The sequence below is a fragment of the Mytilus edulis genome, chromosome 3 (assembly GCF_963676685.1).
Source record: "Mytilus edulis chromosome 3, xbMytEdul2.2, whole genome shotgun sequence".
Lineage (NCBI taxonomy): Eukaryota > Metazoa > Mollusca > Bivalvia > Mytilida > Mytilidae > Mytilus > Mytilus edulis.
Window position 1 is genome coordinate 101,045,074 of NC_092346.1, and position 61,452 is coordinate 101,106,525.

The window sequence follows — 61,452 nt, forward strand, 5'->3', positions numbered from 1 at the left end:
ATTAGAATAAAAAAACAAAGTCTGCTAGATATGGATACCACTAATGAATACAAAGATGTAAGTAAGTATTGGCCTGGGATTTCTCTAAATTCACAGAGATGATAAAAGTATTCTCAATATATATTAGACTTCCAAAGGTGTAAATCAACGGATATACAAATGTGTATAAAGCCATTATGAATAACAAAGAAACACAATTTAAAATCAATAACAAAGAAACACAATTTAAAAATGACTATTTCTTTACTTTTGGTTTTTAAAAAGTTTTACATTTATGAGAGTGTGAAATATACAAAATGACGATGCAGGCAGTAAAAAGCCTCTATTATACACAATACATGCTGAGATCATCTTGACACATTCATCCATACACTCAAACAACATACAATTATTGACATTTGTCACAATGTGAATTAAATAATTTGGTGAAAATTTATAAGTACAATGGTATGAAAATATGAATTCCTAATTTTTACATATTTGATGATCTTAAGTAAATAAATAATATGAAATGTTCTAATTTTTAAATAATCTTTCATAGAAAATAAAAACATTTATTAACTCAAGGAGATAAAAATGTACTTGATTAGTTGTACTTTATTTATTTAGTAGCAATGCATTAATTTTTCAATGTATTTACACAACTACTGGTATGCCTCGTGTACAAACATTGTGTAACTAACTGTTATCAAATGATCAAGGATTATGTTGTATGAGGATTGTAAACATGAATAAGATTTTACATATAACAAACATTCAAACTATGCATTAGGATTTGGATATTTTATATGCCATAAAGTCAAGTTATGAAAACATACATTCATATGAAAAAAATAACTTTTATGTTGTGGATTGTACTGAAACTTTTCAATTGAATTTTAATCTTTGTCTATCAAGTGCTATATTTATTCTTACTATTTACATTCATGACAGTTGTTATTAAATTTCTGCAAAGAATTTTTAAATGATATCCCCTCTCACTGAGAAATACTTATATTAACTTATCAAACCTATATAATTCACATTTTATTATACTGGTAATTAAAAATTCTACCTACTAACATCTGCTTAATATAAAATACAACAAACCATCAAATACTATAACAACAAACAAACTATACATAACAAGACTTCTATCATTTTCATATTGCCTCCTCTTACAGGTAGGATCTTTAAGTTTGGAGGTAAAAAACAAACCATCAAAATATAATTTAGAATGAAACAAGAATTTAAGGTGATGTTGGAACTTTATAAATAACCTTAACCATCTTTTGGTACAAAATAAAAAAACATTCAAAACTGAATTGCAGTTTACTAATTATGTGACTGGTGGGTTTTAAAATTTTAACATACCACAAAACAAAAACACATATATTGCTGTAAAATGTGTGCTTATACAGGAGTATGGATAATATTGCACATACAAATGCCTAAACTCTCATCAAAATCATGGGAACAGTTATATTTCTGGGACTTGTGAATAATATTGATTCAACAGACATATGCCTTAATATTTGAGATTGACCACCTATTGAATAGGTTGTGGTCAGTTTGTTTTCTCAATAATATATCTGAAATACTCGTATAAAATATATAAAGATCTAACTTCCAGTAGCAAAGATTTCATGCACATTAAGTATGAAAATATAAAATCATCTTTTGACAATGTTGAATGGTATTTGATTATCTAGACCTAATAATTGTCATACCCTATACTATTTTAAAGAGAACCTGACAATGTTTAAAATAGCTATCTAATAGGATTATGATGAAGACATGTATTTAAAACATATAAAAGGAATCAAGAGTATGTTTCTATTAAAAATTATACATTATAAATACAAAATGATATAGAGTACAACAGTAGGAATGGATAAGACTAATTTATATAGATATATATATATATATATATACATCCTATTCAATACATCAATAACAGAAGAATTTATAGATATATATATACATCCTAGTCAATACATCAATAACACAAGAAGAAAACAAGTCATATTCATAGTAAAAATCTGTTTTTTGCTTTCTACCTAAATCCAGCAAAGAAAGAAAAAAACAGAATAAAACAACAGAATAAATAATGTCTTTGTAATCTTTTATCAAAATGGTAGAAAATCTAGTTTCAGAAGTTTCCATTGTAATGGTAGATTATAAACTTGTTTACATTATATAATGTGACAGAATCTATAACGGGATGGACATACTAACAAATAAAAATTGGATGCACAGACAGACATACCTTACCATAATGGCCCCTACATTACATTAAATGTATGCATGAGGCTTAACTTGAATTAACAACATGGAAACCCATTTTATAAGTTTATCAATAATTTACAAATGCACTTCTGGTATATACATTTCTAAAAAACTCAGAAATCCATTAAAGCATTTAGTTCATTATGTTTATTTGCCATGACAGAGGATAAAACTGACTAGAACATCACCTGTAAGAATATGAACCCTATTTGTTTTTTAACCTTAATGACAAATTTTGTAAGCTGAACCAAAAACTGTAATTCAGAAATTTGTTCTTTCATTTATTATATATGATTGATTGTTGAACAATATTCAAGAACGAGAGATTAATTATTGCAATTTCAGAAAATGTGTCATTCAAATAATGCTGTTTTAGGTTTAAAATGTGAGGTTATATTTTTGTGACACGTATCCCATCGCAATTTCCACACTTGAACAAAAAATCATGAATAGTTCTAAATTTACCCTACGAATAATTACAAATATTCATACAGCTTAAAAAATGACCACCATTTCTACTGCTATTTGAAAAAAAACAAAAAGTTATTAAACAAAAAATTAATGGATTTCTGAATCAGTATAAAATTAAGAAGCAATTGATATCATGCAGTAATTAGTTAATTCTATTCTGCCATTCCACTTAATTCAAAATAACAATCTACTTATACTGAATGTAATTTCATAAATATTTACACCCTTTAGAAGACATAAAATAAATAGAGACAGTCATCATAAATTGAGCAGAAATGTCGTAATTAATGATATTTACTGAATAAATCAATGACGAGAATGAGCTACTCAGAAGATTGAACATGTCATTTCATAGAAAATTAAATCAGTTTAAATAAATCAAACCCTTTGAAATGAAACATACATGCAATGAAAAGTTCTGCAGTTATTCTAAATATTCTTTTTAATGCACAATGTGTACAACTTTATAACTGACAATGTATTTACTCTGAAAAAAATAGTTGCATTATAAGAAATTGCACAAAAAGATCATATAAAACTTAAGTAAACTAAATAAAGACATTTCACAAATGTAGTTAAGTCTTAATGGTTTTTAAATCTTTAAAGGTAATGTTTAAGATTTTGGTTGTAAGTTTAAAGACTTTATACATTTTTTAATTTATAATTCTTTAAAATTTAATTTTGCCAAATATTTACTAATGGAAATATAAACCTTCCTATATAATATTCTACTTAATGATTCATAACATATTTAACAATATCTCCAATGTCCGACATTTCATCCATATCTTTTTCCCCATTAGAAGGAGATTGTTCTCCCTCATATGTCTGTTGGTCTGGTTCCACTGGTGACTCCTCTTCCTCTTCGTGGGAGATAATCGGTTCTAGTTGTTGGACACGAGGATGCTTATCTAACAGGTTGTCAATCATGAAACCCCGCCCACCATTCCCAGGCATGATCTGAGGAGGACCATACATTCCTGGATTCATCTGGTTGTAATCTGAAGGACCTTGGTTCATACCATTCATTCCATAGTTATCAAATGGGGGTCTCATAAAAGGTCCTTGTTGTGGATGCATTGGTCTTGATATTGGCATTTGATATTGTGGTCCTGGGACCATCTGAGGTTGTTGCTGAGGTTGAAATTCTTGTCCTGGTACATTAGGACCTGATGAAGGTTGAGGTTTGGACTCTGCCTGAGCCTTCATTTTTTCCTTTTTAGTTTGTCTTGGTTTTCTTGGTTTTTTTGCTTTTGTTGGTTCATTAGTTGAAGTAGCAGAACTATCAGAGCCTTCCTGCATTTTTGATTTACTAGGGCTATCTGCCTTCGTCTCATCAGGTCCAGAACTCTGTGGCATTCTCATTCCCATTTCAAGTCTAGGACCAAAACCAGTTGGAACTCCAGGGTGTTGTTGATAAGCCATTGGACCAGGTCCATACATAGGCCTTTGGAAATTTGGATTCATTGGCCTCATGTGCTCTGGTCTCATTCTAGGGATGACATTTCTTGGGACTTGTCCAACAAAGCTAGGTGGCCCTTGCATATTAGGCCTTTGTGGCATCCCAATTGAACCTTGTTGAAACTGCATTCTTTGGTTACTCATGAGTGACATCATTTCATTGAACTGTCCTCTGAACATTCCTTGCTGGTAAGGATGTGGTCCTCTAATCATGGACCCTTCTGGAGGATTTGGCTGTGGTCCTCTAATTATGGACCCTTCTGGAGGAATTGGCTGTGGTCCTCTAATCATAGACCCTTCTGGAGGATTTGGCTGTGGTCCTCTTATCATGGACCCTTCTGGAGGAATAGTCTGTGGTCCTCTAATCATGGAACCTTCTGGAAGATTAGGGAGTGGACCGCTTATTGTGGTTTTCTCTGCAGGATTAGGCAGTGGTCCACTTAACATGGTCTTCTCTTCAGGATGTGTACCAGACTTTTGTGAAGATTGAGATCCAGGCATTATTTCAATATCAGATTTAGGAACCTTTGGATCGGACTCATTACCTGAAGTTGATTCAATTCCAGTTGTTTGTTCTTCCGAGATTTTTTGTTTATCTGTGTCTGCATCAGAGCTGGCTGATGTCACCTGACTTTGTGGCAGGTTTTTAGAGTTTGCCTCTGACAGCAATTCAGTAACAATCTGTCCATCAGGTTTTTCACTTTCTGAACTAGTCTTTTTAATATCTTTTGGTTGATTTGAATCAAGTTTGTTTTCCTTTTTATTTTTTGAAGATTGTTCTACGTGATCTTTTATATCTTTTTCAGAGGATGTCTGTGTATCAGAGACAACAACATCTGTATCTTTTCTTGTTTCCAAAGACTCCTCTGGTATTTTATTTTGTTTACTGTTAATTTGTTGAACTGAACTGGATTCATCTTTAACTTTAGCTGATATAGCAGCTCTCATAACATCTTTTCCAGAAATTGATTGTGATGTTTGATCTAATTCATTTTTGACATTTTGATCAGTGTGAACATCCTTTGCTCTATCTACTGGAACAATGGCCTGAGGAGTATGAGAAGGTGACATCTGCAACCTAGGCTGGGGCTGTCGTGGTGGAAAGAACTGTTGGTTTGTTTCCTGTACTGGTGGGCTTCCAATTGTTGGACTGCTGACTGGTGGACCAGAAATGTGAGAAGGAGGCATTTGTTGACCAGGTTGAAGCGGTCGATGTGGAAATCCTTGTTGATTGGGGTGTAAACCAGGTCTCTGCTGAGCTGGATATGGAAAACCTGGTCTAAAATGTCCTTCTTGACCTGGCATCATATGCCTTTCAGGTTGACCATAGAAAGGTCCTCTAGCCATTGGTCTATGTGGTTGTCCGTGGAACGGACCCCTTATCATTGGCGTAGACTGAAAACTAGGCTGTTGTCCTGGCATCATTGGTCTTTCTGGAAGCCCAGGTTGGGAACTTGGGGGACTTTTCATTCTACTATCTTTATCTTCTCTATTTTGATCTGTGACTGCTCCTTCCTGGTTTGAACCTCTTAGATTATCTTGCTGACTGGTATTTGGATATGGACCTCGCATCATTGTTGACTGACCAGGATACGGACCTCTCATCATTTGACCTGACTGATAGCTAGAATATTGGCCCTGCATCATCATTTGCTGCTGGTTTGGGAAACGACCTCCCATCATCATCTGCTGATTTGGATAAAAAGGACCTCGGATCATTTGGCCATCTTGTTGTGGCATTGGTGGACCTCTGATCATTTGGCCATCTTGTGGTATTGGTTGACCTCTAATCATTTGGCCCTCTTGTGGCATTGGTGGACCTCTAGTCATTTGGCCATCTTGTGGCATTGGTGGACCTCTAATAATTTGGCCATCTTGTTGTGGCATTGGTTGACCTCTCATTTGCCCCATCATTTCTGGTCTTATGCCTTGGTGCATCTGACCTCCATCCTGTTGGCCTGGATGTGGACCTCTCATTATTGGTTGACCTTGAATTGATCTTCCAAAAACTTGACCTTGACTATGAGGCACCTGTGATGAATATTGAGGCCTTTCTTGCATTGTTGGGTATGGTGGTGATGATATTGTCCCCTGGCTTGTAGACATTGATGTAAACGGCTGACTTGAAGTTGATACAGGAAAGTTTACCTGCCTCATCTGGGGAGGATAATTTTGTGAGAGTGGAGGACCTTGCCTCATCATGTCACCAGGTTGCTGTGATTGATATGATGAATGAGGAGGTGAGAACTGTTGTTGAGGTGGTGAACCGTAAGGAGGTGATCTCCCCTGGAATTGTTGTTGCCCTGGTTGATTGGTAAAGTTTCCCTCAGCATAATTCTGACCCATTGAGTATTGTGGACTTGGCCTAACGACAGCTGCGTTGTTCTGACATACTGGTGTGTCACTACTGTCAGGAACTGTACTTGTTGAGATTTGAGCCTCATTCTGAGATTCAATTATTGGTTTTGTGTCATTCTGTGGTGAATTGGTTGGTTCTTTGTCAGACTCATGCTCACTTACAGAATCTTTATGAAGTGTTTCTTTACCTTTTTCAATTGATTTCCTAACTTTATCTTTTTTCTTTGGTATTTTTATATCTTGTCCTTTGATTTCAGACTGACTATCTTCGTCCTCAGAATCCTCTTCTGTCTCATCATCTTCTTTATCCTCCTTTTCATCTTTTTTCTGCTTTTTTGGACTAACTGGTTCTTTTTCATCTTCTTCAGTTGTCTCCCCTTCCTCTGATTCCTCAGACTTCTTGTCATAGTAATCATCAGTATCAGTAGAATCATCTCTAATAGCATTTTTCTTTTTTGTTCTTTTGTCTTTTTCACTTCCACTTTTGTCCTCCGATACCTCAGTTGCATCAGAATCAGAACCTGCTATTGCCTTATAATTAACTCTTTTAGCTATATTTCTCCTTCTATTCCGTGAAGGCTCTGAAGATTCAGATTTTTCTGATTCACTACTTGATTCAGAATAACGTCTTTTAGACAATTTCCTTTTTGCTGCTTTTTTTATTTTTCCCATATCTACACTGCTATCATCACTTTCTGATTTAGATTCACTTTCCTCTGATTTTTCACTCCTTTCACTTCCTTCATCTTCTGAATCCACAATTCTCCTCCTCTTTGCGGAATGTTTACCTTTCTTTTTCTCTTTTTCTCTAAACACTTTTTTATCTATTTCTTTCCTATTTTTCTTCTTTTTTGTAGGGCCACTGTCCTCAGAGCATAAATCATCTGTGTCAATAGATTCATCAGTTTCTTCTTCCTCCTCTTCCTCTTCTTCGCTCCATACTTCTTTGTGCTTTCTCCTCTGTCGTGTGGAAGCTCTTGTAGAACGAGCAGACTTTCTCCTGGGACCATAATCACTATCTTCTTCATCAACAACTGTAAAAGACAATTTTATTAGAATTATTTTATTGTCATCTATTCATCACATACATTTTTAGACATTTTGTTGTTTTATAATGTGTGTTTACCATATCAATTGAAAGTGGTCTAGATCATGCATGATTTCTTTCACAATGTAAGCAGATTAGTTCCTTATTTGTTTTAGCACTCTCTGAACAGACTTCAATTAATAGTGGCTAAAATCATTTAATCTCTTGATAAGGCATTAATTCTGATATTACAAACAGTCCTTTTTAACATGTTTAACTTTGACTTCTTGTGATTAATAAAATTGGCATCATCTACCCTTCTAAACAAATTCTGTAAAATTTTATACAGATAATATGACATATGGGCTAAGCGTTTAAAGTCATATACAATATTCTTAATGCAATCCAAGCAGTTTAAAATGGTAATTGTCAATATGTGTATTCATTTACTTATTATTCTCAATCAAGTGTTGTTTATACTGTATGCTGAACACAAACCTAGTACCTGTACTGTAATTCTAATTGGTAAATGGATATGTATGTGTTTAACGTAAGGGTACCCTAATTGCACCTATTTTGACAGTTTTTTAACCTGCGTTTTTTTTTTTATGCTGCAGACAAAAGTTTTCATTATACGTTTATTTTGTAGATGTATCATTATTAACTATATATGGTTTCACCAAATTAATTTTGAATCCATATAGAATTATAGAAAAATTGGTCTGAAATGACCTCCAAACCATTAATGATTCTGTAATGAGGATTGCATCCATGCTTAAATGATCTTAAATTTGCATCGTCAAAAGTCGAATAACAGAGCTTTTGTTTAATTTCTTCAAATATTTTAACAATTGGATATTAGTCCATGCTTACTCATTATCTTTTAAGAAATTGATACTTGTAACACATTGTATTTGCTTATTTTAAAAAGATGACGTTTTGATGACGTCACACGGCGACGTTTCCGTCCATTTTGCTTTTTCAGTAAACACTTTATCTGTTGAAGATACTGTGAATGTTTTGTGTATATTCAAATAGTTTTACCTATGTTGAAAAACATGCATAGTATCAAATAATAAAAATACAATCTCTAGGAAATCTTGTTAGATTTTCGCTGCTATTTTTGCTAAATAGGTGCAATTTGGGTTCTCGGTGCAATTTGGGTACCGTTATGTTACATACTAGTTGTTTTGCAATACTTAACATGTGACCTACAAATAACTTCATTCCTAACAGTTATAAAGTTGTCACAATTCAGCCTTCCCTGTCTAGGCTATAACCACAAGAACTTACCAAAATCCTTATATTGCTTAGATCTAGCATTGCGTCTTGCACTTCGCCTGGTTCCCTTTCTACACCAGCCCTCCCCGTCAAGACTATAATCACTGACATCATCATCATCTTCCTCTACTTCTTCTGGGGGTTCTGAAGTATCACTGAAATTGAATAAATGGATGTTTAGAATTTAGTACTGCTTTTTCATTCATCAAACACTCTTTCATTGTAATTCTGGGGTTATATAAAATTGAGAATAGAAATGGGGAATATGTCAAAGTGACAAAAAGCCGACCAAAGAGCAGACAACAGCCAAAGGCCACCAATGGGTATTCAACTGAGCAAGAAAATTTGCATCCTAAGGTAATTCTCAGCTGGCCCCTAAAAAAAATTGTGTACTAGTTCAGTGAAAATGGACATCACACTAACTCCATAACATATAAATGAACTAAAATCAAAAAAGATACATGACTAACTAAGGCCAGAGGCTCCTGACTTGGGACAGGTTCAAAAATGTGGAGGGGTTCAACATGTTTTGTGAGATCTCAACCCTCTCCCTATACCTCTAGCCAATGTAGAACAAGCATTCTGTGAGTATTGCATGGCAATACATAGTGCCCTACCGGTTAAAAATTTATTGTAATGGAAAGAAATTATAACTTGATCTATAACTTGTCATGGTGTTAAGGGAGTACGCTTCTCAGTTTCAAAGTAATTAACTTTTCAAAACACTAGTTTATATAGATCGGGGATTAATAAAGGAATCCAAAGAGCAAAAAAAATATATAGGTCACCTTGCTTGTTTTCGAGATATTAGCCATTGAAATTTTGGCGGGAAAATATTCTCTCTTGACTTTTCATAGCTCTGTCATTGACAAGTTGAAGTTCTCAAAAACTGATAAAAAGTAATTAAAAATTTATAAGACTTTTACAGATGGCTTATCATTATACATGTAAAATATTTACAAAATTAACAAGAGTGCACACGCTGAAATGTCTCGCCTTCTATACTAATCATTGATATTATGTTGATAGTCCTAAGTATAAAGCTAAGCTTTATAACAACTGTCACATAAACTTAACATTAACCAAGATAACTAAACATAGACCAATGAACCTTGAAAATGAGGTCAAGGTCAGATGAACCATGCCAGGCAGACATGTACAGCTAACAATGCTTCTGTACAACATATATAGTTGACCTATTACTTATAGTTTAAGATAAATAGACCAAAACACAAAAACTTAACACTGTGCAATGAACCGTGAAAATGAGGTCACGGTCAAATAAAACCCGTTTTAATGTTTACATTAGGTCATATGAGCAAAGGCATACTTCAGAGTTCAGAGATCATGTTGATGGTTACTTAGATGGCATCTAAAATATAAAACTTTCCACAGGTACATGCATTGTTAGTTGATTCTTAAAAGGACTTTTTGTAATTTGAATATACATTTAAGCATGTTATTAATCAAGTATGAGATTTGAGTTAGATCAGTGAACATTTATTTGATAGCATAATACCATGCAGTGGCAGAGAATTTTAATCATGTGACTTACTCAGAACATTTGTATTCATCTCCACTTTCCTCCTCATTGTCATCTTCATCACTAAGATTTGTAAGGCGACGCCCCTTCTTCTTTTTGCGACCTCCCCCTACAGGTGATGGTTTTCCTTCCTCCTCCTCACTGACATATTCCCGACCCTCTGCCATGTAAATATTAGCCATGTCTTTACCTCGGGATCTTCCTTAAAACAAAAAAATACATGTCCTTTTGTCATCTAGTTGCATTTCATAATGTTTAAACTAGTCAAGGCTTTTATCACAATCAAATATCATAAATCCAGGTATTTTTGGACATGGTCCTGTTTATATTTATCCTTTTAAATAAGACGAAAGTTTCAAAGCTTAACATGTTAACAGAAAATTTAATTATTTGGTTAAAAACATTATTGCTAGAGTGGGGTGCTCATTTTCGCCATATCTTTCCATGTTTTCTGCAGTTTATGTTCAGGTCATTATGCTTTTAAAGTATACTGATATTTCTATATGAATATAACTTCAAATGCAAAATATTTCTTAGCTTGAAAACGTGTTTGTTTGAAAAAAATCATCTGACAAGTTAGATTAAAGGGTGTTTGAAATTTCCTGATTTTTTGTCAAAGGAGCCATTTTTACACATCTATTTAAAACCAAATAACTGCAGCTTTAAACAATGTTTATAAAATCAATATCATTATAGATGAAAAGCAGACATTTCAAAGTTGTAAAGAACTGTAAAATTTGGGGCAATCAGTCAAAGAATTACTAAGAAATACTTTTTTGAAATCGTGTTTTTCATTCAGGAAATTGGCCGAAAATCATTGTCCATTTTATCGGTCCTTTGTGGTTAGTGCCGAAATTTTGTCTCAGTTTAAAAAAATAATCATATTTGTAATTAAAATTTAATTTACCGGCATATTTCTTCCATTTAAGCCATCCTTTGAAGTTTTTACACCTCAACTTCATAAAACGACGAAATTGTGTCCCCGGCAAATATGTGCACCCCACTCTACTGTTTTTGTCTAAAGATGTGCTTTTATTTGTTATTGTAGAGTTAAGTGATCCCAGTACTAATTTTTGTTGCCTGCTCTTTAAAGTATCTTATTTAAGTCCACCAGTCTACACATCGAAATGTTAAACCCTGTCGAAGATCTTTTAGCCTCTTCAAAGTAAGTGTTTCTCTCTTGTAATATAATATAATTTTAATTTTGGATGTAACGCGTCTTCTGATTGGCTGACATTATTTTGTTATCAGCCCATAGACCTAATTTAGTCATGTGACCGTGACATCATCAACGTTTATTCATGATTTTCTACGGTTTAAAACAGAATTTAGAATTAAATTATAAGAAATGACTGTAATATTTTTTCTGTCTATTCGAAATAACATAAAAAAAATATTAGTCATTCCTTAAATAATAATGCTCTTTTTTGTCATTCTGAAAATTCAGTGTTAATGAATATTCCTTGATTGATTGCTTGACCTCCAAGAGCAAATGCTATTTATGAATCTGCAGTCAGACAGATGTTTTATGCCTTCTATTAAAGATTTTTTATTCTGTTCTGTAAATTTTCTAGTAAAATATAATAGACCACTTTTGAGTTCATCCGTCACCGGAAAAAACTTGTCAATTATACACGCCTTTGTGATGTCATTTACCAGATAGAGGAGGTCGACTGTATCCCTGCACTATTTACGTTCATCAAGCGTCTTAGTGATCGTCATTGTGCAGGATAAACTAGAAATATTGGTTATTCTGTAGGTACTTAATGACAATTCCCTAATGACAGCAATGCTGATTGTCAATTTTGAGAATTCAATTTGCCGAATAATTCGTACAATATATAATTATAGTTTTCCAACCACTCGCTCAACATTGGAATGGAAGTGATGACGCCCCTAAACGCACAAATGACGTTCACTAAAACCAGTTTTTGATGGAAATGCATCGAACTCGAAAGTTGTCTATTTGCACTATAGATATTCCTAAAATGTGTCTTTCCTTAGTGGGAGGCTCCAATTTAATTTCTAATACATACATTCTTTATAAAATATCTTGTTCTTAATTTGGTGTAATCCACAAAAATAAAAATAAATCAGCCCCATTTTAATCATTGTTTAATAAATAATATGTCATGCTAATTTGGTTGATATTTATGTCAGTTGTAATTTGTTTTAGTTGAATTTGCGCATTGAAGAAAAACTTTTACAACACTCAATATTGTTAATATAGATATTGGAAGATGTGGTATGAGTTCCAATGAGATATCTCTCCATCCATGTAACAATTTATAAAAGTAAACCATTTTTGGTCAAGGTATGGCCTTCAATGTTCAATCTGTAGCAATTCAAAGAATGAATATTTAAGGGCATTTTAAATTATTTCCATAATAAGCAAAATTATCCTTCTGTGTGTACAGTACATACCTTTTCCAGGGTTATAAGGCTGAGGATTTTCTAAATCTTCTTTGATAGCTGTATTTATCATGTCATCAAATTCATCAAACTTATAGCTGATTACGTTACGTGATCGACATGACCTCTTAACAAATGATTTGTTCTTCTTTGGTTTATAATATTCCTCCTCCTCCTCTGGACTGTAATGTTCATACTCTTCTGGGTTGACATTCTCCTTATGTTCCTATAAAAACAAAATTTCATGTCAAATTAACAATGTTCACCAAGTTTCTTGTCAAGGGAAAGTAATATATCATTTGAATCAAAAATCTAAAAGTATTAAAGATCAATCAAACGATATCATTCTTATTTTTATACTATATGTACATTAGTTTGTAAGATACACTATATCAGTATCTATAATTTCTATTTTCTTATACATATATTTGCTTTATGCTTCAAAACTTCATGTTTATTTTTCTAAAATATGAAAATTTTGAAAGCTTGTCAATTATTTTTAGATATTGGCTAAGAGCCTGAACTCTACCAATCCCAAGCTCCTTTAAGAGATAATTTTGACATGGCATTTTCAAGCAAGGTGTAGTATATATCCCATGTATTCTATATGAAAACATATTTTAAGACAATTCTTTCTACATTCATAAATTACCATAAAATAGAGAAAAGTATCAGTTTAAGCATGTTGATCCAAGGCTCCCTGTTGAAGGCCGTACATTGACCTATAATGGTTTACTTTTCTTTTTTTTTTAAATTGTTATTTGGATGGAGAGTTGTCTCATTGGCACTCACACCACATCTTCCTATATCTATTTACAGTGTTCAAGGTTTGATAAGACTTGAAAAAACAACCAACTATAAGCCATTGTTTCATTTACAGAATATTTTCACACAAATTTAAAATCCTTTTGACCTCAATTTTAAACATATATACTTACGTCCTTTAAGATATTGTCTAAACTTATTCCTACAAAGGCTAATCTCTCTTTCCTGAAAATAAAATACAATGAACAGATAAATACAATTCTATTTTTAATTTATAAGTAATGTTCATACCCTTACTGTTGTAGTGATCATTTTTATACTTTGTCTATACTGTAATATATTAATACCTATGTTGTAGACACATATGCATTCACAAAAACATGAAGAAAATACTTTCTCGCTTTCTTCAGGTTGTACACTTAGGGCTATTCCAGAAAAAAATGTATAGGGGGGGGGGGGGGGGGGGGGGGGGTTGGAAGGCAGCTTTTGTCAGCACCCACCACCCAGACAATTGTAATTGAGAATTATAGTGCATTATAGTGTGAAAAGTTGCTCTGATACCCATCACCCATGTATTATTAACATACATTTTTTTTCTGGAATAGCCCTTATGTAATAATGTCAAATACAGTGTTTGATTTACTTGTTGAAGTTGTAAGTTTACTGCACAATTGTATCCTGTTATTTATCAAAATGAGCCTAGAAATCACAATTCGTTGTTGTGACTGCAGTATATTAAGTTTCAAAGTATTTTGTGTAAAATGAATACAGTAAATATAGTATCAATATAAAAATTGCAGTGACACTGAAAACTTAGCAAAAAATGAATCTGAAGAGGTGACATCATTCAACATCTATGTCTATATTCTTCTAAAAGTATCACAAACCTTTTTATTAATCGATCTTTCTTCTTCATAATTATATCTAAATCTTTAAGACTAATCTGCAATTTTTCCAACAGTCGTTTCTACAATGAAATAACATAATGTTATAAAAGTTAGATGATAGCATGGACAGTGTGACAGAATTTGATGTTTGTGCTAGCAAAGTTCAGCAAAACTGATTCCTAGTATTACTGAACTCATCAGGTTCAAGGTTTTTTTGCAAATGTTTTAGTAGGAGTTTGTATACATTCTAAACCAAGAGATAATGACACGGAAAATAGTTTTATAAGTTTGATTTTAACTTTGTTTGAGAATTACTCAAAAACAGAAACCTTTCATCTATACTGTTATATCATGCCCAAAAATGAGTCTTTTCCTTAGTATGGAAGGATAATTTCCTTAAACAATTCCATAATAGTAGGTGTACAATTCAGATATTTGTTCAATCTTCTTGTAAAGTGTCAGGGATCTGAGTTGTAAATGGGATATTGTGTTGATTACACAAGCTTGGTATCAATGTTTATATGTCCCCCCAAATCCCCATCTACTAAAGCTACATCTAAATATCATAAACAAGTGAAACTGCGAGCTACTGCTCACTGATGATACCCCCGCCGCAAGTGGATAATATCAATAGTGTAAAAATATGCAAGTGTTCGGTAAACAGGAAGTTGTCGAGTGATGAATCTGAAAACGCATCACACGGTATAGCTGACTTATAAAAATCCTGAAACCAAATTTCAGAAATCCTTGTATTGTAGTTCCTGAGAAAAATGTGACGAAAATTTTTAACTTGGTTATCATGTGTAAAATCATACAAGTGTTCGGTAAACAGGAAGTAGTCGAGTGATGAATCTGAAAATGCATCACACGGTATGACTTATATAAATCCTGAAACCAAATTTCAGAAATCCTTGTATTGTAGTTCCTGAGAAAAATGTGACGAAAATTTTCAACTTGGCTATCATGTGTATTTTACATACAAGTGTTCGGTAAACAGGAAGTTGTCGAGTGATGAATCTGAAAACGCATCACACGGTATAGCTGACTTATATAAATCCTGAAACCAAATTTCAGAAATCCTTGTATTGTAGTTCCTGAGAAAAATGTGACGAAAATTTTCAACTTGGCTATCATGTGTAAAATCAGACAAGTGTTCGGTAAACAGGAAGTTGTCAAGTGATGAATCTGAAAACGCATCACACGGTATGGCTGACATATATAAATGTTGATACCAAATTACAGAAAGGGTGGATGTGTAGTTCCTGAGAAAAATGTGACGAAAGTTTCATGGGACGGACTGACTGACTGACGGACGGACGGACTGATGGACGGACTGACGGACGGACGGACTGACAGACAGAGGTAAAACAGTATACCCCCCCTTTTTTAAAGCGGTTAAAGGGGGGGTATAAAAACTAAACACATGGATATAAAATAAATCCAAATATAAAACATACATGTTCACACGGTGGACAAAACCAATCTCCGTCTGGTATTATCATTAGAGGTGGGCGTAGGCATGCTGTGTGGAATCCATCATCACATTTATCACAGAGGAGTAGCTGTAAATAGAAATCATATTAACTCACTCAAAATCTACTTTATTTCATCATATCTCTGAAAAAAATATAAGAAAACCTGTTAAAAACTTATATTATTAGCCCTTTATGTACACTTTTTGTACATCCAGGTGAGGTTTTGGTAACTTTTTTTTCAGTTGATAGAAGCCTTTTAACTTGCTACAACTTTTATAAGATATCTTCTGTAAAAGTTGTTGGTCTAACTCAGTTTCATATTTCTTTCTAAATCAATAAAACATTTGCACATTCATAAGATTAATGTGTATATGGCCAGTTTTTAAGTCAGTTTTGGTAGGATTGACAAAAAATCTTGATCAAAAGAAAATTATTGCCAAACAAGAATGTGTCCATAGTACACGGATGCCCAACTCGCACTATCATTTTCTATGTTCAGTGGACCGTGAAATTGGGTTAAAACTTTAATTTGGAATAAAAATTAGAAATATCATATCATATGGAACATGTGTACTAAGTTTCAAGTTGATATAACTTTAACTTCATCAAAAACTACCTTGACCAAAAACTTTACCTGAATTTCGCACTATCATTTTCTATGTTCAGTGGACCATGAAATTGGGGTCAAAACTATAACTTGGCATTAAAATTAGAAAGATCATATCATGGGGAACATGTGTTCTAAGTTTGAAGTTGATTGGACTTCAACTTCATCAAAAACTACCTTGACCAAAAACTTTAACCTGAAGCGAACAGACGCACAGACGGACGAACAGACCAGAAAACATAATGCCCCTCTACTATCGTAGGTCGGGCATACAAAAGTTAAGATTTCCCTAAAACAGCTTTCATTTATATTTTATGTAAACAGTTTACTACATTCTTGAAAAAAATGGTTTACTAATTTCTGTTTTAAGGAATCCATAGATACTGACTCCTTAAGCTACCTTTAAACAATGATTACACAATTAAGTGTTAATAAACCTTGCACTATTACTCAGTCAGTTAGATCATGGAATAACAGGTCTATATTTTTGACATGGTTAATCATTTAGGTTAAAAATAAAGCCAAATTAATCAACTGCTTTTGTATGATATCAACTGATCTTACCATTTTCAAGGCTAAAAACCTATTTTCTAGGCTAATTAAGGTAGCACAATACAAAGAATTTTTTACTTCCAATCACTAACCTTTGAAATGCTGTAACTTTCTTATGAATGCATAGAAAATAATAAAAGAGGTATATATAGATAGATAAAAGATTTATCTTTTAAATGAATGCAATATTTTTATTATGCAATCATTATGTAATCAATTATTATGTAATTAGTGGCAAAATCTGGGTACGTTCACTTGAATGAATTTAGCTCTATCATCTCTTTAACTATACTAAAAATTTTAAAGAAATCTTAATCAACACATTTTGGGCTTCAAAAGGGTGTCTCAGATTGTCTCTATGGTATTCCATTCTCTCACAAATCTCTAATTAGTGTAAACATCCTAACCACATAAAAGAAGATAATGATTAATTAGGTGTAAAATTTGTTCTATACATTCTATCTAAAATCTGAGACACCCTTTTGTAGATAATGGCCATAGGAACAACATATAATACAATCAACCCTCTAGGGATACCTATGCAGAAACTAATTTCATTTGAAAGTGGAAATTTGGTGAAAAATATTTTAGACACAGTTAACATTATAATTGGTTACATAATTAAAGCATAATACTAACATTGCATTTATTTGAAAGAGTAATCTGTTACCTATCCAAAACTACCACTTTTATAAATTTTCAAGCTTTATTAAGAAAGTTACAGCATTTTAAAACTTGGGAGTTGGAGTTATAAAATCTTTGTATTGTGCTACCTTAACTATTCTAAAAGGCAACATAGAAATGCAATTTTAATCTTACTGTATTTTTTGACATAATTATATAAATGTGCACATTCCAAACAATAAGAATGATTATTAAAATAAATATATCAGTTCAATCAAGTTTACCCATTCAGGTCTGTCTGTTTTTTGACAATGTATACATGGTGTATCATTTGGGATTTCTTCAACTAGACATTCTTGTGTATCTGAAAATAAATATCAATATAGAAGTTCATTTGATTAAATCAATTATTCATAAGATATCACTATGAACAAAATAGGTTGCAGAGAATACTTCAAGTGATATCAACCCAGGAACTTTTTTTTTATCTAAGAGTTAACACATGATCTTCAACTATTAAAACACAAGAGAATGATACACTATTGACTTAAAAGCTCTCAATTACATTTAATATCAAATAAATTGACAGCTAATCACCTCAAGACAATACAACATTTCTTTATATAACAAAACCATTGTAAGGGATGTAACTCTTAATGCTTAATAAATGGGGAAAGGTCCGTAGGACACAGATGATGTCCCTGCTCACAATTCATATAAAGTTATAAAGGGACATAACTGAAGAACGGTAAAAGTGACGCTTCCCAAATTTGTTACTTATTTGAGTTTTGTAGTAATAAGTATAATGTATAAATTCTATAACATTTGGTTGAGGCTGGCTTTAGTTAGAGAACAGAAACGAAAAAATCAGCATTTGTTTTCCTTTTGTAAGGGGCATTTCTCTAGAACAGTGAAAGTGAAGCCACCTAAATTCAATCTTCATCTGTATTTTGTGGTAATAAGCATTTTGTATTAGTTTCAAATCATTTGGTTAAGGCAAACTAAGTTACAGAACGGAAAACAAAAATTCAGCAATTTTTCCATTTGTTAAGGGGCATATTTCTAGAATGGTTTAAGTGACACCACCATAATTTAAATTTGATCTGTATTTTGTGGTAATAAGCATTGTGTTAAAGTTTATAAGATGGGTTGAGGCAAACTAAATTAGAGAACGGAAACCAACTTTGGGACATACGGACAGACGTACAGATGGACAAGAGTAAAACTTAATGCACCTTCTGCTCTGGCAGGGGCCATAACAAGAAATGAACTAATCATCATGATCATACTACACATCATCTGAGTCGTCAGAGTCGTGTACAGTAAAATCACTATGTATAATACATTACTAAACTTGTATTGCAGCCTGTCGTCTAGCATTCCTCCCTTTAGGAGCAGGATTAAATTCATCTTCTGAGTCGCCAGAGTAAGGTACAGTAAAATCACTATGTATAATACATTACTAACCTTGTATTGCAGCCTGTCGTCTAGTATTCCTCCCTTTAGGAGCAGGATTAAATTCATCTTCTGAGTCGCCAGAGTCAGGTACAGTAAAATCACTATGTATAATACATTACTAACCTTGTATTGCAGCCTGTCGTCTAGCATTCCTCCTTTTAGGAGCAGGATTAAATTCATCTTCTGAGTCGCCAGAGTCAGTTACAGTAAAATCAGTATGTATAATACATTACTAACCTTGTATTGTAGCCTGTCGTCTAGTATTCCTCCCTTTAGGAGCAGGATTAAATTCATCTTCTGAGTCGCCAGAGTCAGTTACAGTAAAATCAGTATGTATAATACATTACTAACCTTGTATTGCAGCCTGTCGTCTAGCATTCCTCCCTTTAGGAGCAGGATTAAATTCATCTTCTGAGTCGCCAGAGTCAGGTACAGTAAAATCACTATGATCATCCTCCTCCTCATCATCTTCTTCAAAACTAGATGGAGGTGGAGTAATTTCCTTTTTCTTGGCTTTCTTCAATAGTTTTTTAACCCTTGAACTTCTCCTCCGACCTCCTTTATCTTCCTCCTCTTCCTCAGTCTCAGACTCTGATTTCTGTAAGGCTTTAAGAGGAGTTTCATCGTCATCCTCGCTGTCTGCATCAGTTGATTTGACCTTTGACTTTTTAGAGGATGACGACTTTTTAGACTTTGATGAACTTTCTTTTTCCTCTTCATCACTGTCAAATTTCTTTTTCTGAATAAATGAAATTATAATATAAGATTATTTCAACATGCTATTTGTAATGTTTGTTTTGACTTTACAAAAATATAATATGTAAATACATGTGACATGTTTTCAAAACACTGCAAGATGTATTTTATTTAGATTTTTTGTTAAAATACATTTAAATGAATAAACATCCTGTTGTGTGCATTGAATTACCACAAGCTAAGGAGTATGGTACATGAAGTACAAAATGTGGTATTGTTACATATAGTCTTCAGATAAACATGACAAAATGTAGTATTGTTACATACATGTATAGTCTTCAGATAAACATGACAAAATGTAGTATTGTTACATATAGTCTTCAGATAAACATGATGAAATGACTTTTACCAAACACTTGATGACTGCTGCTTGATTCAAGGCTTAAGTTTCACCCTTCATCTATCTTTCATTAGTAAAAATGACTAGAAATGAAATTTAATTATAAAATACGAAGTACAAACAATTTATCATCATTCACCAATTACGCAATATCAATATTTTTTATGATATTTACATAACATAATAAAACTTGGTTATCTATAAATAAGAACACTAACCTTTACTGGTCGAGAACTTTTTCTGGTAGGTGTTGGTTCCGATTTCTTGCCCTTCTTGCCTTTAGGAGTAAGTTTTTTAGGAGTTGCTTTAGGTGTCTGTTTACCAGAAGATTTGGGTGTTCCTTTGATCTGACTGAGGGGTATGTCATCACTATCGTCTGTATCTTCAGTGGAGGACTTCACTTTAGCTGGAGACTTCTTTGTTAATATTTTCTTGGTTTGTTTTGACTTCTTTGATTCGGGTTCCACTGTTGGTGAATCCTCTGTTGAATTGTCCTCAAATAATAAAGGTCTTTTTTTACCTTTAACCTTTGACTTAGATTTACTAGGGGTTTTGTTGTTTTCTTTTTCTAAATCACCATTATCATGTTTATTCATGTTATTTACCTGTAGAGTTTCATCAGTTTTTGACAAAACCTCTGTATTTTCTAAATTGGAATTACTTTCACATTTATTATCTTTCACCTGTGAATCGTGTGATTGAGTTCTTGTAGTATGTGTTCTACTACTTCTTCTCACATTATTATCTGATACATCATTCACTTCTTTGTCTGTTTCAGAATCATTTTTTGGAATATCCTGCTTACCTCCCTTTTTGTCATCACAACCACATTTAATTTCCTCTGTTAATTCTACAGTTTTGTCAGCATTATCACATATAGCACCATAAAATTTTGAGGTAGAAAATTTGTTATCACTTGCTGAATTTTGTGTATCAGTTTTTGAAATTTCAGAAGTTTTGATGGATTTAATATCACAGTTTTCAGAATTATCCTTTTCACTTTCCAACTTTTTACAAACATCTTTAGAATTTTTTATTTTACTTTCGTCGTTATCATTTTCTTTAACAGTGATCAATTCACTTTTATTATTACTTTTTGAATCATTCACAGAATTTGTTTGTTTTTTAAGATCCTTTTCTGTACCTTTATCAATTACAGAAATTTCAGAGGATGGAATGTTTGGTGAAGGGGATTTCTCTTTCGATTCCTTTTGGTCAATACATTTAATTTCTTTCTTTTTCTCTTCAAGTGAAATATCTGCCTTTTCAATATTGTCATCTTTAGCAGTAATTACATTAACAACATCAGCAGCAGTATCTTGGTTTTTTACTTCTAACTTTTCACCAGAACTATTGTCAACTGGTTCCTTTTTAATGATAACTGTATCCTCTGTATCTGTATTATCATGATTATCCTCTTTCTTTTCTTTACCACAAACGCTTATTTCTACTTTAACATCTTTCTTTTCTTCACTATCTATAGTATCTTCTTTGCAATCTTTCTTTTCCTTTTTAGTATTTTTCTTTTCATCACATTTTTCTGATTCTTCTTTGATGTTCTCCTTTTCATCACATTTTTTTATTTCTATTTTAATGTCTTTCTTTTCATCACATTTTACTATTTCTATTTTGATGTCTTTCTTTTCATCACATTTTCTAATTTCGTCTTTAATGTCTTTCTTTTCATTATTTTCTTCAGCTTCTGTCTTCACATCTTTCTTGTCATCATTCTCTTCCTTTTTATTTACAACGCCATCTACTTCATCAAGTTTTTTTAGATCATTTTTTTTCTCTGGATCTTTTTTGACATTTGGCAGAGAATCTTGTGAATCATCAGATGTTGCCAATTTCTTTTCATCCTCAGCCTCTTCACTTTTAACACTGTTGGCTGAAAGCATATGGGTAAAACATTTGTTAATCATATATTTTAAATGTAATTTCTATTATTTTGAAGAACAAAAAAAAAAGATAAAAGTGCAAGATTTTCTTGCCATTTTTTGTTAAACCTTTTCATAATTGCTCTGATTGGCAATCTTACCACATCTTATTTTTGTTTATTTACTGAATGGTTTGTTGCTTCTTGCAATTCTGCTGTGTGAATGCAGTGAATGTGTCCCAGTGCCTGTGGTATCCTGCTGTGTGAATGTGTCCCAGTGCCTGTGGTATCCTGCTGTGTGAATGCAGTGAATGTGTCCCAGTGCCTGTGGTGCAATCCTGCTGTGTGAATGCAGTGAATGTGTCCCAGTGCCTGTGCTGTAAGTCATGTTAGTTTATAGTCAGGGATTTTTGCTTGTGAGAGAGCTGTCTACATATTCAATTGTCATTTCAGGCCTTTATAACTTCTTTATCATTTACTTTATAGTGGAGAGTTGTCTCATTGGAAATCATACAAGATCTTCTTTATTTCATATTCATTGCAAAATATCTCAAAAGTTTCAAAGAAACAAACAAAATGATGATATAAACACAATTTAGATTTAAGCCTTGATACAAATTCAAGCAGTTTAGATCCAATATTTTATTCAAGTCTCACAACACACAACAAACACTTAAAACAGGCCAGGATTATAGTAAATATATCCTGTATATGTATGTACGTATAAGCCATTTACCTCTTAAAAGAATTATGAGATTATATTAATACAAATCTATATTATTTCCATAATCACATAGACTGCAACAATTACTTATTATAGAAAATTATAAGGATAAGTTATGTTAAGCATACTTTTGAATACATTTAATTTTTATAATTTCAATGATTTTTAATGAAATGCTAGTTGTAATTTTAACAAACTTATGGCTGTAGATTGTCAATCTTTAAATTTGGAATTATCTCCCCTTTTTTTCCTTAAAGAAAAGTCGAAGAATGGTTAGAGGACTATATAAATAATGACTAAGTAAATGAATGAATATCAGCACGACATGTCATTACTGTATAAAGGTTAACATCATGGATTCTAGTGAAGTGAGAGCACTGACAATGAGCTGTAGAGATACATTACCAATAAACTATAATATAAATGTCTCTTTTCTCCATTCAAAGGAATATATTGATTTGTTTCTCTTTTCTTTACTGTATATAACTTACATGTACTGCTGTGTATATCTGTTAAATCTTTGGTTATGCCCCCGTTAATTTCTTTCTCTAGTCGAGCTACCAATTCTGCTAAATCATTTCTTGTTCTAAAATAAAATATAAATGTTTTTAACATAGTTTTGGGTTCTATGAATGGTAAACACCAATTTTCACTACCTATTAGACTTTTATTATAAATGTTTAGTAAGATCACCCTGACTAATGTTTCATGGAGCAATATTACAATTAGCTTCATCTAGGAAACATTGTTTCTGTAATATCTTCTAGCATACATGTATTTCAGGTCACAATGTATCCTAATAAATCCAACATAATTTTTATTTTCAACAATAAAAACATGTCTCCTCCTTCATGGCGGTCATAGTTTAAAAAAAAACTCTCCATGAAACTCCTAAAACTAGTAATTTCTACAAACTAGGATTTCATGTAATAAAGCATAGGTTGCCTTGTACATAAATAAGGCTGTTGGTTTTCTCGATTGAAATTTTATACATATTGTCATGATGGCGCCTTTTATAGCTTACTATGCAGCATGTGTTTTGCTCATTATTGAAGGTCATATAGTGACCTATAGCTGCTAACATTTAAGTCATTTGGACTTTGGTGGGTAGTTGTTTCATTGGCAATCATACCATATCTGCTTATTAAATATGTATTTATTTTGATTATCTGAGATTTAATTGTCTCCCTTTTTTAATAAAAGCTGGGTTTTTTTTATGCCTTCAGCCAAGATTATGATACTGATGAAATACTTCATATCATCTGTTTTTACTTCAACTTTGTAATCTACCATATTTGTACATTATTAATTTAATTTGCATGTAAATTGTATGTAATTTTTAACATTCCTCAATGTAATACCTACTTGCAAACAATTTCCCATGTTTCATCATCGTTATCATCTAGATCTTCTCTATATACTCTTAAATTACATTCATTATCCTGAAATAATAATCATAACAAATTACACAAAGGAATTCTAGAGTAGACAAAGTTGACAAAGCACTCATAGTAGTTGATTGTTTTTTCTTTTTAATAGTATCTTTCATGTCTTTGGTACATTTGAAACCTATAACGACATGAAAATGAGGAAAACTAGACAGAACTTCAGATAAAAAGAGTTTATATGCAGTGGAACCTGGTGTTGAACTAGATTGTGTCAAAAATGAGGAAAAATCGAGACATTTGAAAAAAAAACCTGTTTGTTCAATGCCGTTCTTATTCTGATTAATGTTAAACTTGATTGACGGGAAAATTCAAATAAATTTTAAAGTGTACTTGTTGAGGAAAAATAATCATAAATGTACTTATAACATGTACAATTCAAATTAATTGGCATAATTAACAGTGTTAACATACAAGTTTGACAATAGAAGGTATAATTTTGAAATTAAACACCATGATGATCCTTGTGACATCTGATGACTCGAACCTAGGGTGAGTCTAATATTTTTATTTAGATCATGGACTCAATTTTTCAAGGTTTGATCATACTTAAATAGTAAGACCATGCAGAATTGTCTCATTTCTCCTCATTTTTTTAAAATTATACCTAATTACTATATCTATTGGACAAAAAATATCTAATCAAAGAGCTGAATAGCTCTGAGGGGAAAGACGGCCCTTGTTTCTATTTCATTTTTTTTGTGGGGGCGGGGGGGGGGGGGGGGGGGGGGGGGGGAGATCTTTTGATAGTCTTCATATAAAGAATGAAAAAAAAGAACAGCTAGAACATGTGGAAGGTTGACACTATTGGAATCAATTGTTGTTTAATGTAATTTCGTTTCTTTAGTTTAGGATTTTATTTAGACCAATGGAAGAGATCTGCATCTTCTAAATCTAAACATACAATTAAAGTTGATAGTTAATTATCTAAAATCCAACTAGTTGAATTCTGTCATTTAACAACAACTACAATTATTTTTGAAATCTTAATAGTGTACGACTGAACTGCAGGCTAGGGCCATTTTCCACTTTTTGTGACAGTACTCTTAAGATTTTAAATTTTTTTCTTAAGAAAGTTAGGACTGAAAAATCTATTCAGTTTTAAATTTCCATTGATAAAGTTCCCAGTTACATATCTCATCACAGGGATACAGGTACTAATAAAAATAACAATATGATTGATGTAAACTGTGTGAAGCTTGTTTCCAAATCCTACATTTTGAAATATTTGTAAAATTTCATGAATAAAGTGGTTTAAACTCCAAAATGCAACATTTGTAATTTTTTTTGTAACTATTACAATGCTTATGTTGGTACAGAAAATTTAGTTTTAATGGAAGACTACTTATAAATCATTAAATGTCACATTTTAAGTATTTATTTTAGTGGATAATTAGCTCATAAATTGAGGTGCTCCTGAATTGGAGGAAGATTCTCAAAACAGAGATTTACAGAAAAAAATGGAAAAGATCGTTTCTCTCCCCCATCTCATGTAGCCCCTCGGACTTCCTGTTTACTTTGAAAGTTGTTGACCTACAAATTAAAGTTTTGCATGTTGATGTTTGAATCATCTACAGCAAACATCATTATGTTTAAATTTAACAAATACTATTTTTAATAAGTGCACAATCTTTGAGAATGATTTAAATAACCAGTGAAGGATATCCCTGCTTATGCATTGTTATGCGTAGTGTGGCATTCCAACAATGACGTCCCTATAAAATATAATGTAGGTTGGATATATTTAGAATATCTCGTCATACTGATTTTTCCGGATTGTAAAAGAAACGTAAATAGTGTATAGGAGAGCTCAATATACGATAATTTCGAGAGAAACAGAAGGGAAATGTGTAAAAAAGTGTTTAAAGTCAATTTATTCATTTGTGTCTCCCCATCTCATCATTCTCAGTAAGATTTGTTGGGGGTTTTCCACGCTATAAAAACAAAATGAATGATGTGAGGGAATGTAACTCTGGTCAATCCCATTGGGGATTGATGGCTTGAAGCCGTCTTCCCCAAAAACATAGACAATAGTCAAATTTTCAACTAAAGACAATGATCTGAAGTATAAATTGACTTCATTTCTCAACTTGTCAAATGCTAGTAGTCTATTTAAATTTACTGATTCTTGTCCATATCTATCAGCCTGCCATCTAATTTTGTAAGTGGTTCGAGAAATTATTTATTTTATATGTATAACATAAAATCAATATACATACCAGCATATACCAATAGGCCAGACCATCTTTATCTCTGCCAATCGGCTGGAATCTCATATCTTCAGGAGCAAGCTTGTTTACCTTTTCTTTAAATGTGGAATTCTGATCAAACTGTTTCTCCAATAAAGTCTTTAAAAAAAAATAAAGCAAAATTAAATGATTTAGGAGACACAGGCCAATGTCATAAATATGTCTGCCAAATAAAAACGCCTATTTTTGTTGCCATCTAGGCAAGGTCTGTGTGTATGATGATTAAACGGAATGAAGGTCAGGTGGTTACAAGATCTGTTTTTGCTTTTGGGATGAAGGTAATGTAGACTATAATTAAATAATAAATAAAGGTTGTAATGGATTGGAGATCCTTTTGGGATGAAGGTAATGTAGACTATAATTAAATAATAAATAAAGGTTGTAATGGATTGGAGATCCTTTTGGGATGAAGGTAATGTAGACTATAACTAAATAATAAATAAAGGTTGTAATGGATTGGAGATCCTTTTGGGATGAAGGTAATGTAGACTATAATTAAATAATAAATAAAGGTTGTAATGGATTCGAGATCCTTTTGGGATGAAGGTAATGTAGACTATAACTAAATAATAAATAAAGGTTGTAATGGATTGGAGATCCTTTTGGGATGAAGGTAATGTAGACTATAATTAAATAATAAATAAAGGTTGTAATGGATTGGAGATCCTTTTGGGATGAAGGTAATGTAGACTATAATTAAATAATAAATAAAGGTTGTAATGGATTGGAGATCCTTTTGGGATGAAGGTAATGTAGACTATAACTAAATAATAAATAAAGGTTGTAATGGATTCGAGATCCTTTTGGGATGAAGGTAATGTAGACTATAATTAAATAATAAATGAAGGTTGTAATGGATTGGAGATCCTTTTGGGATGAAGGTAATGTAGACTATAACTAAATAATAAATAAAGGTTGTAATGGATTGGAGATCCTTTTGGGATGAAGGTAATGTAGACTATAATTAAATAATAAATAAAGGTTGTAATGGATTGGAGATCCTTTTGGGATGAAGGTAATGTAGACTATAACTAAATAATAAATAAAGGTTGTAATGGATTCGAGATCCTTTTGGGATGAAGGTAATGTAGACTATAATTAAATAATAAATAAAGGTTGTAATGGATTGGAGATCCTTTTGGGATGAAGGTAATGTAGACTATAATTAAATAATAAATAAAGGTTGTAATGGATTCGAGATCCTTTTGGGATGAAGGTAATGTAGACTATAATTAAATAATAAATAAAGGTTGTAATGGATTGGAGATCCTTTTGGGATGAAGGTAATGTAGACTATAATTAAATAATAAATAAAGGTTGTAATGGATTGGAGATCCTTTTGGGATGAAGGTAATGTAGACTATAATTAAATAATAAATAAAGGTTGTAATGGATTGGAGATCCTTTTGGGATGAAGGTAATGTAGACTATAATTAAATAATAAATAAAGGTTGTAATGGATTGGAGATCCTTTTGGGATGAAGGTAATGTAGACTATAATTAAATAATAAATAAAGGTTGTAATGGATTGGAGATCCTTTTGGGATGAAGGTAATGTAGACTATAATTAAATAATAAATAAAGGTTGTAATGGATTGGAGATCCTTTTGGGATGAAGGTAATGTAGACTATAATTAAATAATAAATAAAGGTTGTAATGGATTCGAGATATCTCCATTTTGTATTTTTTACCACTTTTGCCAATATTTACTGTAAATCTGATTGATGAGTCTTTTAGTTTTTTTAATATATACATGTGTATTACAATTTCCACTTTACAACATAACTTCGATATTATAATTGTAACTCTGTTTTATGTGCCAATTTGTTGGATTTGTATTTTTTTCATCACTTTATAGCAGCTTTTTGCCATGATTCAATTCTTGTGTTTTGGTTTTTGTGTTTTTTTCTAATTACCACTTAATATTGACTGACATTGCAAATTGTACATGTATATATACATTATAACTCTATTTTATGTCGTTTTTGTGAAACTAAATCATAAAACTTTTATAAAAGAGAGACGAAAGATACCAGAGGGACAGTCAAACTCATAGATTGAAAATAAACTGACAACGTTATGGCTAAAAATAAAAAGACAAACAGACAAATAATATAGAAAGCTAAAGACTACGCAACATGAACCCCACCAAAAACTGGGGGTGATCTCAGGTGCTCAGGTACAATTGTTTGATGTTGTCTTTGCTATAGATGATAAACAGCATGTCTAAGCATCACTTCTGTGAATTTCATCGCAGGTGAGACAAAACATACAAAAGGTACACATGTATATGTTATTTTCTTACCTTCAAAAGCTTCAGTTTTGTGGTCAGTTTACAATGCTTATATCCAAATTTCTCTATTTCCCATGCATCTACATTGGAGTAGGTGTGACAGAACTGAAATAAAAAAAAGTCATTATGTTTAACTTTTAGAAGAAATGCTTTGGAACAAAATCTTCATTTTTCTTCATTTTAAAGCTTTCTGCATGCATAACAAAGCTTTTTCAACTGAAAATGTTTAGCTAGGCATATCAATGTCACCAAATTTTCATAATTATTTTGTCCAAGAAAAGTAAGATATCATATTAGTTCTAAAATAAGAAAGAAGTGGCACATCTTGTTAATTTTCACAATTAGACAAAAGAAAGTCAAGAATATATATGTTTCTGAAGGCATGGAAGGAGAGTACTTATGTATAAACATCAATGATCAAAATGTAAGTATATTCTTCAAGATCTAGTCTTATAACGTTGAACAATAACATCTTGTTCTCATGTTAAAAGTTACTTTCACAAACACTTGGAATAAGATAATCAATATGGCTCTCACAGTTTACTTTACATTTTGATAAACTTTGATGATTCTCTCATACCTTTTTTCATAAACATGGTAAATACAAATCGGAAATAGTGCCCTAAAAGTTTATCTAAAATACTACATTTACACCTGTAATTTAAAAGACAAACCTTAATGATGTATCTTTCCCATCTGTTAGCAGTCACTGATGTCTTTCCAATTCTCCGTAACAAACGAACATGGAGATCAATAAGTGGCACTGGCACTAGAAAATAAATCAATTAATATAAATAAAGGACTACAAAAAGGTACAGCATGTGCAGCATTTTGGTGAGGTTAAATTCAACAATCATTTATACATCGAATACTTGAACTGGTATTACATGTACATGATGTAGTGAGCACCCATTATATGATAGAAACAGCCATTAATACATATTATATACATATAAACAAGTCTAAATTGAAAACAACATTCAAAACTTTGATTGCATTGGATAAAAACGACAACTTTAATATGTGTGCATGCAAACAAATTTGTTGGTGGAAGGGTCTAAATACAGCACAAACAACATTTTCCAACTTAGTACACCATATACGGATTTTGACAATGAATGTCACTTTAGTGATGTTAGGAATCAAAACATTATTTGGAAGGCCATATAATTTACCTAAATTTAGGATACTCTTGAATTTTGAAGAGTCGAAATACACAATTGTAGGATGTCAGAATGGATCATATAAACCCAAAGCCAAATATAATACGAGCCCAAACGAAAATATAAATAAGTCTAAATTGAAATCAACATTCAAACCTATGATTGCGTTGGATAAAAGCTTAATTTTTAATTAACTTGTGCATGCAAAACAAATTTCTTAGTAAAGGGGTTTAAAACAGCACAAGCAACATTTTCTAACGGATGTTCTAAAATCCTGTTGACTACCATGGTGATTGCCAAATAAATGGATCACCAGATGTAATAAAATGGATCTTAATAATTAATTTAATACCAAACAGAAAACAATAAACTTGAGGAAAAGATAGTATACCACAAACAAAAGGTGCAAACATTGGTACACCAGATAGGGATTTCGACAATAAATGTCTCTTTAGTGATGTTAGGAATTGAAACAGTATAAAAGTTTAAACATATTTATATCTTGAGTAGAAATCAGATAAACATTTTAATAAAGAACCTGTTAATTCTCTTTCAAAGCTCAACTGACTGAAAAACTGTGTTAAAATTAAAATAGCCATTTAAATTAAAATATCATTGTCATTGACATTTTGTTTAGTTTTTTTTGTAATCTATTCTGACATGGGAGGGGGGTTCTGATCCCAGATCCTGCTTACTGTTTTGTCAGATTCACGTATCCCACTTACACTATGTAGGTAAGCAATTCTCTTTTTTTGTACTTTCCCATCATGCCCGTGTCCAACTACTTACTAGGCTCCATTTCCTGTTTTCACGGCACAAAAATTTAATTTCATGTGTCACGCTTACAAAAAATCGGCAATCCCGCGTCACATTTAGACCCCAATGATATCCACATGGGACTCACACTTCTTTTGAACCGAGTTTTACTGTGTATATTGTTACGTTGAGTGTTTGTTTTTTCTACATTCACTCCGATTGCAGATGTTTCTTGCTGCATTGAAGACCCATTTGTAGCCTTCAGCTGTTGTCTGCGCTTTGGTTGGGTTGTTGTCTATTTGGCATATTCTCCATTTTCATTCTCAATTTTATTTCAAGATTTCATAAAATTTCATTTGCATGATTTGGAATACAAATGTTTAGGCATAGCAGCTGAAGGATATATTAATGATAGATGCATATTGAATCTTATATATCCAGCTGTTTAATTGATGATGGGCCTAAACAATTGAATCACTGCACAGGGCTGTCTGCACTCACTAGGTGTAAAATTATTTATTGCCATTAGTTTAGGGACACAATAGAGTTATAAATTCAACAAATAACTGAGTAATAACAATTGCTTATTCAACTGTATATACATGCATAGAAGTATCATCGGGGTACATGAAAATGCATGACTTAAAGGATTAATTTACATTGTTTATACAAATTATGATTTTATGGATTCCTTGATTATTGTTGATCATTGTGCATTTTATCGGTAAAATATATGTATGGATTTCGAACTTGTATGCATACCCTGCTTCGTGTCTTCGAGCCATCGTTCGAGATCAGAGTAGGAGATCTCTTTGAGACCAATCATTTCCCCATAGCGATCCCAAAAATTGCATATAACAGCAAAGTTTGGATCATTGTGACACAAGCTTTCCGCAGCCATCGCCATTTTGGATATGCTAATGACAAAATTCTGTTAAAAACTTGTATTTTGACCTAGAGAAAGCTTCAAAACATTCATTTATTTAAAATGCAGACATAATGATTCTTTTCAAACGTAAAATATAGCAATTGTCATTTATTTTTTAAAAAATATTTCAGATGTTTATTCGAAACAGTGGATAGAGAAAAAATCTTATCTAAAATAATTGACCTTGACCTGTAATAATAACAAAGAACTATCTATAGTTCATTTCTTTGTATCGTCTGTTGCTCTCTGTTATTACCGTCTGATTATAATACAAAAAGTATTAATTTCCATATTCTTCAGTATTTGCCGTAATCATTGAAACTTTAATGTTCATGTTATTTTATTGACAACATATTTGTTATGTTTCGAGGACGAGTTTTTCAAACCGACTGTTGGCATTCCAATGGGAACCAATTGTGCCCCTTTTCTTGCCGACTTGTTTCTTTAATATTATGAGGCTGAATTCATACAGAAACTTTTTAGAAAGAAAGATAAGAAGTAAGCAATATCTTTTAACTTTATTTTCCGCTATATAGATGATGTTCTCTCACTAAATAATTCAAATTTTGGTGACTATGAGGAACGCATCTATCCCATCGAAATAGAGATAAGGAATACAACAGATACAGTTAAGTCGGTCTCATATCTTGACTTACATCTAGAAATTGACAATTAGGGTCGGTTGAAAACAAAACTTTACGACAAAAGTGATGATTTTAGCGGCTTCCAAATTTTGAACTTTCCATTTCTATGTAGCAACATTCCAGCAGCGCCTGCACACGGAGTATATATCTCTACCAATTGTTACGATATTCTTGGGCTTGTTTGTCCTCTTTGTTTGTCCTCTGACGATTTCATTGATAGAGGGTTGCTGCTCACAAGGAAGCTATATATATTAAACCAAAAGTTTCAAATGGTGAAGTCAAAATCATCCCTTCGTAAATTTTACAGACGCCATCACGAGTTGGTTGACCGTTATGGAATAACCGTTTCACAGAAGATATCGGATATGTTTTTATGTCGTAACTACACTGAATCCCCTTCCATTTTCACGAATATGACCTACCGAATTAGACTATTTACCGGTTTTGTAATAAAATGATCAAACGACGGGTGCCACACGTGGAGCAGGATCTGCTTACCCTTCCAGAGCACCTGAGATCATCCCCAGTTTTTGGTGGGGTTCGCGTTGCTTAGTCTTTAGTTTTCTATGTTGTATATTGTGTTGTATTATTTGTCTGTCTGTTTGTCTTTTCTTTTCTAGCCATGGCATTGTCAGTATATATTCGATCTATGAGTTTGACTGTCCTTTTGGTATCTTTCACTCGTCTTTTATTTAAGGAATAAAAGTGTTTGATGCAGACGTTGCATATACTGTGTGATATGTTCTTTTTAAGATAATGAAAAAAAAATGAAGTAATCACTTAATTCATATAAAAATATTGTGTGGCATCATATTGATTAATAGAGCTGCCTTGTTCCTGTAAACGATATTTTATCTACTTTTGAAAATATAAAACCCATACAAAGATACAGTATAAAATTGAGAATGGAAATGGGGAATTTGTCAAAGAGACAACAACCCGACCACAGAACAGACAACAGCAGAAGGTCACAAACAGGTCTTCAATGCAGTGAGAAATTCCCGCACCCGGAGGGGTGTTTCAGCTGGCCCCTAAACAAATATATATACTAGTTCAGTAATAATGAACGCCATACTAAACTCCAAATTGTACACAAGAGACTAAAATTAAAAATAAGACAAGACTAACACAGACCAGAGGCTCCTGACTTGTGAAAGGCGCAAACATGCGGCGGGTTAAACATGTTTATGAGATCTCAACCCTCCCCCTATACCTCGAGCCAATGTAGAAAAGTAAACGCATAACAATACGCACATTAAAATTCAGTTCAAGAGAAGTCCGATTCTGATGTCAGAAGATGTAACCAAAGAAAGATATGTATAATAAAGAAAAACTAAAAAGTTGATACAATTCGTAAGTTTTGGGCTATCATAATTTTCTTCTCATGATTGTCAAGCATTCCTGAGACTGGCGCAGTTATTTTAAATGAGTTCGGATGCTTTGTAAAAGCAATTGTATATTGTTCTTCATATTATCCTTTCTGTGAGTCCGCTGACAATCTCTGCAATTTTACCGAATCTCTATTTGGGATATTATTCTTGTAACTAAGATTTCTTTTTAAATCTTCGTAATTGATTACTGGCTTGGATAGCGATTTTGATTTTTTTTGTCTTAAACGTCGGTAAATGCAATAAAACAAGTGAAACTGCGAGCTACTGCTCACTGATGATACCCCCGCCACAAGTGGATAATATTAAATAGTGTAAAAATATGCAAGTGTTCGGTAAACAGGAAGTTGTCGAGTGATGAATCTGAAAACGCATCACACAGTATAGCTGACTTATATCAAGCCTGAAACCAAATTTCAGAAATCCTGGTAGTGTAGTTCCTGAGAAAAATGTGACGAAAAATATTCATGGGACGGACGGACTGACTGACAGACTGACGGACTGATGGACTGATGGACTGACGGACTGACGGAAGGACAGACAGAGGTAAAACAGTATACCCCCCTTTTTTTCAAAGCGGGGGTATAATTACAAAAATAAGCTCTGGAGAACAAAAACACGATATTTGCAATAGCTCTATTGCAAATATCATGTTTTTGTTCCCCAGAGCTTATTTTTGTAACTGTCATTAACGTCATTAAAACCACAGCGGACATACTCGCTAAAGGTTTTTTAAAGACGGTATTTTATAAAATAGACACATTTCGGGAGATAGAAAGTATTGGACACGTTTGGGCAGGGTAAGAATATTGGGCACATTTGAGCGAAGAAAATAAACGGACATGTTTTGGGGACTTGAAATTAACAACGTTTGGGCGATTTTGAGAACACATTTGTTGGGTGAAATGAACACGTTTCAGCGAGGTGGATACGTTTAGGGGGTATGCATCTTGAGAGTGTTACATACCGATAAATAAAATAATATGTCACAGCTGTTTTTAATATATCCAAACATTGATTTCTAAAAACCTTAGTACTATAATTTTGACTTATTCGTACCAGGATATGAAACGAATTTCTGTTTTATTTCCGGCATATTGTTTATACTGAATTTTATAAAAATTGTAGCTTTTTCATGCACTCTACAGAGCTTATGTTGTATTGTTATATGTATAACCGACTTTAAATAAATCTTTTATGCTTTATGCTTGTCAAAAACAAGAAGATCAAAGAAGCCAGATCATTTAATTTCACATTCAGATATTGGTAATGATCTTTCTATTAACAATCCAAACTTTTCTGATTGGGTTCCATTAATATATTTTCCAGAACTAGAATTAAAAAAAACAAACCAACAGACACGGCTTTATCTTCCTCATTTTAGACTTATACCTCAAATTGGACATAAGCGGTCATCTCAGTACCAGACTATATCAGAGACGAGACGATTTTGATTTTGAAATTATCAATTTCCCCTACCCTAGTAGCAATATACTAACTTCACCTGCATATGGGATATACATTTCCCAACTTATTCGGTATTTAAGAGCTTGCAGCTGCTACTCAGATTTTGTAAAACGTCACCAGGTTCTGAGCAGAAAGTTATTGAACCAGGGGTATGTCAAGAACGTCTTGTCATTTCCTAAAAAAAAAAGTTTATCGGAAGATATTAAGACCCTTTTTTTGTTCCGCATCAACTTCACAAATAATACACCAAGGTCTTGAAGTATAAATTCTAGTTACTGACGTTGTTGGCGGGTGTCATTCGGTTTAACGAGAGAAATGATCGGATCGTGAAAGACATTTAACCGAGAAGACATATGAAAGGTCAATAAATATTCTAATTTAATTAATTACATAGAAAAAATAACGACAAAATAAAACTGTCTGACAATATGGTTCAACATTATGATCAGTATGTGAGAATATCCTGTTTTAAAAGTACATAGTTATTACGAAAAAAACAAAAGGCAGATTGCTTCTCGACATTTCAATGACATAAAATATGTAAACAATAAAATTGAGAATGGAAATGGGAAATGTGCCAAAGAGACAACAACCATAGAAAAAAACAACAGCAGAAGGTCACCAACAGGTCTTCAATGTAGCGAGAAATTCCCGCACCCGGAGGCGTCCTTCAACTGGCCCCTAAACAAATATATACTAGTTCAGTGATAATGAACGCCATACTAATTTCCAAATTGTACACAAGAAACTAAAATTAAAATAATACAAGACTAACAAAGGCCAGAGGCTCCTGACTTGGGACAGGCGCAAAAATGCGGCGGGGTTAAACATGTTTGTGAGATCTCAACCCTCCCCCTATACCTCTAGCCAATGTAGAAACATGATTTTTTTTCACAAATTCGACTAGAAAAACTACTGTTATCCGAATAAGGGCATTCTATTTAAATTAATCAAATAGTTCTCTGAGTTATTTGTATAAACAGAATCTGAAACTTGGTAAATAAAGAACTATTTACACAAAAAAAATGATTTTTCGGATCGTGAAAGATCACGTACCGCATTTTTAAAGATCGTGAAAAGGATCGTAAAAGATCTGATGCTACGAAAACGTTCAAATTATTCTTCAATTATATCATAATTAATATTTGTTATTGGTATTGAGAAAAGCTAGATAGGTCAACATCCTCAATAGGTTTAAGCATTTCAAAGTATTAATATTTTCAGAAAATGAAATGTAAAATAGTTGGTTGATTGTAGAATGAAGCTTTTTATTTTCATACCCATATTTTGTATATTGGATTCTATAAACTACATGTCCGTCAGAAAGGATTCACCTGACCCCGAATTTGCCTCATTTCATTGATGAAGATTTATTGTTGTGGTCAAGTCCGTATCGCGGATTCGTTAAGCTTTAGGATAAGTAAAATCACAAAATTACTGAAATCCGAGGAAAATTCAAAAAGGATAACTGTCTGTTGTTATGATTGTAAGGTGTAGATTTTCGACTTCTGCAAGGTTTTAAATAACATCGAACTCATTATCATGCATCATTCGGCAATGTTTGTTTTATGTTGTTTAGCCTTTTGGATATATACCTGTATGCTATAGCGCCAAGGTAATTCGTGTATGGTGTACATGTCTGTCTGCATGTTTCATATATATGACCATGATGACGTCAATTGTATTTGATATATTGAATGATAGTAAGATGTCTATGTCTGACTGTCGTTCAGGATTCATATACCTTTGGCCTTATGTTCCGAATTAATTGGCCAAGCATAACTTTTACATTTGTCAGTTTCTAAGGCACTGTAAGGATCGGAATACATTTTATTTGGTGTACGGGATATATGTAGAGATCTGCATGGCATGGTTCATCCAACCTTGAACTCTTTTTATGAACCATTGACAATCTTAAAGCGCATCTGACCCTTCTAGGAAAACCCCTGATATTATAGACGTTCAACAAACATATTATCATATGTAAAGAAGACGAGACATTACAGCATTTGCGATCTGGTATTCTATAGTCTGTAGTATATAGTTAAATCAATCCACATCTGCGTTGTGTATAAAGAACTTAAGAAACTCAATCTCAAATTACTCATTGAAAATACTGTTTTGCTGTAATTTTTTGTTTGATGGATATCATTTTGGTTTAAACGTTGCTTGCATATTATTGGCTAAATAGTGTCGGTCTTTCTTAATTGCACTTGACCGATTCTCATAGCTGAATCTTTCACACTTATTTAGACACGTTTTTAGTTGTTGTTTTTTTTAAACTTTCGAGGTAAAGTGTTGAATAAAAAAAACAATAGCTTTAATGTTCATCCTTATCAAAATAGTTACAAGCTTCAACCAGTTGCTGGTTTATCAAATGGTAAAAGAAATACTGATTTCTGATTACTAGTATTAAGTCTGGTCACGCATTATCTTTCACGAAAAAAATAATGCGTTGCCTGATCTTTCACGATCAAGTTTGATGGAAATTCAACAAATTCAAGGTTTTCATATACAAGTTAATGCTTATAAGGGAAGAACATACTTTAATTTTACTGTACTATCAGATACACCAAAGATTAAATTTCAAATATATCATGATAAACTGAAATATGACCATTATAGGCACAAAAAGCGTGTTATTTGTAGTTTATTTCTTAGACATGTATTGCGCCTTTTGTGTTTTTTCATAAAGTAATGCATATTTCCCACAGTTATTTTGAGGAAGATAAACCATTTAGACAGACCTATTGTTTTGTTCGGATTTGTTCCGCGTTTTGAAAATTTAGCGATTTTTTCAAAGATTCTGAACTAGAATTTATATTAAATGTCTTTCACGATCCGTTACCAGAACTTTCGCGATCGTCTCTCAATACTTGACCGCCATTAGATATTCTTTAACGATCACTTCTCTCGTTAAACTGAATGATTATTACTTTTACTGTTTAATCTATTTTTGTTAATATCCATTCAACGTGGCTCGTTACTTATGCATCTCGTCATTGTGTTATTGTGCGATTGTACATATTTGTATTCATGTCTTTGGTTTTTGCTTATGTGCTTTGTCTATATATGCATTTTTGTTTTTGTTTGTTGACATATTTGTTTGTTTTTATAGTGATTAACATTATTATACAAGAAAAACAACAACAAATAATGTATTAAAGTCTCACCTCTTTAAAACATTTGATATAAAAACTATATATATGTAATATTAACCGTGAGATCAATTTATAAAAGAGCCACTCTAAAAAGAGTTACGAGAGACTGTAAAAACACATATTAAAATACATTTATATTACATCTATAACATATATCAATATATCTGAGCATAAAACACCATATTAAAAACAATAGTTTTATTATACAAAAGAAAACAAACGACATTATATTCACCTATTACGAGTATAAAATACACTTTCTCTAAAAAATGTATTTCATGGCAGATTTTGGCTGTAAAATAGCAAACTCTATCATCATGAAACATAAATAAAAACTTTTCCTCGTTACTTAAATTACTAAAAATACTTTCTAGATAGATAGATAGATCTTTATTCTCATTAACTAAATAACATAGTTACAGAGATGATAATATATACAATACAACATATTTTGCATGTGTGAAATATACATAAATAAATGTAGTTTAACCAGGAGGACAGACTTTCACTGATATATAGTTTATAAATCTACACAATTTTTCTAGTAAGACAATATTGACTGTAGTGAATACATTTTTAAATTTAAGAATATTAACATTTGTACAACAATAGTGTGGTAAATATTTATATCGTTCTTTTTTGAAAAAAGGACAAGACATTACATAATGGAATTCATCACCGATGTCAGCAGATTCATAAAGGTGGCATAGCCTCTCGGGTCTTTGAACATTTTGCCACCTCCCTGTCTCCACTGGCAAACGGTGATTGCCACATCTAAATTTACATAGTTTCAGTGCATTTTTTAACGATAAAACTGAAATATAATTTTCAAATTTAAGTTCTGTTTTGAATAATTTATAACATAAACCTTTTGATGATTGATTTACATTTGCAAACCATTCTTGCTTAAACTGATCTTTTAACTTTTGTTCAATACTTAATACAATCCATTTTTTTGAGATACAATCTTGATTTTGCCAAATGTTTGACATACCAAAATTATTAAAAATACTTTTGATAAATAACAACCATTTGTTTTCAATTCCATACTTATTATAATTAATATATATCAACTTCTATAACATTGACGAAATCTTGTTATCAAGTGTGTTATCAAGATAGTTGCACCAAAATTTTATCATCCGTAATTTAACGTATAAAGAAATCGGATATCTTCCCAATTCCCCGTAAACCATAAAATTTGGAGTCGATCTTTTTAACCGTAAAACATGCTTACAAAAACTCAAATATACTCTTTCTAAAATGTCAAGATTTTCGTATCCCCAGATTTCGGCCCCATATAAGAGTATAGGTAAAACAGCTTTGTCAAACATATCGAGCTGGCATTCTATAGATAGATGGTTTGATCTACACTTCTTAATAACACAATACATAGCTCTAGTAGCTTGATCTCTAAGATATTTTCTAGTTGCAAAAAAAGATGCAGTTCTAGAGAATATAACACCAAGGTATTTATAGTTTTTAACAATTTCTATCTCTTCGTTATTAATATAAAATTTCAAATTATTCTGTGGTTTACCTTTTGAAAATATCATTACCTTTGTCTTGTTAACATTAATTTTAAGTTTCCAGTTTTCACAATATTGAGAAAAACTATTTAGAAGTAATTGCAAATCTGTGCTTGACTCAGCGAGTAAAATCGAGTCGTCAGCATACAATAAGACAAATATCTTAAAATAAATATCCAGTTCATCTTCTATATCAGATGTAATTGAATGTATACCTTTTAAATCACTATTTTCTAAAACTTCATGAAGATCATTTAAGTATAAAGAAAATAATAAAGGAGAAAGATTTTCCCCTTGGCGGACCCCAATATCACTAACAAACATGTCAGATGCTTCATTATTATGTACAACTCTTGATTTTACATCTTTATACAAATTTTCTACAATTCTGAGAAATTTACCAGTTATCTTATTTAAAACAAGCTTATACAGAAGCGAGTTTCTTTGAACAAAGTCGAAGGCTTTTTCAAAGTCAACGAATGCACAATGTATTTTTTTTCGTTTGACACATAGCAACTCAAAGAGTGCATACAATGAAAAAATATGATCGTTAGTAGAGTAGCCCTGTCGGAAGCCTGCTTGATTTTCGTTCAAGATATTAAGTTCATCAACAAATTCCCCCAATCTATCATTAAGAATAAATGTAAAAATTTTAACAAGGCATGACAATAAAGTAATAGGCCTATAATTTTTTGCGTCTAATTTACATCCTTTGTTCTTGAAAACTGGTATTCTATATTACGTACACTGTCAAAAAATATCGTTCACAAATCTGCATATTCTGGGCATTCTAATAAAACATGTTTTTCATCTTCAATTATATTCAAATCATATTTTCTACAATTAAAACAAAACCTTTCATTTACATCTATACCTTCATATCTTCCAGTTTCAATTTTAATTGGAGCAACACCTGCTCTAAATTTAGCATATGCACTTCTATATTTACCGGGCATAGTAAAACGTAAATATGTTTCTGTACAATAATTTGATTTAAATAACCTGTAAGTACGCAATTTACTGCTTTCATTAGCTAGTAAATTTTAATGCCATTTATTTTGGTACATAATAAATAGTTTATTTTCAATATCTTTAATAACAGACTTGCTCAAAATACATTCAATATTACAATACTGATTGAGATCAAGTTCTTTAAACTTTGTATTCACTCTCTACAGTTCCAATTTTTTACTTTATTAAAACTGATATTATTACTCGAAAGATACCAGAGGGACAGTCAAACTCATAAATCGAAAATTAACTGACAACACCTTGGCTAAAAATGAAAAGGACAAACAGACAAATAATAGTACACATGACACAACATAGAAAACTAAAGAATAAACAACACGAACCCCATCAAAACTAGGGGTGATCTCAAACCTATCAAATGATTTCAACATTTCGTATGGCACGATACAATAGTCAACAACACTTAATCCTCTTGTCGATACATACGTTTAGTCATTGTGGCTATTATTCCCACTGTTCAACATACAACATTTAATGTCCGCTAAAAATTCACAGAAAATGCCGTATTTATTAGTAACTACTTGTCTCTCTGGCAAGGTATCTACACCTTCAACAAAGTCATTTAAATCACCACATCTTGAATTAAAATCTCCGCATAAATAAAACTGATTAATACCCTTTGAAATTCGAATCGAATACATTTGTGTCATTAGCGATTCTAAAAATTCATATACGTTCACGGCACGCGTTGAATTTTCTGGTGGCAAATATACTACACATGCATAGAAAATATTGTCAAAATTTAACTTATCCTCGAACTTTAGTCAACATATATATATCGTCCATTGAGTCTCCCATGCACAACTATAACGTTAGAAAGCTCAATCAGATCATTTCGAACAAAAAAATCCAACTCCGAGCCAGCCTTTGCGCGTATATGAATGCCTATTCGGTTACACGTATATCCATCAACACTGATTGTATTGTTCGTAACCAGATGTGTTTCTGCAATACCCAGAATATGCAGCTCTTTATTATTTAAACATGCACATACAAGTTTAAATGTATCACTGTTCCTGTCAGAATTCCATCCGTTCACATTCCAAAATCCGCATGTAACCTATTGGATTTTTTTACCACGCCCTCTTCCGCGTCCACCTCCTCTGCTATTTCCACGATTGCTGTATCCTTGTCGTTCACCGTTGTTTCCTTCATTTGATGAACATTTCTTCCATTGACGGATTCGTTCTGTTTGTCTTCTCCGCTCTTACCACTTGCCACTGACGATTGTTTGTTATGTTGTACTCTTACGATTTGGCCACCGTTCATAGTAAAGGCCTGGTTTTCTTGTTTAAACGCTCTTATTAGAGTGCAGAAGTTTGCTTCATTTCTCCTCTCAGAGTATGACATATCATTCTCGATGTACACATCCTTGAATTTATGTACGTCCTTCAAATTACGCTTTGCTTTCATAAGCTCCCTTTTTTATCACTGTTGCTAACAGCTGCAACAATTACATCCGGCTTACTATTGTGACTTTTCTTTCTAGAAACACTTTCAATAAAAACATCCTCAAGATTTAAGCCATCCCGCACTAACGAAGTAACAGGTTTTTTTTCAAAACACTTGTATTCGACTCCTCTCTAGGGTCCTCTTGTAAATTACGGATTATCACATTATAGTTATTTTGTTTTACTACATCTGAATACGATTTGACTTGAGTACTAACTTTTGCCTCCGTCCCTTTTATCTGATCTTTAAAGTTGTCAAATTGATCATTAAATTCTTGTCTCACCTGGTCGATTTTTACTTTTACCTTTTCTTAGAACATACCCACCCCTTCTCGTCCAATGAAAAGTCATTTTTCCCCTCTAATTTTCAAAGTACATGGTTTTCCATGCACTATGAAATGCTATACATGAATGACTTTTCATTGTCAGTTAAATATGAAAGTGAGCTCTTAATAGCTGCACTAACGAAGTGTACAATCCCCTAAGGCATTTCCAGTCGGAAAATAGCCTACTGATTAAAGACGAAAGAGCAAAGATCACAATAAAAACATTTTCAATTTGCAAAATTGCATGCGTTTTCTAATGGTACACATATATAGAATACACAAAAAAAAAAATTGGTAAGGATAAATAAAATGATATTTATTTAATTTATATACCTTACATTTGAGGGAATTATTTTTCTTTTTCTTTCAAAAACACAATGCCAGACTGCTGATATATAAAGAAAAGGATTGTTTTTAGGAGAAACACAATACATTTAAATTTATCAATAAAAAGTAAGCATTCCCCTTTTTTTTCTGTATTTAGTTCTTTAAAAAATGTAAGTAAATTTTCAAAATCTATTTTTGGTTGTACTGTGCCATCACCGTTATTCAAAATTTTCCAGTATTCTTTAGTATCATTAGTTTTCAGTGAATTCATTTTATTTCTGATTTCTTTCCTGTATTTATTTTGCGCTTTATTCATTACTTTTTTATATTGCTTTTCGCTTGCTTTTTCGAGGTTGCAGTAATGTGTAGACAGATTTTTTCTGCGTTTAAATTTCCGAAATTGTTGTCTTGCCTTTGAGCAATCTAAATCAAACCAAGGTTTGTTTTGCGTGCCTCGTTGCGATTTTTTTATAATACTAGCTTTAGAAACAGTTTTTTTAGTGCCAAAAGTCTTTTTAGCCGAATCTAATAGACTATTTCCTATTTTATGTACCATTGAGTTTATACTTAATTGGGTCAAGTTCTTAGTGTCTTCAATTTCTTTCGTTAAGATAGCTATCATTTCAGTATCAATATTTTCTTGGAAAAGCAATGATTTTGAAGGGTCCCATTTCTTTATTTTCTCATCTTTGTCATTATCAATGCCATCATGTGTTTCCTTATCTAAAATTAAGCACTTAATTGATAGCAGTAAAGGGGAATGAACGTCGGAATATAAACTGGAAAAATCTAAAATTTCAAAGTTTAAAATTTTTTGTAAAAAAGATATATTACTGATGCAATAATCGACTACGCTAGCATTTCGACATGTTAATTTACCTCCCCTATCTTTTGTTGTTCTGCCATTCATGATAAAAAGATTATTACCTTTACAGAAATCTAATAACTGATTCCCAAAACGGTTTTTGCATTTGTCTTTATTATTCCTTTTCCGGGTCAAGTTTTTTTCGTTTAATTCACACACCATGTTTACAGTCACACCCTCATCATAAGTACATATTTCATTTTCATTAACAAAAATAAAATCTCTGTCTTCTGCTGTTCTCGCGTTAAAGTCACCGATAAAAAATACTTTTTCAAATTTGCTTGAGAGATCTAAATATTCGTTTTCAATTTCATCGAGAGCACTTGACGAAGAGTATGATGTGTATTCCGGTGGTATATAGATAATACCTAGTATAACATCTTGGTTAGAACATATAATTTTTGATATTTTACACCACAAAACAAATTTGCAATCAGTTTTTATAACCTCAATATTTTCATGAAGGTGTTCTTTAAAACACAGAGCTATACCCCCGGACTTTATTCTACTTACTTTTTTCCTATTTTTCAAAATAAATTTATACCCTTTAAGCCGAATGTCATCCAAATCATCAGTTTTAGTTTCTACAAAGCAAGCAATGTCATTTTTGTAAATTAGTTCACTAAATTCGGGATAATTGATTCTTGATTTTAGACCACAACAGTTAATACACAGTATATTTAAAATGTTCTGCTCATTTTCTATATGGAATTTCTCATTCAAGGATTCTCTCGATTCATCCTACATATGGGTTGACAAAGTAATTTCCTTGTTTTCATCTTCGACAGAGTCATTTCTCGAGCGTTTAAATCGACGTGGTGGTATTGGCGGGGATCCAGTAATTGTTCGAGGAGGGTTTTTGCTGAGAAGAACATCCCTATATTCTTTTGTTTGGTCGTTGGAGGCTGTTGTGTTATAGTATAGTTTTCCATTTATATAAAGCTTGTCTCGGACAAGCTTCACTTTTTTGCCCTCACTTTTTGCCTTTTTCATAATTGGGTAGAAATCTTTTCTTTTATTTTCAATTTCTGGTGGGAACTGTTCGCTAATACCAAATTTTTTGCCTTTTAACCTATAAGTTCGGCTGAGGACGTGTTCCATTTCTCTTCGATAAATAAAGCGTGTCACTATAGGGCGGACTCCATTTAGGCCTGGTTTGCCGAAGCGGTGAACATTTCCAAATGATACGCGGTAGTTTATGCCTAGTTCCGCTTCTAAGAAGTTTTGAATTTTTGCATCACATATTTCATTTTGTTGGAAATCTAGTCCGGAAAAGATTAAATTATTTTTCATGCTTCTGCATTTCAAATCCGTGATCGTGTCTTGCATTTGTTTGATTGTTTCTTTTTGTTCTGATTTGCCTCCGTTTTTTATAGCCAGGATTCTTTCTTCAATGTTCTCAATCGAGTCTGTATTTCTGTCACAATGGTTCAGTGCAGTATTGATTATTTTCCCTATACTTTCTACACTTTCCTCTACTACTTTGCTGTTGATTTGGATGTCATTTAACAGCTCTTCGTGTTCCGATACTCTTGCTATTACCGATAACATTTTTGTGTTGATGTCTTCTATTTTTTTACATCTGTTTCGATTACTTCGATTTTTTCGTTAAGATGAAGTAAAGTATTCAGTATTGCAATCATCACCGTTTTTGTATCGATCTGATCAGTGTTTCCTACTAATGTTGACTTAATCTTTTGTAGATCGAATATTTCGGTTATATCGTCCATTTTGTTTTCTTTGGGCGGTTGCTATCTGTTTCCTTTGTTCTGTATTGTTCTTTTGTATCTATGACGTTGCGTTATGGCAACACTCAGTGGCAAATGTAGCAAAGTTGATAAACTATTTTAAACTTGTTGGATAAGGTGACTTCCGATACTAAGGGAGATAACAACATTTTACTGATGTAAAACTGGTTCCCGTTTAAAAATTTAGGATATATCGCCTGTATATCTAGGTCACGGTAACAGTTCCGATGTCGTCTGTTGTCAACGTGTGTAAACAACTTCCAAGTTACAGCTCATCGCTCAGAAGAAAGGAAGGTTTATCATAAAGGATAAATGCATGCGTTCTTTAAAAATAAAAAATATGAATAGCTTCAGCCTGAAAGTTCACACAGTCTTAAAAGATTCTCAACTTATAATATCATATGATATAAGTTTTTGAGAGTTGGAGAAATTCGGCGTCCGATCACAGACAGTGATGTTTCGTTTGACGGAACCTGGAAAGAAGGTCGACGGCTAGCTCTGATGATCACCTAGCGCAGAATATGTTCGTTAAGATGCAAAACTGTCCCCTGCGGATACTGTCTGTGAACGGAAATACGACCTTCAAGGCTTGGACCAGGAGGTGGAGGCCGTGGAGCATTTTGTCCATACCGTATCGTTGTAGCTGCAGTGCATGTAACCTGCATATCATGTGTGACAGTGTAGAAACGAGGGGGAAAATGGGACTGGTGGATTTGTTATCAATTCAAAAGCTGGACTGGTAAGAGAGTTCAATTTTCTCTTTATTATATATTCTCTTTAGACTTTACACATTTTACTGGTTGGAGAAGGTGTATGGTTTCATGTCTTGAATAAATGAACCTGCCCCACACCTCTCTTTTTCTTTCTTTAATTCCCCTCTATTATGGTCTGGGGTTTATGTGGTTTGAGGGTAAAAAGCTTTATTTTGAGGGGAAGTGCTGCCCAATTTTTTTATGAAGCTGGACTTAGTAATTTTTCTGGAATTTTGCCCCTGGAAGTTATTTATCATTTTTGCAATGTACACAAAGACATCTATACATAAGGGGCTTTTTAGTTTTGCATCCAAAAGGAGAGGATTATTTTGTAAATACTTATTTGGTAGCAATTATATAACCATAAATAAAATTAGAATTGAAAAAGTAAACAATTGCAGTCACAATGATTCATTCACAAAAATAATGTTTTACAAACTCAAAATATTAGTTTTCTTTATTTTATAATCAGAATTTTCATATTAAGTCATCTTTTGCATGTGATCAGAGACCAAGTGGTCGGAAACCTTACATATTTAGTCATTTAGAATGATGTGTAGAATGCAGGATAATGCATGAAGGCAAAAAAGAAAATTAAGAAGGGGGGCACCCACCCTCATTCCACATTATTAGAAATAAATGTGAGTCTGTGATCTATAAGAATAAAGGTAAACATGAATTCACAATCATATTATATAAATATAAATTGAAAAAATCAATTGTATATTCCAAATAAAATTATGAACTCAAGTCTAAATAGTTTATAGTTTATCTAATTAACCAATACATGTGCAGACTGACATTTCATATCATATTTTTCAGGAATGATACATGCAGGAATTTGTGCCACACATTTCAACAATTTCCTAATGGATTGAATGTACTGTCTGTGAATTCATCAGCCATACTTAAAGAAAATGGAGAATTAAACTGGAAAGAAAATATTTGCAGTTGCAAAAGAATCCTGTAAATAAATTCAAAAGAAGAAACAGTTTTAAACATGGTTAATTTAATGAATAATTGGAAGGTAATTAAACCTTTAGTCATATAATTCATAAATTTTCCTAAGTAGATATAAAGTATAATGAGGACCATAATTATATTCATATTTGCACTTAAGCAGTCATAAAAATGAATTAACAGATCTTGGTAATAATTTCAAGTTTAGGGTCAATATTTCAAATCAATTTTGTGGTAAAGCATTGTTATATATACTTGAAGACTTTCATGTATAGAACATGACAGAATTTGTTTCAACAAAAATATTGAACTAGAATTAGTTACATATGTATAAATTATTAAATGAAATCTATATTAATGTATAATTTCAACAAATTTAATGAAACCTATTTGCAAACCATTCTTGCTTAAACTGATCTTTTAACTTTTGTTCAATACTTAATACAATCCATTTTTTTGAGATACAATCTTGATTTTGCCAAATGTTTGACATACCAAAATTATTAAAAATACTTTTGATAAATAACAACCATTTGTTTTCAATTCCATACTTATTATAATTAATATATATCAACTTCTATAACATTGACGAAATCTTGTTATCAAGTGTGTTATCAAGATAGTTGCACCAAAATTTTATCATCCGTAATTTAACGTATAAAGAAATCGGATATCTTCCCAATTCCCCGTAAACCATAAAATTTGGAGTCGATCTTTTTAACCGTAAAACATGCTTACAAAAACTCAAATATACTCTTTCTAAAATGTCAAGATTTTCGTATCCCCAGATTTCGGCCCCATATAAGAGTATAGGTAAAACAGCTTTGTCAAACATATCGAGCTGGCATTCTATAGATAGATGGTTTGATCTACACTTCTTAATAACACAATACATAGCTCTAGTAGCTTGATCTCTAAGATATTTTCTAGTTGCAAAAAAAGATGCAGTTCTAGAGAATATAACACCAAGGTATTTATAGTTTTTAACAATTTCTATCTCTTCGTTATTAATATAAAATTTCAAATTATTCTGTGGTTTACCTTTTGAAAATATCATTACCTTTGTCTTGTTAACATTAATTTTAAGTTTCCAGTTTTCACAATATTGAGAAAAACTATTTAGAAGTAATTGCAAATCTGTGCTTGACTCAGCGAGTAAAATCGAGTCGTCAGCATACAATAAGACAAATATCTTAAAATAAATATCCAGTTCATCTTCTATATCAGATGTAATTGAATGTATACCTTTTAAATCACTATTTTCTAAAACTTCATGAAGATCATTTAAGTATAAAGAAAATAATAAAGGAGAAAGATTTTCCCCTTGGCGGACCCCAATATCACTAACAAACATGTCAGATGCTTCATTATTATGTACAACTCTTGATTTTACATCTTTATACAAATTTTCTACAATTCTGAGAAATTTACCAGTTATCTTATTTAAAACAAGCTTATACAGAAGCGAGTTTCTTTGAACAAAGTCGAAGGCTTTTTCAAAGTCAACGAATGCACAATGTATTTTTTTTCGTTTGACACATAGCAACTCAAAGAGTGCATACAATGAAAAAATATGATCGTTAGTAGAGTAGCCCTGTCGGAAGCCTGCTTGATTTTCGTTCAAGATATTAAGTTCATCAACAAATTCCCCCAATCTATCATTAAGAATAAATGTAAAAATTTTAACAAGGCATGACAATAAAGTAATAGGCCTATAATTTTTTGCGTCTAATTTACATCCTTTGTTCTTGAAAACTGGTATTCTATATTACGTACACTGTCAAAAAATATCGTTCACAAATCTGCATATTCTGGGCATTCTAATAAAACATGTTTTTCATCTTCAATTATATTCAAATCATATTTTCTACAATTAAAACAAAACCTTTCATTTACATCTATACCTTCATATCTTCCAGTTTCAATTTTAATTGGAGCAACACCTGCTCTAAATTTAGCATATGCACTTCTAAATTTACCGGGCATAGTAAAAGGTAAATATGTTTCTGTACAATAATTTGATTTAAATAACCTGTAAGTACGCAATTTACTGCTTTCATTAGCTAGTAAATTTTAATGCCATTTATTTTGGTACATAATAAATAGTTTATTTTCAATATCTTTAATAACAGACTTGCTCAAAATACATTCAATATTACAATACTGATTGAGATCAAGTTCTTTAAACTTTGTATTCACTCTCTACAGTTCCAATTTTTTACTTTATTAAAACTGATATTATTACTCGAAAGATACCAGAGGGACAGTCAAACTCATAAATCGAAAATTAACTGACAACACCTTGGCTAAAAATGAAAAGGACAAACAGACAAATAATAGTACACATGACACAACATAGAAAACTAAAGAATAAACAACACGAACCCCATCAAAACTAGGGGTGATCTCAAACCTATCAAATGATTTCAACATTTCGTATGGCACGATACAATAGTCAACAACACTTAATCCTCTTGTCGATACATACGTTTAGTCATTGTGGCTATTATTCCCACTGTTCAACATACAACATTTAATGTCCGCTAAAAATTCACAGAAAATGCCGTATTTATTAGTAACTACTTGTCTCTCTGGCAAGGTATCTACACCTTCAACAAAGTCATTTAAATCACCACATCTTGAATTAAAATCTCCGCATAAATAAAACTGATTAATACCCTTTGAAATTCGAATCGAATACATTTGTGTCATTAGCGATTCTAAAAATTCATATACGTTCACGGCACGCGTTGAATTTTCTGGTGGCAAATATACTACACATGCATAGAAAATATTGTCAAAATTTAACTTATCCTCGAACTTTAGTCAACATATATATATCGTCCATTGAGTCTCCCATGCACAACTATAACGTTACAAAGCTCAATCAGATCATTTCGAACAAAAAATCCAACTCCGAGCCAGCCTTTGCGCGTATATGAATGCCTATTCGGTTACACGTATATCCATCAACACTGATTGTATTGTTCGTAACCAGATGTGTTTCTGCAATACCCAGAATATGCAGCTCTTTATTATTTAAACATGCACATACAAGTTTAAATGTATCACTGTTCCTGTCAGAATTCCATCCGTTCACATTCCAAAAACCGCATGTAACCTATTGGATTTTTTTACCACGCCCTCTTCCGCGTCCACCTCCTCTGCTATTTCCACGATTGCTGTATCCTTGTCGTTCACCGTTGTTTCCTTCATTTGATGAACATTTCTTCCATTGACGGATTCGTTCTGTTTGTCTTCTCCGCTCTTACCACTTGCCACTGACGATTGTTTGTTATGTTGTACTCTTACGATTTGGCCACCGTTCATAGTAAAGGCCTGGTTTTCTTGTTTAAACGCTCTTATTAGAGTGCAGAAGTTTGCTTCATTTCTCCTCTCAGAGTATGACATATCATTCTCGATGTACACATCCTTGAATTTATGTACGTCCTTCAAATTACGCTTTGCTTTCATAAGCTCCCTTTTTTATCACTGTTGCTAACAGCTGCAACAATTACATCCGGCTTACTATTGTGACTTTTCTTTCTAGAAACACTTTCAATAAAAACATCCTCAAGATTTAAGCCATCCCGCACTAACGAAGTAACAGTTTTTTTTTCAAAACACTTGTATTCGACTCCTCTCTAGGGTCCTCTTGTAAATTACGGATTATCACATTATAGTTATTTTGTTTTACTACATCTGAATACGATTTGACTTGAGTACTAACTTTTGCCTCCGTCCCTTTTATCTGATCTTTAAAGTTGTCAAATTGATCATTAAATTCTTGTCTCACCTGGTCGATTTTTACTTTTACCTTTTCTTAGAACATACCCACCCGTTCTCGTCCAATGAAAAGTCATTTTTCCCCTCTAATTTTCAAAGTACATGATTTTCCATGCACTATGAAATGCTATACATGAATGACTTTTCATTGTCAGTTAAATATGAAAGTGAGCTCTTAATAGCTGCACTAACGAAGTGTACAATCCCCTAAGGCATTTCCAGTCGGAAAATAGCCTACTGATTAAAGACGAAAGAGCAAAGATCACAATAAAAACATTTTCAATTTGCAAAATTGCATGCGTTTTCTAATGGTACACATATATAGAATACACAAAAAACAAAAATTGGTAAGGATAAATAAAATGATATTTATTTAATTTATATACCTTACATTTGAGGGAATTATTTTTCTTTTTCTTTCAAAAACACAATGCCAGACTGCTGATATATAAAGAAAAGGATTGTTTTTAGGAGAAACACAATACATTTAAATTTATCAATAAAAAGTAAGCATTCCCCTTTTTTTTTCTGTATTTAGTTCTTTAAAAAATGTAAGTAAATTTTCAAAATCTATTTTTGGTTGTACTGTGCCATCACCGTTATTCAAAATTTTCCAGTATTCTTTAGTATCATTAGTTTTCAGTGAATTCATTTTATTTCTGATTTCTTTCCTGTATTTTTTTTGCGCTTTATTCATTACTTTTTTATATTGCTTTTCGCTTGCTTTTTCGAGGTTGCAGTAATGTGTAGACAGATTTTTTCTGCGTTTAAATTTCCGAAATTGTTGTCTTGCCTTTGAGCAATCTAAATCAAACCAAGGTTTGTTTTGCGTGCCTCGTTGCGATTTTTTTATAATACTAGCTTTAGAAACAGTTTTTTTTTGTGCCAAAAGTCTTTTTAGCCGAATCTAATAGACTATTTCCTATTTTATGTACCATTGAGTTTATACTTAATTGGGTCAAGTTCTTAGTGTCTTCAATTTCTTTCGTTAAGATAGCTATCATTTCAGTATCAATATTTTCTTGGAAAAGCAATGATTTTGAAGGGTCCCATTTCTTTATTTTCTCATCTTTGCCATTATCAATGCCATCATGTGTTTCCTTATCTAAAATTAAGCACTTAATTGATAGCAGTAATGGGGAATGAACGTCGGAATATAAACTGGAAAAATCTAAAATTTCAAAGTTTAAAAATTTTTGTAAAAAAGATATATTACTGATGCAATAATCGACTACGCTAGCATTTCGACATGTTAATTTACCTTCCCTATCTTTTGTTGTTCTGCCATTCATGATAAAAAGATTATTACCTTTACAGAAATCTAATAACTGATTCCCAAAACGGTTTTTGCATTTGTCTTTATTATTCCTTTTCCGGGTCAAGTTTTTTTCGTTTAATTCACACACCATGTTTACAGTCACACCCTCATCATAAGTACATATTTCATTTTCATTAACAAAAATAAAATCTCTGTCTTCTGCTGTTCTCGCGTTAAAGTCACCGATAAAAAATACTTTTTCAAATTTGCTTGAGAGATCTAAATATTCGTTTTCAATTTCATCGAGAGCACTTGACGAAGAGTATGATGTGTATTCCGGTGGTATATAGATAATACCTAGTATAACATCTTGGTTAGAACATATAATTTTTGATATTTTACACCACAAAACAAATTTGCAATCAGTTTTTATAACCTCAATATTTTCATGAAGGTGTTCTTTAAAACACAGAGCTATACCCCCGGACTTTATTCTACTTACTTTTTTCCTATTTTTCAAAATAAATTTATACCCTTTAAGCCGAATGTCATCCAAATCATCAGTTTTAGTTTCTACAAAGCAAGCAATGTCATTTTTGTAAATTAGTTCACTAAATTCGGGATAATTGATTCTTGATTTTAGACCACAACAGTTAATACACAGTATATTTAAAATGTTCTGCTCATTTTCTATATGGAATTTCTCATTCAAGGATTCTCTCGATTCATCCTACATATGGGTTGACAAAGTAATTTCCTTGTTTTCATCTTCGACAGAGTCATTTCTCGAGCGTTTAAATCGACGTGGTGGTATTGGCGGGGATCCAGTAATTGTTCGAGGAGGGTTTTTGCTGAGAAGAACATCCCTATATTCTTTTGTTTGGTCGTTGGAGGCTGTTGTGTTATAGTATAGTTTTCCATTTATATAAAGCTTGTCTCGGACAAGCTTCACTTTTTTGCCCTCACTTTTTGCCTTTTTCATAATTGGGTAGAAATCTTTTCTTTTATTTTCAATTTCTGGTGGGAACTGTTCGCTAATACCAAATTTTTTGCCTTTTAACCTATAAGTTCGGCTGAGGACGTGTTCCATTTCTCTTCGATAAATAAAGCGTGTCACTATAGGGCGGACTCCATTTAGGCCTGGTTTGCCGAAGCGGTGAACATTTCCAAATGATACGCGGTAGTTTATGCCTAGTTCCGCTTCTAAGAAGTTTTGAATTTTTGCATCACATATTTCATTTTGTTGGAAATCTAGTCCGGAAAAGATTAAATTATTTTTCATGCTTCTGCATTTCAAATCCGTGATCGTGTCTTGCATTTGTTTGATTGTTTCTTTTTGTTCTGATTTGCCTCCGTTTTCTATAGCCAGGATTCTTTCTTCAATGTTCTCAATCGAGTCTGTATTTCTGTCACAATGGTTCAGTGCAGTATTGATTATTTTCCCTATACTTTCTACACTTTCCTCTACTACTTTGCTGTTGATTTGGATGTCATTTAACAGCTCTTCGTGTTCCGATACTCTTGCTATTACCGATAACATTTTTGTGTTGATGTCTTCTATTTTTTTACATCTGTTTCGATTACTTCGATTTTTTCGTTAAGATGAAGTAAAGTATTCAGTATTGCAATCATCACCGTTTTTGTATCGATCTGATCAGTGTTTCCTACTAATGTTGACTTAATCTTTTGTAGATCGAATATTTCGGTTATATCGTCCATTTTGTTTTCTTTGGGCGGTTGCTATCTGTTTCCTTTGTTCTGTATTGTTCTTTTGTATCTATGACGTTGCGTTATGGCAACACTCAGTGGCAAATGTAGCAAAGTTGATAAACTATTTTAAACTTGTTGGATAAAGCATTTTCTAAGCAATTGTTTGCAAAAATTTTCTTACCGATATGTGAAATGTTCATACAGTTGCATCCAAGCAAGTTTTCTGTATACAAAAAATAGTTTTAGCACAAGAGTATTGCGTTTTCGGAAGAGCGGAATTTTGTGCTGCTACCTCGCCAAGAACCGGAAGTCAAAAAACCCTTCTTTTTCTTTCAAAAACACAATGCCAGACTGCTGATATATAAAGAAAAGGATTGTTTTTAGGAGAAACACAATACATTTAAATTTATCAATAAAAAGTAAGCATTTGATGTTAATGGTCTGAATTCAAATATTCATACAGAGTTTTATATTTATAAAAAAAAAAGAAAATTTCAAAAAGGGGATTTTATATAAAATTGTGTTGCTTTTTAAAATAAAAAAATCTAAAGATATGTAAGTATTAAATTTTACCTGAGGCAGAAGAAAAACAATTTATCCTTCACAAATTTTGTCAGTGCTTTTTCATTTAATCCATTGAAATGATCATTACCTATGTTTTATATTTAGTTCATTATAAAAAGTGAACTCTTATTTAGGTTTGAATAATACAATGGGAAAGGATAGTTTTGTGAGGTCACTCGAAAGTGTGAATATGTTCTAAATTGGTCAGACAATACTCTGATTGATTCACTGATAGGGTCTTTGCATCGGAACTAAACACATTTATTTCTAAAAAACAGTTGTTGGCATGACACGGGTTATGTTCTTCTCATATATTTTATGATAGTATGATACTAAACCCCTAACGGGAGGGATTGTACCTGATATTCATATGATGAAGACATAATCTTTCAATCAGTTTAATTGAGGTCTGGAGCTGGCATGTCAGTTAACTGCTAGTAGTCTGTTGTTATTTATGTATTATTGTCATTTTATTTATTTTCTTTTGTTACATCTTTTGACATCAGACTCGGACTTCTCTTGAACTGAATTTTAATGTGCGTATTGTTATTCTTTTACTTTTCTACATTGGCTAGAGGTATAGGGGGAGGGTTGAGATCTCATAAACATGTTTAACCCCGCCGCAATTTTGCGCCTGTCCCAAGTCAGGAGCCTCTGGCCTTTGTTAGTCTTGTATGATTTTAAATTTTAGTTTCTTGTGTATAATTCGGAGTTTAGTATGACGTCCATTATCACTGTACTATTATGCATATTTTAGGGGCCAGCTGAAAGACACCTACGGGTGCGGGAATTCTCGCTACATTGAAGACCCATTGGTTGCCTTCGGCTGTTGTTTGCTCTATGGTCGGGTGGTTGTCGCTTTGACATATTCACCATTTCCTTTCTCAATTTTATTGGTCATGTTTTATGAAGATTTAAGCCCTCGGCTTCGCCTTCATAAAACATGACCAAGTATTGTCTAACCTATAATTCAAAGAGTTGTGTTATCTTTCTATCTTCGTATTTCCGCACCCAGTCACAACTTTGACTATTACGTGCCGTTGCATGTGTGGCTTACTTACAATTTAAAAGAAATAAATTTGCAGTAATATTACATGACATTGCATTGGTGCTCAGAAAAAAAAAATAAAGTGAAAATATAACAGTGATTTAATTTAATTTTTTTGGTAAATTGTTATCCTATGTATATTTCTTGGTAAAACTATGTACATGTTAAGCAGTTTTTAGAATATTTGTGAAAGAGCAGATATAGAAATCTGCTCTTTGAAGCCGTACAAAGGATTGCTGATGTAGGAAGTAGGTTCCATTGTACTATTGTATGTGGATAAAATGAAAACTTGTAAGAATCTTTATTTGTTTGAATTTGTTTAAAGTGGTTGGTATGTTTATGTCTTGCTCTACGGTCTGATTTAACAAGAAGATCTTTAGGGTAAATTGCTATGTGTTGGTGTATGATCTTATAGAATACCACTAGTCTTGTTTGTATTCGTCTCAATTCTAATGTAGGCCACTGTAGGTGATCAAGCATATTTGAGACAGAGCTGGTATTGTGATATCTATTACACGTGTAGCGAGCAGCTCCTCGTTGGACCATCTCAATTTGGTTGATTTGATTTTTGGTGTGAGGGTTCCAGACGCAAGAGCTGTACTCAAGCTTAGGTCTGACTAATGACATGTATGCCCTTTCTTTGATTTTTTGGGATGAAACTTTAAGATTACGTTTTAGAAAATTAAGTTGTCTGTTTTCATTAGCTGTTACATTATTTATGTGTTTATTCCATTTTAGATCAGATTGTATGGTTATGCCTAAATATTTTGTAGCTATTTCAGTTTGGAGGATGTGACCATGAAGGATGTAGTCATGGTTGACTGGTTTCTTTTTTTGTGTAATTCTAAGTATGGAGCATTTGTCTGGTTGAAATGACCTTAACCAGTCTTTTTCCCATTGTGCCGCTGAATTTAAATCCTGTTGTAGTTTGGCAGCATCATCTATGTTTTCGATGTTTCTATAGATGATGCTGTCATCGACAAATAATCTTAAGGTGCTGTGTTGTAAATATTCTGGGAAATCATTTATGTAAATGAGGAATAAAATTGGGCTAAGGACAGTGCCCTGTGGCACCCCAGATGTTACCCCATTTTTTTTCTGATTGTTCTCCATCTAGCATGACTGTTTGTGTACGATGGTGTAAAAAGTCACCAATCCATTCCAAGGTATTCTTCTATGCCGTAGTATTTTAATTTGTAAAGTGACCTTTTGTGAGGGACCTTGTCAAAAGCTTTGGCAAAGTCCATCACAACGACATCAGTTTGTTTGTTAATATTGTTGTCTCTTGCAAGGTCTTGAATGAAAGATAGTAATTGTGTCTCGCAAGAGCGTTTTGATCGGAAACCATGTTGTAAATCATATAAGATATTGGTTTTTTTTTTCGAGAAGTTCCATTACTTGACTAGCTATGATATGCTCCATTATTTTGCAAAGTATACATGTTAGTGAAATTGGCCTGTAATTTATGGCATTGTTTTTGTCGCCTTTTTTTTAATTCAGGACAAACATTTGCATGTTTCCAGTCTGTAGGTATTTTATGAGAGTTAATTGATTTTTGAAAGATGAGTGTGATGATAGGACTAAGAAGATATTTCATTTCCTTTAATACCTTTCCACATAGTTCATCAGGGCCTGTGGCTTTATTCGGATTAATATTGTGAAGTAGTTTGTTGACGCTCTTTTCTGATATTTTAATTTCATTCATTTGTGGATGTGATGATAAGTTTTTTACTGGTATTGGATCTGCGGATGATTCAGTAATGAATGCCTTTTGAAATTGCTGGTTGAGTATGTTTGCCTTATCTTTGGTGTTTGTTACGAGCAATCCTTCCTTTTTTAGTGCAGCTACACCTGAATTATCATTTCTCATGCTCTTGATATATGAGAACAGGTTTTTTGGTGTGTGCTTTTTGTTGGTGCTTCCAAGTTCTTCAATTGGGAGGTCTAGGATAATGTTTTCAATATAATGCCAATAAGCTGAACGCATGTCTGCCTGCAATGTTTTTTTCATATGTTTGTATCTAATTTGCAGATGATGATTTTTTATGCAGACGTTTTGTTTTATTAATCTTGATTCTTAGTTGGTCTGTGATCCAAGGCAATTTCATTTTATGTGTTATTTGTTTTTGTGGTATGTTAGTACTGATTGTCTTTATAAGGTCTTCTTTGAATGTTTGCCAAAGTTCATTGGTGTTACATGTATTGTATTTTGTTTTTATCTTTTCTTCTAGTACTTGTATGTCTGATTTAATGTTTTCCCAGTTTGCTTTTTTGAATTGACAGATTTGTCTTGCTTGTTTTTTGTTCCTTTTCAGTGATATTGTACATTCAGTGAATACGATGTCATGATCTGCATTACCAATAGGTGGCATTAGTTCCAGTTCATTTTTTATGTTTAGTGCATTTGTTAAGATTAGATCGAGTATTCTTTCACCTCTTGTTGGTTTGTCTACTATTTGCTCCAGGGAGTGGTCATTTTTTATGTCAATTAAAATTTGGTGTTGTTTGTTATCTGGTTTTCCAGGAATTATTGATGGTATTTGCCAGTCTATATGACCAAGGTTGAAATCCCCCCAAGATTATAGTAGCTTTTGAGTTCCCATTTGTACGGTTTAGAGATGTATTAAATTCTTCAAGTGAAGAACCTTTGTCTGAAGGTGGTCTGTAGTAGCAACCAAGAATTAATTTTCTGGAGTTGCTATATTCACTTCAGCCCATACATTCTCACAATTTGTTTGTAGCTCTGAGATTTCATCAGATATGATGTCTTTTGATATGGCAATTAGGACACCACCACGACTTTGATTTTTTTCATTTGGTGGACGGTCTTTCCTGTATACATTGTAGTCTGATATTGGAAAGTAATCATAGGAGGATGTTTCTTTATCTAGCCAAGTTTCAGGTCCAAATATTATATTTGGCTTAACAGAGTCTAAGATATCTTCTAGTTCAGGTTTTTTGTTTTTTATTGATTGAAAATTTATGTTAAGTACTCTAAGTGGTGTATGTTTGGGTGTTTTTCTACCTGGTTTATAACTTTTCTTTTTCTTAGATGAAGTTGCGTTTGGTTCTCCAGGGCTCATACATGTTATCTCTATTGACATATTTTTCTCTAAAGAGTCTATGCGTTTAGTTAACGAAATACACATATTGTTAAATACTATCTGTTAGTCCTAGCATCATATCTTTTAGCTCTTTCATTTCACTTTTAGCTTTTGATTTAGGTTTTGGTTTGCTTTTCTCAGCTTTACTCACAGGTGTTCGATTTCTAACACGTTTATTATCACATACATCAAAATTTCCAGAAGCTGGGCGTTTTCTTATGTTACTATTATTACAAAAGTCATTTATACTGGTACTCACATTGCTCGTTTCTATCTCATCATCGTCAATTTCCGCTGTTATCATTGTTATTTGTACACCGATTACTTTCTCCTAACACCTGATAATTACTCATATTTGAGGTATCGTTGTTGATTTCACTAGTCTAACTCACAAATCTCTAAAAAAAAACCACTCGAATTAAGCACCAAAACACCAACTAAAACTGTTTCAGCAATCAGGTTGCAAAAATTCTGCCTTTGAATGTCAATAATTCTATACTTATAGCAAAAATATATCCGAGATGAAAAACCTCAACTTTTCACTTTTTGCACATGCGCAGTTAATACAGGTGTAACCCTATTTTTAAGCCTATCATGTCTGTTTGTTTTGTTCACGCATCGTTGTCAAGATAATTGAATTGTATGCGAATGCCTTACAAAAGAGAGGCTATACAAATTAGCTAGCTATCAAACTAGGTTTAATCCACCATTTTCTACATTAGAAAATGTCTGTTCCACGTTAGGATACATATGACATAGTATTGTCACATATGACAGTTGTTATCCATTCGTTTGCTGTGTTTGCTTAGGGACTTTCCGTTTAGAATTTTCCTCGGAGTTCGGTATTTTTTTGGGATTTACTATTTTCGATACAGGGATAAAAAAAATATGTAGCAACTTTTTGGGGTAATTTGGTTTTTATCTCATATAGTCCAGACGCTTTGTGGATTTTTAGGCATGTCAGAAGTCTATTGATTCCTCCATGACCGCGTTGTTTACAACAGGATTTACTTGCGTCATAATCATAGGCTATTTATCAACGTGTTTGTATCCAAGTGGACATTTTTGTCAGTGATCTCATATCGATTTGCATACAAAGTACTCCATTTGATATTTATATTAGATGAATTTTGGTGCCTTTATGTCAAAAGAAAAGCAAAAGATGTCAGAGGTATATATAAACTTATATGTCGAAAAGACAACTTCATTGCTTAAAAAGACAAAAAAAAACCAAACAATAGTCAAACGATAGAACACAAAACACAACATAGAAAGCTGAATACTGAACAACATAAATCCCACCAATAACTGGGGCTGATCTCAGATGTAACAGAATGGTAAGCAGATCCTGCTCCACAATGTGGCACATATCTTGTTGCACATGTTAGTACACATCTATACACTAGTCTAATTCAGTAGGTCGCATTCGTGAAAAGGGGACGGGATTATAGTTAGGAACATATCCGCTATCATCTGTGAAACGGATATTCTATATATCGACCAACCAACTTGAGATGGCGTCCGTAAATGTATGAAGGGATAATTTCAACATCACTATTTGGAACTCTTCGTTTAATAGTTTCCTTTTGAGCAGCAACCCTCTATGAAGGAAATCATTATAGGAAATACAAGGCCCGGGAATATTGTATCAATTGGGAGATATGCACGATGTAAAAAATGCACAACGGATTAATTTTCCCTCAGGTCTCATTACCCATGGAATAGAATACGAGTGTAAAGAAATATTCTACTCGCTGGAATACAGTAAGACTTCAGAAAACACGATAGGAATGTTATTTCTGAATTTCCTTTCTTGAGCGATAATCTTGAACCTACAGATAGGACTACCATACTAAACTCCCTCCAAGATCAATTATTTCAAAAATATTTAAAAGAAAATGCAACAACAATATGGGACTCATACCAAAAACTGAATAAGACAGACTTCAACAGATTCAGTGAAACGCTGCTCGACTTAGGAGTCATTCCTTAACTATAATAATTTCTTGATAATGTACAACTTAGGAGTCATTCCTTAACTACAATAAATTATTATAGTTAAGGAATGACTCCTAAGTTGTACATTATCAAGTGCATCATTATAGATTGCTTGAAGACTCGTCATTGTTGTAGTTTTTGAGTTCAGAGATAATTTTTGAAAACACTGATGTAGTCAACATATACAAATTAATAGTACATAAGGTAAGTTAAGAAAACTACAAACAGAGTACGTACGAGGAGGTTTAACATGCTTAATACTCTTGACTTTAGGACTTTAGGAAATCAGTTATCCTTCTTCCCAATAGCTATTCAAATTTGAATTACACTACCAGATATACCAGTTGTTGTTCTCACGCTTAATGCATTTAAAGCGGAGAACTCGACTGCGAAAAAGATACAAATGGCTTCTAGGATGTAAATACAGATACTTTGAGTGTACAGTTGTTACCTTTGTCGTCTTATGCGTAAATATAAAATTCAGATATAGAGGGATGGAAATGTAGAAGACGAAGAAAATATTTTCCTTGTTCTAATTACTATAGTAGCAATTACTGTACATATTTGTTTTTTGTGTCTTTGACTTTTACAGCTAGATACTGGGTATATAGTCT

General features: G+C 32.5%; 3 protein-coding genes across 3 annotated transcripts; all 3 read right to left on the minus strand.

Annotated features, from left to right (window-relative positions):
• Positions 1-224: 224 nt before the first annotated feature.
• On the minus strand, positions 225-31,711 carry LOC139517994 (remodeling and spacing factor 1-like). The gene is made up of 16 exons (XM_071309586.1): positions 31,555-31,711; positions 29,548-29,642; positions 28,886-28,978; positions 26,550-26,678; positions 24,251-24,327; positions 23,377-23,471; positions 20,504-22,173; positions 19,541-19,928; positions 18,016-18,095; positions 15,931-16,035; positions 14,474-14,553; positions 13,760-13,811; positions 12,834-13,047; positions 10,422-10,611; positions 8,879-9,021; positions 225-7,592 (listed from the first exon to the last, which is right to left on the minus strand). The coding sequence occupies exons 1-16, from the start codon at positions 31,697-31,699 to the stop codon at positions 3,472-3,474; spliced, it is 7,677 nt and encodes a 2,558-aa protein (XP_071165687.1). The 5' UTR covers positions 31,700-31,711; the 3' UTR covers positions 225-3,471.
• Positions 31,712-44,651: 12,940 nt separating this feature from the next.
• On the minus strand, positions 44,652-45,461 carry LOC139515539 (uncharacterized). Its single transcript, XM_071305115.1, has one exon. It carries the CDS (start codon positions 45,459-45,461, stop codon positions 44,652-44,654), a length of 810 nt encoding a protein of 269 aa, XP_071161216.1.
• Positions 45,462-53,144: 7,683 nt separating this feature from the next.
• On the minus strand, positions 53,145-53,954 carry LOC139515540 (uncharacterized). Its single transcript, XM_071305116.1, has one exon. It carries the CDS (start codon positions 53,952-53,954, stop codon positions 53,145-53,147), a length of 810 nt encoding a protein of 269 aa, XP_071161217.1.
• Positions 53,955-61,452: the final 7,498 nt, after the last annotated feature.

What these genes read in the sequence shown, in the direction of transcription:
- LOC139517994 (XM_071309586.1), bottom strand. Translation starts at nt 31,699, where the DNA reads ATGGCGATGGCTGCGGAAAGCTTGTGTCACAATGATCCAAACTTTGCT. An exon ending in ACGACAGGCTGCAATACAAG is followed by an intron (nt 18,096 to 19,540) that starts GTTAGTAATGTA and finishes ATTTATTTTCAG; the next exon opens with ATACACAAGAATGTCTAGTT. An exon ending in TAGACAATATCTTAAAGGAC is followed by an intron (nt 13,048 to 13,759) that starts GTAAGTATATAT and finishes TTGTTTTTATAG; the next exon opens with GAACATAAGGAGAATGTCAA.
- LOC139515539 (XM_071305115.1), bottom strand. Translation starts at nt 45,461, where the DNA reads ATGTTATCGGTAATAGCAAGAGTATCGGAACACGAAGAGCTGTTAAAT.
- LOC139515540 (XM_071305116.1), bottom strand. Translation starts at nt 53,954, where the DNA reads ATGTTATCGGTAATAGCAAGAGTATCGGAACACGAAGAGCTGTTAAAT.